At 36.6% G+C, this 68,628-nt stretch overlaps 6 protein-coding genes across 13 annotated transcripts; 2 read left to right on the top strand and 4 right to left on the bottom strand.

Annotated features, from left to right (window-relative positions):
* Nucleotides 1-8,883: 8,883 nt before the first annotated feature.
* On the top strand, nt 8,884-12,512 carry LOC107631111 (Cupredoxin superfamily protein). The gene is made up of 5 exons (XM_016334441.3): nt 8,884-9,369; nt 9,465-9,557; nt 9,644-9,850; nt 10,448-10,627; nt 11,413-12,512. Exons 1-5 carry the CDS (start codon nt 9,079-9,081, stop codon nt 12,367-12,369), a joined length of 1,728 nt encoding a protein of 575 aa, XP_016189927.1. The 5' UTR covers nt 8,884-9,078; the 3' UTR covers nt 12,370-12,512.
* Nucleotides 12,513-29,585: 17,073 nt separating this feature from the next.
* On the bottom strand, nt 29,586-30,914 carry LOC107633674 (uncharacterized). Its single transcript, XM_016337279.3, has one exon. The coding sequence runs from the start codon at nt 30,903-30,905 to the stop codon at nt 29,586-29,588; it is 1,320 nt and encodes a 439-aa protein (XP_016192765.1). The 5' UTR covers nt 30,906-30,914.
* A 907-nt stretch (nt 30,915-31,821) lies between these two features.
* Nucleotides 31,822-34,797, top strand: PNSL4 (FK506-binding protein 16-2). Of its 4 annotated transcripts, none has more exons than XM_016334444.3 (7): nt 31,822-31,978; nt 32,273-32,688; nt 32,797-32,889; nt 33,032-33,092; nt 33,180-33,248; nt 33,381-33,514; nt 33,784-34,023. In XM_016334444.3, the coding sequence occupies exons 2-6, from the start codon at nt 32,365-32,367 to the stop codon at nt 33,458-33,460; spliced, it is 627 nt and encodes a 208-aa protein (XP_016189930.1). In that variant the 5' UTR covers nt 31,822-31,978; nt 32,273-32,364; the 3' UTR covers nt 33,461-33,514; nt 33,784-34,023. The 4 variants fall into 4 exon arrangements, with proteins under 4 accessions (XP_016189930.1, XP_088365298.1, XP_020975043.1 ...); XM_088509172.1 differs by lacking the exon at nt 31,822-31,978 and adding an exon at nt 32,133-32,174; XM_021119384.2 differs by lacking the exons at nt 31,822-31,978; nt 33,784-34,023 and adding an exon at nt 34,606-34,797 and having other exon boundaries at nt 32,268-32,688.
* LOC107631113 (Heavy metal transport/detoxification superfamily protein) lies at nt 34,501-35,717 on the bottom strand. 2 transcript variants are annotated; one of them, XM_016334445.3, is made up of 3 exons: nt 35,574-35,717; nt 35,223-35,391; nt 34,501-35,152 (listed from the first exon to the last, which is right to left on the bottom strand). In XM_016334445.3, the coding sequence occupies exons 1-3, from the start codon at nt 35,646-35,648 to the stop codon at nt 34,854-34,856; spliced, it is 543 nt and encodes a 180-aa protein (XP_016189931.1). In that variant the 5' UTR covers nt 35,649-35,717; the 3' UTR covers nt 34,501-34,853. The 2 variants fall into 2 exon arrangements, with proteins under 2 accessions (XP_016189931.1, XP_020975045.1); XM_021119386.2 differs by having other exon boundaries at nt 35,534-35,612.
* An 11,268-nt stretch (nt 35,718-46,985) lies between these two features.
* LOC107631114 (protein CELLULOSE SYNTHASE INTERACTIVE 1) lies at nt 46,986-56,415 on the bottom strand. 3 transcript variants are annotated; one of them, XM_016334448.3, is made up of 8 exons: nt 56,277-56,415; nt 55,566-55,721; nt 54,948-55,021; nt 51,684-54,741; nt 48,593-51,137; nt 47,883-48,337; nt 47,538-47,654; nt 46,986-47,429 (listed from the first exon to the last, which is right to left on the bottom strand). In XM_016334448.3, exons 2-8 carry the CDS (start codon nt 55,566-55,568, stop codon nt 47,247-47,249), a joined length of 6,435 nt encoding a protein of 2,144 aa, XP_016189934.1. In that variant the 5' UTR covers nt 55,569-55,721; nt 56,277-56,415; the 3' UTR covers nt 46,986-47,246. The 3 variants fall into 3 exon arrangements, with proteins under 3 accessions (XP_016189934.1, XP_016189933.1, XP_016189932.1); XM_016334447.3 differs by having other exon boundaries at nt 55,566-55,734; nt 55,981-56,286; XM_016334446.3 differs by having other exon boundaries at nt 55,981-56,286.
* A 3,270-nt stretch (nt 56,416-59,685) lies between these two features.
* On the bottom strand, nt 59,686-66,392 carry LOC107633675 (MICOS complex subunit). Of its 2 annotated transcripts, none has more exons than XM_088508840.1 (12): nt 66,032-66,392; nt 65,841-65,904; nt 64,428-65,117; nt 64,103-64,207; nt 63,850-64,002; nt 63,627-63,704; nt 61,894-61,986; nt 61,589-61,708; nt 61,134-61,211; nt 60,801-60,980; nt 60,340-60,441; nt 59,686-60,199 (listed from the first exon to the last, which is right to left on the bottom strand). In XM_088508840.1, the coding sequence occupies exons 1-12, from the start codon at nt 66,040-66,042 to the stop codon at nt 59,966-59,968; spliced, it is 1,908 nt and encodes a 635-aa protein (XP_088364966.1). In that variant the 5' UTR covers nt 66,043-66,392; the 3' UTR covers nt 59,686-59,965. The 2 variants fall into 2 exon arrangements, with proteins under 2 accessions (XP_088364966.1, XP_088364965.1); XM_088508839.1 differs by having other exon boundaries at nt 64,428-65,120; nt 66,032-66,310.
* Between the last annotated feature and the right edge of the window lie 2,236 nt (nt 66,393-68,628).

Raw genomic sequence — 68,628 nt, 5'->3', positions numbered from 1 at the left:
GGTCAGGATTGGAGGTTGGCTCAAGAACCTTTTGAACTCCTGGAATGCTTCTTCGCATTCTGAAGTCCATTCGAACTGACATCCCTTTCTTAGTAGAGAGAACAGCGGAAGGGATCTTAGTGCTGATCTTGCCAAGAACCTGGAGAAGGCTGCAAGTCGACCATTCAATTGTTGAACCTCTCTTAAGCAAGTCGGCCTTTTCATTTCCAGGATAGCTTTGCACTTGTCGGGATTTACTTCAATCCCCATTTGCGTCAGCATAAACCCTAGGAATTTTTTAGCCTCAACCACAAAGGTACACTTTGCGGGATTTAGCCTCATCTCGTGTAACCTTATGGTGTTGAAGACTTGCGAGGGGTCTGTCAAGAGGTCGGTTTCTTCCTTGGTTTTTACTAGCATATCGTCTACGTAGACTTCCATTAAGTTCCTGAGGTGAGGGGCGAACACCTTATTCATCAGCCTTTGATATGTGGCCCCGGCATTCTTTAGTCCAAAGGGCATGACCACGTAGCAGTAGTTTTCTCTAGACGTGATGAATGATGTTTTTTCTTGATCCGGCTTGTACATCGGGATTTGGTTGTATCCCGAGTAGGCATCCATAAACAACAAGTATTGATACCCCGAGCTAGAGTCCACTAGAGTATCAATGCTTGGGAGTGGATATGGGTCTTTGGGACATGCCTTATTTAGGTCAGTATAGTCGACGCACATCCTCCACTTGCCGTTTTGCTTCTTGACTAGCACTACGTTTGCTAGCCATGTTGGATATTTAACTTCTCTGATAAAGCCGGCTTCTCGGAGTGCTTGTACATGCTCTTCCACCGCTTGAGCTCGTTCTGGGCCGAGCTTACGCCTTCGCTGTTGTACAGGTCGTGACCCCGGATATACTGAGAGCCTGTGCGACATGAGCTCGGGGTCTATCCCTGGCATGTCAGAAGCTTTCCAGGCAAAAAGGTCAGAATTATCTTTTAAGAGTTTTGCAACCTTTGCTTTAGGTTTTCTTCTATGTCGGCTCCTATGTTAGTATTTTTTCTTCCTCTTCGCCGATCTGTACTTCTTCAGTTTTTCTTTCTGGCTGCGGTCGCAGCTCTTTTTTGGCTCTCGCACCGCCGAGCTCTATGGTGTGGACTTCCTTGCCTTTTCCCCTCAGGTTCAGGCTTTCATTGTAGCATTTTCTTGCCAATTTCTGATCTCCCTGTACTGTTGCTATCCCCACAAATATCGGGAATTTCATGCAAAGATGAGGGGTAGACACCACCGCTCCGAGTCGATTTAGGGTAGCTCTGCCAATTAAGGCATTATATGTTGACCCCACATCGATGACTATAAAGTCTATGCTTAGAGTTTTGGATTTTTCCCCCTTTCCGAAGGTCGTGTGGAGGGGTAGAAATCCTAGTGGTTTTATTGGCGTGTCGCCTAGTCCATACAAGGTATCGGGGTAGGCTCTTAATTCCTTTTCATCCAACCCTAGTTTGTCGAATGCGGGCTTGAAAAGGATGTCTGCTAAACTCCCTTGATCTACTAAAGTTCTGTGGAGATGGGCATTTGCCAGGATCATGGTGATCACCATTGGATCATCATGTCCGGGGATTACTCCCTGTCCATCCTCCTTTGTGAATGTGATAGTCGGGAGGTCAGGAGCTTCACTCCCGACCTGGTAAACTCGCTTGAGGTGTCTCTTGCGAGAGGACTTGGTGAGTCCCCCTCCCGCAAATCCGCCTGAGATCATATGTATATGTCTTTCAGGAGTTTGTGGTGGTGGGTCTCTTCTATCCTCGTCATCTCGCTTTCTTTTCCCATGATTTTTCGACCTTTCCATGAGATATTTATCAAGTCGGCTCTCTCTGGCCAACTTTTCTATTACATTTTTGAGGTCGTAACAATCATTTGTTGAGTGACCATACATCTTATGGTAGTCACAGTAGTCGCTGCGACTTCCTCCCTTTTTGTTTTTGATGGGCCTGGGAGGCGGCAGTCTTTCAGTATTGCAGATTTTTCTGTATACATCCACTACGGAAACTTTTAGAGAAGTATAAGAGTGATATCTCCTCGGCCTGTCGGGACCGACCTCCTCTTTTTTCTTGGGCTCCCTTTCCCTCTCTTTTATCGAGGGAGGATGCCCAGGTCGCCAACTCAGCTCTCGTAACCTGGCATTCTCCTCCATATTGATGTACTTTTCGGTTCTCTCTTGTACATCGCTCAAGGAGGTGGGGTGCCTTTTTTATATGGACTGCGAAAAGGGACCTTCTCTAAGCCCATTCATTAGCCCCATGATGACTGCTTCTGTAGGCAGGTCTTGGATCTCCAAGCACGCTTTGTTGAACCTTTCCATATAGTCTCGCAAAGGTTCTCCGACCTCCTGTTTTACTCCCAGGAGGCTTGGTGCATGCTTTACTTTATCCTTCTGAATGGAGAACCTCATTAAAAACTTTCACGAGAGGTCCTCAAAACTGGTGACCAATCTTGGAGAAAGGCTGTCGAACCACTTCATCGCTGCTTTTGACAAAGTGGTTGGGAAGGCTTTGCAACGAGTAGCGTCGGAAGCATCGGCTAGGTACATCCGACTTTTAAAGTTGCTTAAGTGATGTTTCGGGTCTGTGGTTCCATCATAAAGGTTCATATCAGGACTTTTGAAGTTCCTTGGAACTTTTGCCCTCATTATGTCCTCGCTGAACGGATCCTCTCCTCCCAGGGGTGACTCTTCTCGATCGCCTCGGGAGTTCCAACCTCTAAGGGAGGATTCTAGCTTTAAGAGTTTTTCCTCTAACTCTTTTCGTCGCGCCATTTCCTCCCTTAGATTCCTCTCTTCCTCCCTTTGTTGTTCCAGCTCCTGTTCCAGCTGTTCCAAACGACCTTGGTGGCCATGGACTAGTCCCATTAGTTCGGTCGCATGGGGTGGCCCTTCCTTTCCCGATTCGCGTCCCTCCGAGGAGTTCATCTTTGGATTTTTTAACCCTGAGGTGCCTTCCCTGTGTTGGTCATTGGCTCCCTAGTGATGGGTCAGATCTGCGTCATTGTTTCCGGTATCTAGATTTTCTTGTTCGAAATCTGACGCCGTATGACCATCCTCAGGTGATTTATCCGCCATTACTGGTTGATCTCTCGGGTCTCCGACAACAGCGCCAATGTTACGATGGGTAACCGAAGATTAATGGGCTGGACTCGTTAGGCTGGCCCGATCGTCTGTGGATGGAATCCTTCGCAGGGAACCGCACTTCTGGGCCTCCGTCCGACTTGTGAGTATGAGTGAACGGTGGGTGGTACCTGCAAAGACACTCCGATGCCTAAGTCAGCAAGGGTGTAAGCAGGTTTAAAGAGTATTGAGACTTGGAGATACCTGAGGGGTGTCAGTGTATTTATAGTGGTGAACCAATAACCACCATTGAAGTATTTCCACCTTTTAAGGTGGGCAACCGTTCCTTTATTTTAGGGAAGTTGAGATATAGCTCCTGAAAGTGGGTTGAGAGATTTTAGGGGCAGTTATTTTAGTGTTATCTGCCAGCTAATTCCCGTTCCCAGCTTCTTTAGAGCAGGTCGTGGTGGGAACCGACTTCAAGGGGAAAGTTGGTGTGAAATGAGGGCCAATTCCTTGGTTTGGGCCTTTCTTTTTGGACCTGGGCCTTAGCGTTGGGGTAGGGTATGAACAATTTTTATCTTTTCTTTTATATTTAAAATAGAAAATAATAATTAAGTCTTCGAATAATTTTATATCAGTTAAATTATCCATTATGAATATTTATGCTCCACACTTCTATAGGATTTTATAAATAAAATTAGTTACTAATGAAATAATACCTAAAGATTTATATCACTAATAAAATTAATTTTAGAATATACAAATAACAAAGAAATTATTGAATAATTCAAAAATATAAAAAAATAATAAAAAAATCATATTATTTTTATAAGTAATAAATAATTTTTATATCTAATAAAAGATTTGTCTATTTAAAAAATATTCACTTAATCTAAAATTACCAACAGTTAAAAATAAAAGGGTAAAAAACACAAATAAACCATGGGAGGAAAGTTGTTACATGAATAAGCCAAATTGAAGATTGATTCACGAATGAGCCAAATCAAACTTATATGTAATTCGAACCTAATTGGTTCGAACTACGTTTGCATATAAATCGAACCTATTTGGTTCGAACTTCAAACATAAAATTCGAACCTAATTGGTTCGAATTACTCATGAATAAGTGCCACCACAAATTCGAACCTAATTGGTTCGAATTACGAACAATTGGGCTATATAAGGAGTTCGAATCAAGCAAATTCGAACCACTTCTCATTTTCCATACCCCATCAAATCCCAGAGAAAACGACCCAGATTCGATCCGAGAAATAGTAGAACCGAAGACTCAGCTGATGGAGGACGATCCTGCAAGGCTGTACCGGTTGGACGGGGTTGCTCATATAGCCGGGGTCATCAACGACGAGGTTAGTACATAGAAAACTTTATGCACACGGTTTATTTGAGTTAGTGGTTTTGCATGTGGTTTTAGTGGCATTTTATGTTAGTGGTTTATCGTGGTGGTATTGCAAATGGTTTATATTAGAGGTTTTGCATGCGGTTTAGTTGGTGGTTTTTGGTAAGTGGTTTTTTTTAAGTGGTTTTATATGCGCTTCTGTTTATGGTTTATGTAAGTGGTTTATGTTAGGTGGTATTGTTAGTGGTTTATTGTAGTGGTATTGCAAATGGTTTATTTTAGTGGTTTTGCATGCGGTTTAGTTGGTGGTTTAGGGTAAGTGATTTTTTGTACGTGGTTTTATATGCAGTTGTGTTGATGGTTTATGTAAGTGGTTTATGTTAGTGATTTTATATGCGGTTGTGTTGATGGTTTATGTAAGTGGTTTATGTAAGTGGTTTATTGTGTTAGTTTTTTTTTTTTGTTCCTAGTATTGTATGTGGTTCTAATAATGCGGTCCATTTAATGCGCAGCCACAGCGATGCATCAGGAGCATGCGGCGGCAACAAGGCATGCCACTCGATGAGTGTTATGTTTCCTACTTGCAGATGGTCGGGTTATACCATCTGGCTAGGCTGAACGATAGATGGTTCCGGTTAGATGAGCCCCTTGTCAGCGCATTCGTCGAGCGGTGGCGTCCTGAGACGCACACCTTCCATATGCCCTTCGGAAAGTACACGATCACGCTTCAGGACGTGGCGTACCAGTTGGGGTTGGCAGTGGACGGGCGTTGTGTCAGCGGTTGCCTTACAGAGTTCCATTTGTATATCGAGGGTGGACGTCCAGCTTGGGTGTGGTTCGAGGAGTTGCTTGGAGTGGTTCCTCCTCCGAGCTAGGTTCAGATGTTTGCAGTAAACTGCAGCTGGTTCCAGGAGACTTTTGGAGAGTGTCCCGAGGGAGCCGATGAGGAGACCGTGCGGCACTTTGCTCGTGCCTATATCATGATGTTGTTGGGCACTCAGCTGTTTGCCGACAAGTCCGGCAATCGCATTCACATCAGATGGCTTCCCTACGTAGCTAGGCTTGAGGAGATGGGTTCCTACAGTTGGGGGTCTGCAGCATTGCCATGGTTGTACCGGTGCATGTGCCGAGTGGCAAACAGACATGTGGTGAAGTTAGCGGGCCCACTTCAGCTACTTGAGAGGAGAGCTCGTGTCGGGACACGACGGAGCCAGCGTGAGTGGAGGTGGCTAGAGCAGGCTATCGGGGAGGCTGATGAGGCAGGTAGGGTTGGTGGTCGAGGACGAGGGCGTAGAGGCAGACAGAGGGCACCCGTTGCGGGCCACGACGATGGTGATCTTCGTGACGTGGACGGTGGGGGAAGGGGTGCAGTCGGGGTTGTTACTCCCCATCATGGCGGCCTTGGTGGAGAGGGGTACGCCACCGGAGATCCCACTGCCCATGGTGAGGTGGGACTTGGGGAGGGGCCGCTAGGAGATTACTTCGTTGGAGTTCCCCCTGACGACCACACACTTCAGCAGAGTACGCCATGGGTGAGTCCGGGCAGCACGTTTTCAGTCTTCCTTGCCGGTGTTGGGTTTGAGGGGGATTTTGGTGGATCCCCCTTCTTAGATGAGATCAGTGCCATCATGCATGATGATGAGGCTACCTGTGGGCGGAGTCAGACGACGGGGACACAGGCACCATTACATGTCGATCTGAATGAGCTGCCCTCTGTGCCTCCTCCTGAGTATTTCGCTTTGGGTGGTACCCCAACTTCGGCACATACAGTTGTCGGGCCGTCCTCATTCCGACCGGCACATGTCCAGCCTGGGATGCCTGCACAGCCAGCCCCGCAGGACGAGGACGAGGACGACGAGATCGAGGATGAGGAGCCGCTTATCCGGAGAGGTCAGAGGACACGGGTTCCACGTCGTTGCTTCACGGGGTCGCACCTGTTTAGATGATTTATGTTGCCGAGTTGTATGTTACCTATCTTCGTCTATGTATTTTGTTATTAGTGTTACTTCGTATCCACCTTTAGATGTATGTGTGTGTTGCTCTGAAAACATCTGTACTTTGCGTTTTGATGTTATTTAATTTCCGCATCATGTCTTAATTAATTTAATTCGTAGACTAATTTATTCCCATGTGTGTTCAACAGAAATTTCATTTAAAACTCCTTAAACGAAACATATTCATCAATTACGATCCCATGCACGTAACATATTCAGCTCTGTTCCTTAGTAATTCGAACCAATTAGGTTCGAATTATATGTTTGAAGTTCGAACCAAATAGGTTCGATTTATATGCAAATGTAGTTCGAACTAATTAGGTTCGAATTACATATAAGTTTTCTTTGACTCATTCGTGAATCAATTTCCAGTTTAGCGGATTTGCGTAATTTCTCAACTCCCTTGGCTTATTTACGTTTTTTACCCAAAATAAAAATATCTTATTTTTCTATTAATACTTTAAAAAATACATAAAATCGATCTTATCTCTAAAACTTTTTTTTAAATATATATTTGATATTGATAATTTTTGCATTATTTTAAAATATTTTAAAATTTTATTTTTTTTAATTATTTTTATCAGTAATATAAATTTTCTTATATCATTTTAGTAGTTTATCTTTTTAAATAATTTATAAATAAAAAAATAATGCTACATGACTAATAAAATTTATTTTTTTGGCCAACATTTTAGTGAATTTAGTTATTATTCTAAATTCCAAGTACTAAATTCTAAACCTAAATCTCAAATCTAATAATATAAAGATAAGGTGTTGTCTAAAAGTGTTGACTAATATAGATAAAAAGTATTAGTCTCCTGACATTTTTTCATGTGAAATAATTTTCATCTTTTGAACTAATTTTTAAAATTAAATGAGGTTCATTTGATATCAATGCAAAATTTTATTTCTTATCATACTTGAATTCTTTTTATTTAAAATCAAAATAGTTCTCTAATTTTTGTAACTTGATGGCTATGTTATTAAGGGGTGTATGTGAATCGGATAAGATATAGTAAAAATATTGATCCAATCCATATTATAATCACTGTATCAAATTAAATTTAATAAATACATTTTTTAGGTTTATAAATCGGATTGAATATCAGATATATATTTAAAATAAATAAATATTTTAAAAATTTATTTTTATTTAAAATCAATAAAACACTTCTTTTTTACTCTTTTAGATATGTTTATTCTTAACATAATATTAAATAAAACATAAAAATAATAATTTAATTTTTATTTGTTTATTTATTTTTTGTAAGTACCTACTTAAAATTCATAATCTGATTTTATTAGTGTGTCTAGTTCAATTCAATCGGATCTAATAATCTTACAAATCAAAATATATCTATAATTTTTAGATCAAATTTAAATAATTATCGCAGAATTATATATGAGATCCGCTCCATAAACATCCCTTTATGCATGCTGTGCTGCTGTAGGGTCAGGGGAGTTGATTTGATCATCATATCTCGATGGTTATACCAGTATGGAAGTGGGAATTTATAATTTTTATTTTTAATAAGAAAGATCTATTCTTTTTGGTAGGTATATAAAAGACTGATTAAAAGAAAAAAAAGGTGCAAAAACGAAATATTGTGTCGAGGTTGCAATTTGAGACCATCGAGATAAAAGGCAGGGTTGGTTTGAAATGCTGTTGCTTTGCCTCTTTTGGCATGAAAATGGCTACTAATTAGTCAACAACGTTGCGCTACTCATATGAAGTAGACCGGTAGTTTCCTTTTCTACTTTCCAATGGAGCGTTCTGTACATAGATGAATAAATAAAAGCAGTAATAATGAGAGAAAAAATCTAGGGTTAGCAATTTTATTAAATTCTGGCTAGCATGTAATCAATAAAAGAAAAATGAATAATTCCACATCATTGAATGAAATCTCACACCATTAAAAATATCATTGATAATTATTTGATGGTTATAAATTACAAAAGTTATTGGTCTCTTAACACTCTTTATAATTAAATACAAATTTGGGTTTAACTAGTCCATAGCTTACTAAAAAATAGTCAAATAGACTAGTTCAAAATTATGGTGATAGCTGTGGTGTTTAAAAAATTTACTTAATTTATTAAAAAATTAATATTTAATATTAAAAATATAAAAACAAATAATTATTAAATATTTAAATTTTGTTATAAAAAATAAATTAAACAAAAAATAAATACTAAATTATAATCGCTATAGAATTCACCCAAAATTATATACTACCGTTTCACACATTCACAGGACATTTTCCCACGCATTGTGCAAGGTGCCGCTTTGGTCAACACGTAGTTTGAGAGACACAAAAAACAAATAGAAAAATCAAAAGTAAAATAAAATTCCAATTTGCGAATATGCTACCACCTGCTTAGTTTGACTTGGTGAATAAGACACATATATCTTCTTATGTATTAGTACTCTATATATACAATAATATAATGGCCAAATAATGTAATATAATATAAGTAGTAACATTAGCATTTATAGGCGGTATCAAATCATCGCTATATTCATCCCATACAACGCCAAAATTATTAGCAGTAGCAGTTCTAATTAGACTATACGTATATATATTTGGTCTCTAAATTGAGCTAAGAATCAATCTTCTATTCATCTATCTTAGAAAAATTAAGGGGTGAGGATGGTTGAGTTAAGGTTGATAAAGGGTATGCCAACTTTATTGGTTATATGGTGTATATTGCTTGGTGTTCTGGGGAATTTGCAGAAAGGTGAGGGTCGAATTAGACATTACAGATGGGATGTGAAGTACGAGTATAAGTCCCCTGATTGCTTCAAGAAGCTGGTGATCACCGTTAATGGGAGATCTCCAGGACCCACCATCCAGGCAGAGGAGGGTGACACTGTGGTTGTTGAAGTTAACAACTCTCTCGTCACTGAAAACCTTGCCATCCATTGGCATGGGATTAGACAGGTACATCAACCACTACACAAATATTTAAAGCAAAGTTCATCACTCAATTGTTATATTTGTTATAGTAATTTTGTTGCATATGCATGTGATGATAGATTGGAAGTCCTTGGTTTGACGGAACAGAAGGTGTAACTCAATGTCCGGTACTTCCCGGAGACACATTCAAGTATCAATTCGTTGTGGACCAGGTATAAATTAAATTAAATTATATTGTTCATGCATGATTCATTATTTTTAATTAGCTAGTAAGTATTTGGTTAAATGAATGGGACAGGCTGGAACATATCTATACCATGCTCACTATGGAATGCAAAGGGAAGCAGGGCTATATGGACTAATTAGGGTGTCACCACGTCAGCCAGAACCATTTTCATATGACTATGATCGAAGTATCATTTTAGATGATTGGTTCCACAAGAGCACATATGAACAAGCAGCTGGATTATCTGCAATTCCTTTCCAATGGGTCGGGGAACCTCAGGTATATCAATCATTTCAGAGTTTTCTTTAAATATTTAGGAGTAAATATCTATTTCAAATCCTGTTTATTTGCTCAAAGCACAAAAGCATCTTTTCACAACTTGAAAATCTCTAGTCGGATTTGAAGTAATTAGTTTAAGTGGTCTTTATAAATAATAATGAGCAATGTTACATTGTTAGTAAATATTATCATTTTTGTCTTATAAGAATTGATACTTATATTTACAAATGTTGCACACAAAAAATATATAATTTATATTTATATTTATCAAATTTAATACAGTTTGTACCCATATTTTTTAAAATTTGTACACATGAATTAATAAAATTTATTTATTAAAAATAATTTAATGTATAAATTAGTTAAATAATAATAAAAAATACTAAAAATTATTCGTCCTCAAAACTTTTTCAAATATCACAATTGTTGAGACTAATTTTTTAAATAATTAAAGACTAATTAAATATTTTTAAATTATAAAAAAATATTTTGTCCATTCATAAAATAGTCAAGAATAAAAAAAAGACATTTCTTTGTATTTTACTTTGTTATCTCATCTCAATATCTTAAGTATATATTTGGGTTGCATTGGCACAGTCACTGTTGATAAATGGAAAAGGAAGGTTCAACTGCTCTTTATCATCTCCAATAACTGGAATTTGTAACGCAACAAATCCAGAATGCGCCCCCTTTTCACAAACGGTGGTCCCTGGAAAAACATACAGACTCAGAATTGGCAGCTTGACCACTCTTTCAGCCCTCTCTTTCCAAATTCAGGTAATCTAATTCAAACCTCATTTGTCAACGTCTTATTCATTTATTGCGTTGCTTCTATTCGGTTCAACACATCTACCACATGCATGAAAATTAATTAAATATATTGTGCTTGATATTTTGGCAAAAATATTTTTGTATGGGGAGAATTTGAGTGATATCCACCAAAATGAGGATGTTTTGTATTGTCGAAAATAAAAATATTATACGTACACTAAAATTAATTATTATATATTTATATATAAATATATATTATTTAAATTATTTTTAAATGTATTTTATATTTTAAGTTTGTACTAATATTTAATTTTAATAATTAATTTTAAAATATATACATATTTTAATTAGTCTAAATTATATGAGCTTAAGATGAATTGTATTTTTTTTTTTAATTTTTGAAAAATGAATTAGTTGGTGCAAATGGTAGTTTTTTATGTTTTTTTTATAAGAGCGATTCATTGGATAGAATTGTATTTTTCTTTTTTTTTTTTGAAAATGAATTAATCAAAAATGAATTATAATATTTTAAAAAATCAAAAAAGAAATTTATAGAGGGCGAATTGTAAGACTTTTAAAGAAGAAATTTTAAAAATAGAATAGGTGGGACAATTTGTGAAAAATGAATAACTTAGGTTGACTTCTACATATCACCATGTCTGAGTAATTCACATATTTGGGCAATTTTTTTTCTGTAAAACATATTACACAGAATCATATTTCCTCTGCTCTGATATAGAATTCCATGAAATGTATAATAAGAATAATAAATAAAGTTGAAATGCATGCAGGGCCATAAGATGAGAGTGGTGGAAGCAGATGGACACTATGTTGAGCCATTTGAGGTAGAGAATTTGTTCATATACTCTGGTGAGACCTACTCGGTGCTGGTTAAAGCAGATCAAGACCCTAAAAGAAACTATTGGATCACCTCTAACGTTGTAAGCAGAAACAGAACCACACCACCTGGTTTAGCCATTTTCAACTACTATCCTAACCACCCTATGCGCTCTCCCCCAACCCCACCACCAACACCTCCTGCTTGGGACGACGTTAAGCCCAGGCTGGCCCAGAGCCTCGCCATCAAAGCCCGCCAAGGCTTCATTCAAAAGCCTCCAACAACCTCTGACAGAGTCATAGTACTCCTCAACACCCAGAACACCATAAATGGTTATCGCAAATGGTCCGTTAACAATGTTTCTTTCAGCCTCCCTCAGACCCCTTACCTTGTTGCACTCAAAGATAATCTAAAAGACGCATTTGATCAAACACCTCCTCCTGAAGGCTATGATTCTGTTAACTATGACATTTTCAGTGTCCAAAACAACACCAATGCTACTTCCAGCAATGGTATTTACAGGCTGGAGTTCAACTCAACGGTGGATGTTATACTTCAGAATGCAAATACCATGAACAAGAACAATAGCGAGACACACCCGTGGCATCTTCATGGACATGATTTTTGGGTTCTTGGGTATGGAAATGGAAAGTTTGACAAGGACAAGGACCCTAAGAAGTACAACTTGGAGAACCCCATATTAAAGAACACTGTTCCGGTGCATCCCTATGGTTGGACTGCACTGAGATTCAAAGCCAATAATCCTGGAGTGTGGCTATTCCATTGCCACATAGACTCACACTTCTACATGGGCATGGGAGTCGTCTTTGAAGAAGGAATCCATAGACTTGCTGAGAAGCTTCCTTCTTCTATTATGGGTTGCGGTGAAACCAAAACTTTTAGACCTTAATTAGTAATAATAACTAATTCAACCACTTACAATCAATATTGTTTCATCTCATTTCACACTTACCTGTATTCTTTTATACGTTTCAATTGTATTGTTATTATATGATTTTATCAAGTGGGATTAAAGTCTCTTCTGCGTGCCAATCTATTTTTTCCCCTAGATACTCTCAATAGAAAATAGGAAATAAAACGAAAACGAAAAGATCAGATCAACACGTTTAACTGAACAAAGAATCAACGAACATATTATTACATGTGGATCAATATAAGCTATGAATTGTTTATCTGAAATAATGCAATTAAAAATCTTGTTCTAATCACAGCACAAGTACTGAATATGATTGTAAGTTTGACATAAAACTTCTAGAAGATGTTTACTGGTTAGGATAATAAGGTGGAAAACTTCCAATTAACCATGGAATTTATCGGAGTCATGGGTTGCCTGGTCAGGGGCATCTATCACTGTCTCAACAATAAGTAATTTGACATCTAGTTAGTATCACTGGCTATAATCAGATAACAATTTCAACATTTGACAATACAATACATACACCAAATTCCCCAACTACATTGACAAATTACAGTAACAAACTTCCACAATCAATGCATCAACTTGTTCAATCCTTGTCAGCGTATCCTTCTCCTTCTTCAGCTTGGCAACCTCAGCCTTCAAAGCTTCCACCTTGGCAAGCAGAGAAGCGGCCCCTGACTCAGTGTCAGACGCCCATTTTCGCTCCCGAGACAGCTAGGAGAGAAGCAAGGTCTCCAATTCGGAGAGACTGAGGATCTTTGAACCAGTATCCTCAGCGCATCCTTCACAGCCTTCAACCGAGAAGCCTCCCCCGCCCCCAATTGCTCCTTCAGCTTACCAGACTCCACTTGAAATTGACGGAGCTTACCATCCAAAAGAGCCACTTGAGACAACATCGGCTCCGCCTTCCGAATGATAGCAACCGAGCGAAGGAAAACGTGGTACATGGACTTCGCCTAACCGGCAACGTCGCAATCATGGAAGAAGTCCTCGGTGCCTGACAATAGAGTTGTGCATGGACCGGATGAAATCGAGTTTGATGTGACTCAGACCCGGCCCAAAATATATACCGGGCCTATTTATTAGACCCGAATCTGACCCTAGACCCGATGAAACCTATATATTTTCGGGCCACGATTATATCGGGTAAAAACCAGGTCGTTAACATTACATTACCTTGATACCTTCTTATAAGCTAACATGTGAAAATATCTAAATTTTCAAGACTCCAACCATTATTTGACATGGTAAAATTCACTTAGAAAAATATAACAAGAACCAACTCTTCTCTAAAATTAAAGCATAACCATAATCAATACTAATATTGTCTAATAACACCAAATATTTAAATCAATACAAATAACATAATATTATGCATTAGTCTAAAATCTTATGCATTTAAACGTAAATCATTAACTTATAGTCTTATAATAACTAATAAAACAAAATATTAAGGTTTATAATACTTAAATTCCACATGAGAATAAACCATCATCTATCACTAATAACACAAAATATTAATTGTGTATGATGACCGGGCCACCGGGCCGAGTTCGGGTGACCCGAAACATGGCTCGGACCCAACCCGAAATAATGAGCGAGTCTATTTTTGAAACCCTTACCCGACTCTAGACCCGGTGAAATCACATCAAATTAGGGACTGGGTCGGGCCATGCACACCCCTACCTGGCAAGAGGTGCTAATCAATAAAAGCTAGGGCGTCAAAAGTCCGATTCATCACGGAAGGCACAGACCGCTCCTCTTCCATGTTCTCCCCGCTACTTTCCTCAATCGACCTCTTCCGCTTCTTACCTACCTTGGAAATAGGAACCTCCACGACTTCCACATCAACCTCGGCATCAGGTGTCCCGATCGCAATCACCTCCTGAGAGACTGTCCGCGAGTCCGGCTGAGGCACGGACTGAGGTGTTGACGGCGAGGCTCCACCACCCGCTCTCCCGACATCCTGGGTTAGGACAACCTTCAACCTCACAAGAGTAGTCTGATTACCAGCCATCTCAACTGAAAGAAGTAGGAAATTGCATCAAGTTTCGAACTAGGAAAAACATAGAAATAAAAACAGGAGAAAGTAATAAGACCCACCGACATAAGATCGACACGCCACCGGATCACCTATAACATCCTAGGATTTAGTGGCCCGTCCCTAAAAATTACCAACAAGACGTCGGCAAGATCCCTATTTTCGGGGGAACAACCCTTCATAGGTGATCCTCGTCAGATACGACAGACTTGCGCCAAAATTTCAATAAGTAGCGAAGCGACGTTCCCCCTCAAGGGTCAACCAGAAGGGATGATGGCCCCAAACTGGTCTAATTTTAAAATATTCCTCCTTAAAGCCGTGAAAAGAATCCTCGAACAATTTGAAGATCCGCCAATTCAAATGGACCCGAAATGACATGTAGCCCTTCTTGTGCTTCTCCTCCTTGGTTGAAAGAGTACACAGAAAAAATATAGAAAGACCTACACACGAACAGGGAGCTCCAGATACTCATAGCCTAGCTTGAAAGCCCGGTTGGCCACCCAACTATTTGGATGCAGTAGAGACGGTGCCATCAAACATCGATTCAACAGAGCTTGAACAAACGTAGAAAAGAGAAGCCACACCTCCAACTACGTGAACATAGACTCGTAAACTCACATTCAGTCAATGACTCGGGGAGAGTCAGGATTTATGTAGCAAACCCTCTCATCCATCCCGGGAAGCGAAAGCTCATACCGAACTCCTAAATTATAATTAAAACCCCAAATTAGGTTTGTTAGCGTGTCGGAAATCTATCTACATCAGCTTTTTTATGACATTTCATTAACGAAAATTGTTTGAAAGATAACTCTGAGTTTCGGAATGCAAGTTCAAGAATAAATATGGATAACTAATAACTTGAGGGACTATTATAGAGTTCGAGTGTAATTTTAAGGACCACTTTAAAATTTAGTTTATGAATGAACATATTATTACATGTGGATCAATATAAGCTGTGAATTATTTATCTGAAATAATGCAATTAAAAATCTGAAATAATGCAATTAAAAAGCTTGTTCTAATCACAGCACAAGTACTGAATATGATTGTAAATTTGACATAAAACTTCTAGAAGATGTTTACTGGTTAGGATAATAAGGAAGTGGAAAACTTCCAATTAACCATGTGGAATTTACCGGAGTCATGGGTTGCCTGGTCAGGGGCATTTATCACTGTCTCAACAATAAGTAATTTGACATCTAGTTAGTATCACTGCTATAATCAGATAACAATTTCAACATTTGACAATACAATACATACACCAAATTCCACAACTACATTGACAACTTACAGAAACAAACTTCCACAATCAATGCATCAACTTGTTCAATCCTTGTTAGCATATGACACTCTCTCTCTCTCTCTGGTGTGAATAAGTTGACAGAGGAGCTAATTATTCCATGCGACCTTACCTCCTTCCGTCGTCTCATTCAGTAGATGAGAATGATTTAGAAGAAAAAAAAATGCATGATAGTTAGATATATTCAGTTTTAATTATCCTTCTGATTACTAAATATTGAGATATTTATTAAATGGTGTTTGTTACGGTACGATGATAAATTCATACGTACCAATATGTTTAAAATATGGACAAATAATAATAATCCATGTGAAATTTATTTTTCACACCAACATTTAATTTTTGTTTTTTTAAATATATATTATATCACCATTTTTACTAATACACCCTTTTAATTAAATAAAAAATAAAAAAAATATTTTTTATTTAATTTTATAAAAAATCTTAAACATCTTTCTTTTATTTGATTAGACAAAAATATCCTTTTAAATTAACGAAATTTTAGAATTCAATTAATCCTAATTTTATAGTTTCAAATAATTTAAACAACAAAACAAAAACATATTAAAAAAACAAAAAATCAAAATTTCTTCATCTTCTCCAATTTCTCTAATCATTCGTGCTCTCTCTAAGCAAAATGTTAGCTAATGTTAATTTAAATGTATAATAAAAATAAGAAAAAAATATTAATCACCAAATAATTTCTAATTTTATTAACAATACATGAATATTAAATTTTTTATTTTATTATCGTCAAACTTTTATTTTTTAACAAGCATTTTAAATTAAAAATAAAAATATATTATACGTGATACCTTTTTGCAAAATATAAGTGATTATTTTTATATAACTAATATCTCAAATCAGTATCTACAAAATTTTTAGTAAGATATTTTAGTTTTTAATAAATTTTAATTTTAAATTAATTTCTAAAATTTTTATTTTGTTTAACAAATTAATCCCTATATCATATTGCTTGTCTTTATAAAATGAGTGATATGAACATTTAAAAATTTTCAGAGATTATTATATCTTTTATTAAATAACAAGAGAGATTGATTGATCTATTTTTTTTTATCAAAATTTGACGTGAGAATTAATTTATTTAACAAAATAAAAAGTTAAGAATTGATTTAATAATTAAAATTTATTAAAAATTAAATTATCTGACTAAATATTTGTAGGAATCTGTTCTTGCAAGGATACTCTTTCCGAGTTATACGTCAGTTCCTTGTTGATCTTGGTATGCTTGATAGCTTTAGTCGGATCGAAAATATCCTCGTGAACTCAAACCCAAGTGTGGTACTTGTAAAAAAGACTCCGACACCTAAATCAGTAAAGGAATGATTTAAATAAAAAGCGTGTGTATGAGTGCGGATACTGTTCCATAGTATGTTGTGAGATGAATTATTTGTTCTTTTATCATTGACACCCTGCTCGTTTTATAGCTTGGTGTAGAGTTTAACAGTTTGCTTCGTCCGAGATTCTGGTGACTGATTTCCTTCCGAGATTGTGGGGAGCGTTCTGTTGAGATAGAGCTGTTGTGTCGAGGTATGACTCGGTTTTATCCGAGATCTTAGGGGTACAGTACACAGCCCCCAAGTTTGACTTGATGTAATTTTAGCAAGTTGAGCTTTTTCTTAGAGTTATACCTCGGCATTTTGAGGTAGGATACTGAAGCCCCCAAGCTCAACGTGCATTTCAAGCTTGGGTTAAAAAATAAATGGATTCGAAATATTAAAAATTAAAAACAAAAAATGCTTTTTTGGAAAAAGTTTTTGCTTTGTGAATTGGGCTACAATAAATTTGTGCTTAGTTGTGATGGAACCGGACCGTTTTGCATTGGGCGCGTAATTTTTGTTTTTTCAACTTTCCACTAGAATAGTGGGTTGTAATTAAATTTCTGCCGTTTTGGAAAACACGAAACAACTTCAGTTTGCAAAAAATTTGATAAGTGTGAGAAGGCATAACTTCCAGAGGTTAGTCTTCTTCTTCTAACTGTCTTCTCGTCTTGTCACTTGTCCTCACTTTCTCACTGTTCCTCTCATTTCACCCTCTCTGTTTATTTTCTGAAAAATGGCTAAAGAAAAAGAGAAAGAAAAAGTGAAAGTTGTCGAAATAAATAAGGAGAACCCTTACCATTGGGTCCATGTTGATGTAAAAACTCGTGCGTCGTCATACTGTGATCAACTGATCATGAGTCGGTTTGCATTTTAGAGGCCCTAAAGTTTGTTAGGGGGGTTCTGGCGTTCGTATTAAATTTCTTTCCTATACCAGTGAGGAGAAGGTTTGTGAAAGGAGAGGGGACTGGGCCTATTTTTACATGTATGTTCCTTGTTTGTCTGAGTTGCATGAGAGGTTTCCTTTTTCAGATTTTGAATGTAAGGTTTTGACTCAGCTAAACTGTGCCCCGTCGCAGTTGCATCCAAATTCTTGGGCATTTCTACGCGCGTTTGAATGTTTGATGAGTTTTCTAAATTTTCCTCCTTCTCTTAATGTTTTCTTTTCTTTGTTTCAATCAAAGGGGATACGTAAAGGGCTTTGGGTGTTTCTGAGTAGCTTTCCTGGCCACTCTCTCTTCTTATTGTATAAATCTTCCTTTAAAAATTTTAAATCAATATTGTAAAGGTTCGCACTTTGGAGTCTGAATATCCTTTTTATTTAGATAATGAGCTGATAGAAAAATTTCCTTTGTACTGGTGTTCGGAACCGTTGCAAATCCTCGAAGCTAGCGAGAGAAGTGAGAAAGAGGACTGTTTGTTAGATTTTTTAATTGAAATTTTTGCTGCTGGAGAATGTTTGTTTATTCCTGATTTATTGAGATGTGAAGAGGAAAATGACAAGGAAGGGCTGGAATTGTATATAGGTAATTTTGTATTTATATGTTTTGATTTTGTCTGATTGCCTATTCATTCATCTTTTACTTTTCGTTGTGGTAGGTAACAGGGTTCCGAACTTGAATGCTGCTAAGTTTCAGGCGTACTTGAAAAAGAAAGGTGAGATAGGTGGTAGTACTTCCGGGGCTGTTAAAGAGACAAATGGGGATGCTGCTTTTTCTGCTACTCAGCCTCCTCCTTCTCTAAAAAGGAGAAAGACTGAGTCGGAAAAGTCCTTGGAAGTGATCTCCGAAGGTAACCAAAGTGCTGCTGTGAAGTCTGTTTTTGAAAGGCAGTGAAGACTGCATGGTTTTATTCCTGGGGCATGATGCACCATTATTTCGTGGTATATTTTATTCTCAATTGAGTGGATTTTATCAACTTTTTCACATTTATTCAATGAAATAGCATGGTTTCATGACTTTCTCCTAATTTGTGCTTAAGTGTAAAAACATGCTTTTTAGGCCTTTAATTTGCTAATTTTAATTCACCTTTGATTCCACTAGATGCCTTGATATGTTTGTTAGTGAATTCAGGTTGAAAAGACTAGGAATGGATCGAAGGAGTGAAGAGAAAAGTATGCAAAGTGAAGAAATCATGGAAAATCAAGGATTTGGGATGCATTCATCGACGCGCACACGTGGAACAACGTGCACGCGTGGATATGAAGTCGCATGGCGATACGTACGTGTGACATGACGCGTACGCGTGGAAAGCAAAAATACCAAGCGACGCGTACGCGTGGTCGATGCTCGCACGTGACATCATTAAAGTGAAAACGCTGGGGACAATTTCTGAGCTTCCCAGGCCTAAATCTAACTCATTCCAGAGTCTATTACATGCAGAAATCAAGAGGAGTCAAGGGGGAGCACATAGTTTAGTTTTCATGATGCTTTAGTTAGTTTCTAGAGAGAGAAGCTCTCTCTTCTCTCTAGAATTAGGTTAGATGTAGATTAGGATTTTTTAGATCTAGGTTTAATTCATGCTTTGATTTACTTTTCCTTTTCAATTTTTTGTTCCTCTACCTTTGCTTTCTTAGTTTAGCATTTTAATCCTTGTATTTGTTTACTTTGTTGTTAATGCATTCTTGTTTCTTCTTTTTTTCTTTTAATGCAATTTATGTTTCCATGTCTTTTATTGCTTTCTTGAGTTGTTGTTGTTAATTTCCTTGCAATTGGTAGTGTAGATTTACTTTTGTTGTAATTTTATCTTGCTTTCCTTTTATGCCTCCCAAGTGTTTGATAAAATGCTTGGAAGGATGTTAGAGTAGATTTTGGTATTCTTGGCTTGGGATGGTAACTTAGGTGAAATTGAGTTACTAATGTCCAAGTCTTGATAATTGGTGTCCATTGACTCTAGCTCTCACTAAGTTAATTAGTGAGCGGTTAGGACTTATGGATTAGGATTGGTGTAACTCATTTGACTTTCCTTCACTTGTTAGAGGATGACTTAATGAGATTGATCCTTACAATTATCATGTTGTGGTTAGTAACAAGGATAAAGATCCTTAACCATCAACCCTTGCTAAGACCTTTTTATTATTTGAGTTCATTTACTTTCTTGCAATTTATCTTTCATGTCCCTTATCCAAAACCCCAAAATATACTATCCATAACCAATAACAAGAACACTTCCCTGCAATTCCTTTGAGAGACGACCCGAGGTTTGAATACTTCGGTTATTTTTATTGGGGTTGTACTTGTGACAAACAAATTTTTGATTGAGGAATTGTTTGTTGGTTTAGAACTATACTTGCAACGAGATTTTATTTGTGAAATTCTTTACCGACACGCAATTTTCGTTCATCAGGGCAACCTCGCATTCTCTGTGGAGCGATCAATTTCTGATATCTGAGCTTGCGGATCGTGTATCCCAATATCCTGGAGATATGGGCCTCACACGTCGGACCGGAGTCGAGGGGATGGACAAGTTTATTCAGGTTGGATTTTCTCTACTCCCTTTTTTCGTCCCTGTATGGTTTTTTGATCGGTTTTGTTGTTGTCTCTGTAGATTGTTGCTTCTCGACTGTTACGTGTTGGTCGAGCTACTGAGTTGTTGGGTTCGGAGCAACAGGTAGTGGTGGAAAAGGCGTCGTCTCTTGAGCGTTTGCTGAAAGAAAGGAAGAGGTTGTCGTTGACGTGACCGCGAAGATGAAGGAGAAAGAGGTTGAAGTTGGCCGCCTCCAAGAACAAATTAGATTACTGCAAGCTGAAGTTAAGGAGAATGATAAGACCAAGGGTGAAATGACTGCTCGTCTTAACGAGCTTGAGGAGGAGAAGATGTATATGTTCATGGCTGGGTTTGATCGTGCCGTCAGCCAAGTCACATTGTTTTCGCCGAATTTTGATGTAAGGAAACTCAATGTGGCAAAGATTGTTGTTAATGGTGAACTTGCTGATGATGAGGCTGGCGAGGAGCAGGCTGAGAGCATTCCTCCTCCTTCTTAGAAAATATTTGTACTTTTAATTGTGTTTGTATCTGGTTTTCGGTTTGATAAGAATGTTTTGGATTGTGTTGCCTGACTATTTTGGTGTCGGTTTTAACTGCTTATGATATTTTATGAAAACTCTTATGTGTATGAATGTTAATTCTAGCTTTTGTTTGCTAGTTAGATAATAGATGTTGATTTTGGTAATAGCTTTGAATAGGTTTGTATCTTTGGTTGATGATATTCTGAATTGGTGTTTCCGACTTATGTGGTTGGTTCGATTTCTTAGATGGTCGCGATTTCTGTCCTGATTTGCCAATTTGACTAATATGCATTTAGTATTGTTTGAAGTATATATAGTTGAGCATAATGTGAAATTCATTGATATACGAATCAGTCGTTTAAGGAAGGTATGAAGTGGTCGGCCAAGTTAAAACCTGTCCGAGTAAAACCCTCCTTAGGGATAAAACCTCGTGATCAGGAAAAAGAGTACCTGGCCATTTCATATTTACATAAGAATTCAACTGTAATAAATTTTTAAAGATGAAATGTTCCAAGTGTTAGGAAGGGGTGTTCCTTCTAGTGTTTCGAGGGAGTATGCTCCTTTTCTGATGACTTTGGAGACGCGGAAAGGACCCTCCCAGTTGGCAGCTAGTTTCCCGTGTCATGGTGGTTTTCGGACTTCTTCCATTTGTCATAGGACCAAGTCTCCCTCTTGTAATGTTCATGGTTTCACCTTTTTTTTTTGTACTGCTTTCGTATTGTCGCTTGCATGGCTTGCTGTCTTAGTTCGGTGAGGCTTCGTTCTTCGCTTATCAAATCGAGCTCTGTTGATCTGGCTTCCAAGTTGCCCAGCTCATCAAAGTATTCGGTCCGAGTGGACCCTTGGCTGATCTCTATGAGTATCATGCAGTCTGCACCATATACTAGTCGGAACGGGCTTTCATTTGTTGTTGTGTGGGGTGTTGTGTTATAACTCCACAATACTTCTGGTATGAGCTCGGCCCATCATCCCTTAGCATCTGTTAATTTCTTTTTTAAGGCCTACAAGATAACTTTGTTAGCTGCCTCCGCGAGCCCATTGGTTTGTGGGTGTTCGACAGAGGAAAAACGGTGCTTAATATGTAGGTCGGTTAGATACGACACGATCTTTTTATCCGTAAACTGTCTGCCGTTATCAGATACGATTTTCCTAGGTAAACCAAATCTACATATAATTGATTTCCAAATGAAATTTTATACCTTTTCGGGTGTAATTTTCACAAGAGGTTGTACTTCTATCCATTTTGTGAAATAGTCGACAGCTACTAGAAGGAATTTTACCTGTCCTGTTGAGATTGGGAATGGTCTGAGTATGTCCATGCCCCACTTGTGGAACGGCCAGCTGACATCTGAGGTATGTAATAGCTCGGCTGGGTCGTGGATGAGCGGTGCGCATCTTTGACATGCATCGCAGTTTTGTACCTTATCTCTGCAATCTTTTCTCAATGTTGGCCAGAAATATCCTGCTCGGAGTATTCTTGTAGCTAGGCTCCTACTTCCCGTGTGGTGTCCGCAGATTCCATCATGTAGCTCGTCCATGGTGATTTCTGCTTCTGTTCGACCGAGGCATTTCAGAAGAGGTCGGAAAATACCTCGTCTGTATAGGTCGGCCCCTAATAAGGTGTACTGGTTTGCTTTGTATCTGAAAGTCCTTAGGTTTTCACCTTCTGGTATTTCTCCGCTTTTTAAGTAGCAAATGAATGTGCTTCGCCAATCTTCTTCCTGTGACACGCTCAAAACAAATTTTGCATCTGAACTGGATTCCATTAGTGTAAGGTGATGCAGTTTGTCTGTTTGATCGGCTATCCTATATGTAGCTAATTTGGATAAAATGTCGGCCCTGCAGTTTTGTTCTTTAGGTATATGCAGTATTTCAATACTTTGAAAAAATTTCATTAGGGTTTTGACCGAGTTCAGATATTTTTCTAAAAGTGAATCTCGTACCTGAAAGTGACCGTTTACCTGTTCTACCACGAGGAGTGAGTCACAGTGTACTTTTAAGCTAGAGATCCCTACTTCCTTGGCTAACCTTAGGCCTGCTAGCAGAGCTTCATATTTGGCCTGGTTGTTGGTTGTTTCAAAAAGAAACTTGATTGACTATTCGGCTTGGACTCTATTGTCGTCTTTCAGGAGAATTCCTGCTCCACATCCATTTTCGTTTGATGCTCCGTCCACATATAATTCCCATGTTTTGATGTGCTCTTCTTTATCTGTGAATTTCGAAATGAAGTCGGCTAATTCTTGTGCTTTAGGCGATCCTTGTGATTGATATGACATGTCGAATTCAGAGAGCTCGATCGCCCATTTCCTCAACCATCCTGCTAAGTCCGGCTTCGATAGTATTTGTTGTAGAGGATGACCTATCCGAATTATAATTGGGTGTGTTTGAAAATAGTGCCTCAAACGCCGAGCAATGATTACTAGACCGAATGTCAGCTTTTCTATCATCGGGTATCTTGTCTCGGTATTTTATAAGACTTTGCTTACAAAATACACCGGGTGTTGTTCTTTTCATGTTTTTGCTACAAGCACAGAACTGATAGTGTTAGTGAAAATTGAAAGAAATAGAAAGAGTGGTTTAACTTGCTCCGGTTTCTTGAGTATAGGTGGTGACCCCAAGATATGTTTGAATTCGGAAAATGCTTTTTTGCAATCTTCTGTCCAAACGAATTTATCCGACTTCTTCATGGTTTTGAAGAAATTATAGGATCTGGTTGCTGCGGATGGCAGGAATCTGGACAGGGCTGCTAGGCAACCTGTAAGTCGTTGCACTTCTTTGAGCGTCTTTGGTGATTGCATGTTTAGGATTGCTTGACATTTGTCAGGGTTTGCTTCTATACCTCGGTTTGTCAACAAAAACTCGAGGAATTTGCCTTTCTGTACGCCAAATGCGCACTTTTCTGGGTTTAGTCTCATATTATAAGCTTGGAGTTGCTGAAAAATCTCCTGAAGGTCAGCTTGGTGCTGTTTCTCTGAGCTGGATTTGACGACCATATCATTGATGTATATTTCGATATTCCATCCGATTTGATTTTTAAATATTTTGTCCATCAATCTTTGATAAGTCGCTCCTACATTTTTTAGTCCAAAAGGCATTACCTTATAGCAAAAATTACCTTGGTCGGTTACAAACGCTGTCTTATCTTCATCATCTTAGTGCATTTGTATCTGGTTGTATCCAGAGTAAGCATCCATGAAACTTAGTACTTGGTATCCAGAGGTGTCGTCTACTAGTCTGTCAATGTTCGGCAACGGGTAGAAGTCCTTTGGGTAAGCCTTGTTTAGATCTATGAAGTCTAGACACATCCGCCATTTTCCCAAGCTTTTTCTAACCATAACCACGTTTGCTAGCCATGAGGAAAAGCGAATTTCTCGGATGAAACCTGCATCAAGTAATTTCTGTGTTTATACTGCTGTTGCAATTCTTCTTTTCGTGCCCAGGTTACGTTTCTTTTGTCTTATAGGTTAGGCATTAGGGTTGACCACTAATTTGTGGCATATGAAGTTCGGGTCGATCCCTAGCATGTCAGCAGGGGTCCAGGCGAATAGGTCGGCATTGGCCTTCAATATGCCTTCCAGGTGTTGTTTTGTTTCTGCAGAAAAAGCTGAACCGATGTTAGTATATTGATTTATTTCACCCAATTGTACCTTTTCTAGGTCGTCCATTGGGAAGGGGCGACTGTTGTTGTCCCTGGGGTCCATTTCAGCCAGGGTAGGAATGCTTTCCGAGTTGTATATGGAATGGATTCTTGGAATGGCCTCCTTTGTGATTTTCTTCAAACTCGCGTTGTAGCATTGTCTGGCTTTCTTATGGTCAGCATGGACCATCGCCACTGTGTTATCCTACAAAGAAAACTTGACACATAGATGAATGGTAGAGACAATAGCTCCAAAAGAGTTAAGGGACTGGCGTCCTAAAATGATATTGTAAGGACTAACACAATCGACTACTAGAAACTGGATGTCTAGTGTTTTGGAATTTGGGGATTCTCCCAGTGTTGTTCTTAACCATACATAACCTGATATAGGGACTCTTTCATCTGAGAACCCTGCCAAATCTCCTACTGATGGTTGCAATTCCTTGTTGTTTAGCTGCATCTTTTTTAATGTGGAGTAGAATAGGACATCGGCACTGCTTCCTGGATCGAACAGGACCTTCTTTACGGTTAGTTCTCCTATGTGAACTGAGATCACCACTGGGTCGTCTAAATTTGGCGTCTGTGATTTAAAGTTGTCAGTATTGAAACTAATGTGGGCGACTGAGGTCGGGACTAGTGGATTTTGGTGAGACCCTTCCACTATCATCATAGTCCGATAATTTCTTTTCCTGGCTGTGTTAGTGATTCCTCCTCCGGCGAAACCACCTGATATGTAGTTTATGACTCCCTTGCAGGCAGGGGTCTCTACCAGGCCACGCCATGTTCTTTTTTCTTTGTGATCCGAGGCATACTTCGGCTTGTCCATGTCCTGGGTTGGCTCCTTCCGATTTCTGGAGCTAACGTATTTGTCCAGTAGTCCCTGTCTTGCTAACCTCTCCAGTAGGTCTTTAGCTACTACGCATTCATCAATGGTGTGACCGAACTTTTGGTGGAATGCACAATGTTTGCGTTTGTCTACGTATTTCTGATCTTGGTATGTTCCTGCCTTGATTAGTGGCTTTATGAGTCTGTTGTGCAGTATCTCTTTAATGATGTCTTCTCTTCTGGTATTAAACCTGGTATACGAATCAAATTTCGGAGTTAATTTAAAAGGTTTTTTGGAATCTTTGTTATGGGACATGTTCGGCTTGTCTTCTTCCTTTCGTGATGGTAGCCTCTCGTTCCTTCGTGTTTCACGTAATTCCTCTATTTCGATTTGTCCAGTGGCTTTGTCTCAGAACTCCTCTAATATTTTTGGTTTCGCCACAGCTATAGCTTCCTAGAATTTTCCATGTCAGAGGCCGCTCTTGATGGCATGCAGCTGTACTTCTGGATTAAGGTCAGGAATTTTCATGGCTGTTGTTGTGAAGCGTGTCATGTAATCCTTTAGGCTTTCATGCTGCCCTTGTTCAATTGTGCTGAGGTAGTCTGAGTCTCTCACATAGATTTTAGACGCTGCGAAATGATTGATGAACATCTTGGTGAACTCGTCAAAGTTGGTTATGGATCCTGCAGGCAGATTAAAAAACCATAATAAAGCAGCTCCATCTAAAAAAGTTGGAAAGGATCGGCATAGGATGGGATCGGAGTCGCTATTGAGGAACATCATGGACTCGAATTCCGTGACATGAACTTTAGGATCTCCGATCCCCTTATATGGTATTAGGGTCATAGGGAGTGTAAAATTCTTAGGCATTTTGAAATTCATTATCTCCTCGGAAAACAGGTTGGTTCGTCGTCTTTCGGTTTTGGGGGTGTTTCTCCTGTCTTTGCGTTGGACTCTGACTGATGCTCTTCGTGTTGATCAGCGTTTGTTTTTTTGCTGTCGACTTTCCGTTTCCCGTTATTTTGCATTGCTGCTAATAGTTCGGCCATCCACTGATTTTCTGCTAGGAGAGCGGCGTTAGCAGCCATGAGGTCGGCATTGGTTTAAGGAGGTTGCTGGGTCTCCGAGTGATCAGTCATGCTTCCCTTTCTGCAAAGAAAAAAGGGGTCCAAAGCAGATATGGATGGGTTATAAAAATTAAAATATCAGGATGGGGCGAAGTTAAACTTTCCGGCCCCACGGTGGGCGCCAAATATTCTTGCAAGGATACTCTTTCCGAGCTATACGTCAGTTCCTTGTTGATCTTGGTATACTTGATAGCTTTAGCTGGATCAGGAATATCCTCGTGAACTCGGACCCGAGCGTAGTACCTGCAAAAAGGACTCCGATGCCCAAGTCAATAAAGGAATGATTTAAATTAAAAGCGTGTGTATGAGTGCGTATACTGTTCCGTAGTATGTTGTGAGACGAATTATTTGTGTCTTTTATCATTGACACCATGCTAGTTTTATAACTTGGTGTTGAGTTTAACAATTTGTTTCGTCCAAGATTCTGGTGACTAATTTTCTTTTGAGATTGTGGGAGCGTTCTATTGAGATAGAGCTGTTGTACCGAGGTATGATTCGATTTTATCCGAAATCTTAGAAGTACGGTACAGAATCCATTTAGAATATTCCTGTCTTTCCATATAGAAAGTTGTACAAGGGATAAAGAGAAATAAGAATAAAGAATCCCATTTTGAAAGTTTCATTTAAAGTCCGGACACCAATTAAGTCTAAAATGAGCGAAATTTTATGACTTTTGCTAAGTGGTAAATGGAAAGTGGAAACTAACTAATTCAAGTAGTCATCGTCCAAAGTAAAAGCATATCTGTCGGCTGGAGTTTTTTTTTTTTTTTTTTTTTAAGAAAAACTGTCCTACGCAGTCAATGCTTTACAGATGGATAGAATTAAGGGTATACATGGATTGGATCCGATTCGCATATCCGCGGTGTTTATTCGAATTCGATTTGAAAATTGCGGATATAGATCTGATTCACAAGGCTTTCATCATATCCGATCCGATCCACACATTAGTAAGATCAGATTGCGGATTTTGTGTAGGTATCCATATATCCGATCCGCATATTCGCGTATCCGCAAAAATAAAGAAATAAATAAGTAAATATTTTTTTATGTTTTATTTCAACTAATAATTATCATATATGTTATATTATTTTAATTTATTATTTAAGAAAAATATGTTTAATATTATTTTAAGAGTAAACATATTTAAAAGAATAGAAAAAATAGTTTTTATTGATATTTTTTTAATAAAAATAAGCTTTTAAAAATATTTTTGTGTTTTGCGGATATATCCGATATCCAATCCGATCTAAGCTTAAAAATTACGGATATTTAATCCGATTTGATCCGATAATTTTAGTGCTGATCAGCTCGAAATTTTGACAATATCCAATCTGATTTAATCCGCATTCACCCTCGATAGAATCACTTAATCAGAATGAATAAGAATAGAAGAACCATTTTTTTTGGGGTCAGATAGAAGAACGATTCTGAACCACCCCCCATCCCCCACAAAAAACCACCAAAAAAGTTCAAAGGCACGCCAACAAATAAGTGTAGAAGAACGATAAATTCATGGATCCATGGCCCATCAAGTATGTTTTTTGACGGTGAAAAGACAAAAGAGCCTTGTCCATAAAATGGGAATAATACTAATAAAAAAAAAAAAAAGGGAATAATGCCGGTCACCCAGACCAAGTCGATTACTGTAGTACTTGACATTGAAAATACGCTCGGGAATGGACCAGGCTCCTACCAGAACAAGAACAATAATTACAGAACTCTTCTTTGAGTGAACGACGTTGATGAATGAGATTTTTTTGAAATTTGCTCCATTAACCAGATAGTTTTTAAAAAATCATGTAATACTATATATATATATATATATATATTAACAATATAATTAAAACAAGAAGTAGAAATAGTCCTTAGAATTGTGTTGGTGTGGTTAAATATCAAGTAGAACTCAGAGATGTGAAATGAGTTTATACGCACGGTGTAGTACACTAACCAACTAACCGAATCCTGTTCCTTAACTAACTTTCTTGCTACAACGTAACTCCCTCTCAGATACTGCTAACACTAACTGAATGATAAGTGCGGCACATTTTCAGTTTTTCACCACAACCTGAAGATTTATGTTGTTTGGGGCCTGGCCTCGCTCTGTTTATTAACTCGAGAAAGGCAAAAGGAAAATCAAAGGAACAATTCTAAAAGGGGTATCGTATTACTGATTTACCATTTGACAAATAGATGATTGTCTTAATTTCCCAACGAGAAACCGAAGCATAGCTATACATGCACCTATTAATTATTGCAATGCCAACAAGAATTTATTTTGTAATACCACATTTTCTCAGTCGCAAAAATTATAATCATTGAAGATATCATAAATTATGATAGTTGACATAATACAGATTTTGAAATAAACAGTAAGTAAAATTAATTTAAATCTGGCTTCAGGACAAAATGATACTACATTATCATGCATGATTCTAGGAGCAACTATATAACATCTCATTACAAGGGAAGAAGGGCACAGGCAGCACTGCAATATAATGAGAGCAAATGAATAAAAGGGAGAAAACGTTTCTTGTTGGCAACACAAGATTTCCTGAATATGCATGTAGTATAGTCAAGAAAACAAAGATAATAACAATGAGCAGGTAAGGCAAGAAATCTCCAGAATCTGAAATTAAATCTGAATCAACAGCGTTTTATTCAAGGAACGTAACGTCATAACGAACATACCGAGGGCTCAAACTGATGAGCATTGGTTCCAATTCATTCCGAACCTGAACAAACTAAAATGAACTAAGCGACACTAGATGTATAGCTGTGAGCAAAGAAAAATGTCACAGACCAAATATACGAGTTTATTTCCTTTCACCAGAGAAACAAACAGGAAACCTACCTATCTTCAGCAATCTTCAGCACGCAGCTCACGATCATCATGACAATCACAGTAGTCTCACAGGCCGTGGTGGTCTTCTATCTCCACCATTGGCTTAACCTGAACCTGAGGCATTGGTGACACGCCACAGGCTCCGTGTCCATCAAGAATGGAACAGGTTCCTTCCGTAGTCTGAGTCTGACCACCAGAAGCAGCTGCATTATTCGCTCCTTCCGAAGCAGCTTCACCTCCTGATCCTAAGATACTGTCATAGGCCGCCGCTACCGGATTGATATGCGGAAAAGGCAAGTACACGCCGTGGATGACGATCTTGACGTTGCGTATGACGTCAGCAACCTTGACCCTGACGTAGTTGATTCTCATCGGCGCCATGGTAACTCCTCCACCGGAGGTTGTTATCAGCAACGGCTGGCCACGTTCCAAGGTTGGAAGAGCAGTTCCTACTGGAAGCTTCTCCAGATCTGCGATCGACAAGTAGTGGTTCGGCACGATGTGAAACCTCACGTTGCTGATGTACGAGTGCGAACCAGAGAAGATGGAGAGGTCATCCACGGCGAACACGGTCATGTTATTGAGAGTTACCAGCTCCGCGTACTTCACCTTCATAGCTAGCGCTAGGATGCTGAAGCCGTTGTTGCGGAGCCTGAGCATGGCGTCCCTGAGCATGAGGCGCATCACAGCTGGCTGAACGGTGGCACCGGGAGTTTGGAGATGCTGACCGGAGCGGTGATCCGGATGGAAGGGAAAGGAGAGCGACGTCATCCTCTCCACGTCGCAAGAAAACGGAGACAGAGGAGAGACGAAGCCTTGGAGACCGTGAACGACGATCATTCCGTTGTTGAAAAGATCCGGCTGCGTGATCTCTACGCCGCCGATGAAGACCTTGGAGGCTGTGGTGTTCGGTTGGATCGAATCGGAAGTGACGGTGATGCAGCGTCCAGGGCTCAAGGTTTCAATCTTGGTGCCGAAAGCGAGTCTGCGAAGGTAATCGATGGTGAACAGGCCTGGAACTATGTGCTCGCGGAGTAGGCTGGGAACGGAGCAAGAGAAGCATGTGCGGAGGGAGGAGTCGGAGGGAGCGAAGATAGTGGATGGACCGGTCCAGGCGGTGGAAGCGGTGGTGGCGGTGTCGGAGAGCGACGGCGCCGCCGTTGCTAGCTCGTGAAAACCGAGATGTGAGAGGATCGGAGGCAGCAGCGCCGTGTGAGAGAAGAACGAGTGTTCTTGGAGATCATTTGGAGTTGGCGGTGGCGTTGAGAGAGTTGAAGGCGTGAATGATGCTTCGAGTCCTTCAGTAGCAGTGACTTTGGCGCCGCAGAGCATAGCGGCGAAGGAGATTGCGAAGAACAGTGCGAATCGCTTGGAGGAGGTGTTCATGGCTGAGAGAGAAAGGTGATGAATGAATTTCTGAGGTGAGTGGTGGAGAGAGAGTAGTGATGAATCGAGTTTCAGAGTAAGTGAAAATGGAAAAAATGAAGCAAGCGAGAGGTGCAGAGGTATTTATACACGCGGGGAAATGTGATGGCGGGAAAAACGGTTATGAGATGATTGTTACTCGTTAGGGGAGTGTTGTAAGGCGTGCGTGTTTGTTACGCGATTGTTAGAACGTTCTCGAATCTCTGATATTTTAATTCTGTTGCATTCTTCCCTGCAAGATCACTAGCTCACTACTCCACAATTGTGAAATCAAGTGCATTACCCAAACCGAAAATGCCAAGTGCCTTCGATTTAAGTTTTCTACAATAAGATTGAAAACGGTGCTCCTTGTCAGATTAAATATACTCAAACATAAATATTATGGATTATTACAAGGCCACCTTATTACAACAATTACAATAATGTATACAGGATCCAAAATTAAATAAATTTGGTGAGATTCTATTTTTTTTTTAAATTATTTTAAGTGTAACCTTTATTATAAGTGCATGTAAATTTGGAGTTGGGAGTGTTATTACGTTGATAGAGATGTTCGTCATTTTACATTATACGGTCCTCCATTTTTCTTTTCTTTTTGAAAACGAAGTCTTGCATTCCCTTTCGTCTGCTAGCTGCTACTGTTGCCTTGGGTGTTACACTATTTTCGCATTCCCCCAACTTGCACCATATTAATTTTTCATAATAAAGCCACCAACTTAAAATTCTTTCATTTGTTAACTATAATTTGACATTTTTTGGGCAATTTTTTAATGGATTTCAGCGCATTTACATTGATGTAACATTGATTTATAAACAAGTAATATGACGGAATAAAACTGGATTAAGTATATTCAACAGTAGTAAACTGATTTGCATCAAGGGTAACTGATAGGTTTTTACTATTTTTTTTTTTTTAAATTATATTCATAATGTGGTGAATGGTCGTCAGGCTTTCGCTTTGATTTGAGAGCATATGCAGTGTGAAGCAAGCTCATTATAATTCTACTATGTAAATGTTCACCTGAGGAGCAGGAGTTAGTAATCCCTATTTATCAACAAAATTTATTATTTTTTATTTTAAATCATAAATTGTAATAATATTAAAAAATATCGATCTAAAATGTTAATTAATATTGATATATTCCTCGTAAATTAATTAGTATCTAACCTGGAAGATAACAGGAGAGTAGCAGTATTTGGTTTTCATTCCTGTTATCCTGTAGCTGTAGGGTGGGGAAAGATATTTTATATTATTTTCATAAATATTATTAGGTATTATTAGCCAATTATCCAAAAGCATTGGTGTGATATTTCATATTTGGTTTTAGGTGGACCCAGTCCCGGGTTTGATATCCTGAGGGAGCCATAGAAAAACTTGGAGGTGGAGGCTTCATCTTCACTAGCAGATAACTGTAACAAAATGGCACACTCACTTTCTTCCGTTGCAACGGGTCCCAAACTGGGGTTTTCTTACACTTGTCCATCTTGTATTTGGAAACCGAAGCCTAACCCCAAGGTTACTTGTTCAGCACATAAGAGTAATCCATTGGCTGGTATAGGAATTGGGATTGTAGCATCTTCGGTGGTGGCCTTAACGCCCTTCAATGCTGACGCCACCAGAATCGAATACTACGCCACCACGGCTGAGCCCTTGTGCGAGTACAACTACGTTAAGTCCGGCCTCGGTTACTGTGACATTCTCGAGGGCTTCGGCGATGAGGCCCCCCTCGGCGAGCTCATCAATGTTAGTTACTGCTACCCTGCCATGCCCTCACTTAGTTCGTTAATTAGTTACGGTTGTTACTTGTTATTGTTGTTGTTGCTGCTGAGGGAATGATACCCTGCGCTGCAGGTTCACTATACCGCAAGGTTCGGGGATGAGAGAGTGTTTGATAGCAGCTACAAACGTGGCAGACCTCTCACCATGCGCATTGGTGTTGGCAAGGCAAGTCAACTTTTTTTTTATCTTTTAGCCAAAGTTAAATTATTGATTTCACTATAAACATGGTTTAATTAATTAATTGCTGAGAGCTGAGTTGAGTTGGGACTTGGGACTAACTATTCAAGTATGTATTTGTCAAGTGCAGGTGATTAAGGGGCTAGATCAGGGAATTTTAGGTGGGGAAGGAGTGCCTCCAATGAGGATAGGTATGCAATATTTTGAGTTTCTTATTTCTTATATCTCACTTGCATCTTATCAATTTTCAATGATTTAATGATTTACTTTTTGTCCAGGTGGCAAACGCAAACTCAAGATCCCTCCAATGTTAGCTTATGGCCCTGAACCTGCTGGATGCTTCTCAGGTTATTTGTATTTCATTTCATCCCCTGGCTTACTTGTTTCAGAAAACGTTTTTGTTTTATTATACTTCATCTACATGAGATTTTTTGTGTTATTGATTGAGATTTTGACTTGGTTTGTCATTTTTTTGATAGGTGACTGCAACATACCCGGCAATGCAACTCTTCTATATGACATTAATTTTGTTGGTATTTATTCTGGTAATAGAAAGTGAAGGAAGTGGAAATTGATCAGATACATATATGCATACGAACTACACATGGATCCAGTGAGTTTCCTTCATCCTTTTAGAATACTAATTAACCTTTTAGATTTCTCATAAGAGAGTCATTGATAATTAACTGTGAGCGTATTGCTAATTGTCTAATTTTATCTTATAATAGCGTAAAACCTTTGAAACTATACATAAAAAATGGTGTTACTTCTCTGGCCTGGCCTATATCTAAAAAATAGGAATAGTTCTAATTTTCTGATAGTCAAGAGCAATGAAATGCCCCTTTTTTTTGGCTAGAGAATGTTGATCAAATTGTTTGGCAGAATCTCCTTCGTGATTCCAGCTACCTCAAGTTACTGTTCCTGGTTGGTGCTGTTGGACCCAACTGATCTCGATGCCCTTTTTTTGAGAGCAGCGAGCAATCTTTCAAGATGATATAGACTACACAAGTGGTGTATCTCTGCACATGACATATAATTTGAGAGAGAAAATTCATCAATTCTTCACATCTTGTCAATACTACTTAATATGCTTTTATGCATGGATGGAGCAAACCTTGAGTAGTTTTTTTTGCACATCTAAAATAGCTAATTATAAAATGATGTTGATGGGAGGCTGGTAATATAATAATAACGATGATGATGATAATAAACAATTAAACATCAACCGAGTAATTAATGCTGTCGGATTCTCCTTACTGGCCAGAGTTACACTTTGTTAGGATCTAGTAAAGGCTGAGGGAAATACAGAAAAGGCAAAGCAAAAAAAAGGTAAAGATGATTCCAACCTCACGTTGATTGAGAGAAAAGGATATGCCTTCCTTCTTCATTATTGTTCCAGTTCATTATGGAACCAAGATGGTTAGGATTTAGAAATTTAATTTCAAAGTATGAATGTTTTCTTGAACACGAGCCCCAATGCAGTATATCTTTCGGTGACAAGAGGGGCCGAATGCTCCAGAACTAGGCAGCAAGCAATCGTGCCTAGTACCCTAAATTGCATTTGTTATTGAGATTTTGGAGATTCAATCAGGAATTTGACTCGAATTTGCTATTTTTGACTTCAACTAAACATGCTTATTTTACCATTTCAACCCTGCTGGCCCAATCTATTTACAAGGAATGATTATTTTACACGCAAACCAGGTCCATTGCAGTTAGAAAAGAAGGCCATTACAACACAATAACAATCTCTTGACTTCAGATCAAGGCCCACCAGAGCTATCTACTGCAAGAAAAGTAATAGAGTGCACTGTGAACAGTTCAGGACCATTGTAGCGAAAATGAGGAAAGCACTGATCATAATTCACAACAACGTCTCTTGTCATTAAAAGAAAAGTGTACATACACTCGTCGAGAACAAAAATAAAAAGGAAAGAAGAAGTTATTTTTGTCTACATGATGGAGCAGGCATTAGGGTTGTCATCACTGAAGATGTTGATGTAAGGATCTTCATATGTTGCAACAGTTGCAGTGGCAGCAGTGGTCTCAAGTCTTCTAACATGGCCAGGAGGGGCCTTTTTGTCATAAGCATGAGCAGCATATGGCTGAGCCACCAAGTTGTAAGGCACATAAGGCCAAATCTCAGCTCTCTTCCCTGTTGACTTAGCCTTCTTCAGCACCTTGCTTGATTCCACATACCCAGTTACTGTCACCTTCTGCTGTTTACGGTTTATCTCCACTGACTTTACCCCTGCAATTCACAGTTTCATTTTGAATTGAACATGCAGTGGAAAACAAACAAAGAAAGAATGTAAACTCACCACTCATTGAAGAGAGGGCTTTCTTGACCTTGAGCTCACATCCATCACAGTCCATTCTCACCTTAAGCTCCACTGTCTGCAACTGCTTCTTCTTCTTCTTGTGGTGGTGCTGGCTACTGCTCACTAGATCAGACAAGTACTCCAGAGTTCCAGAAACTCCCATTTCTCTCTGTTTATTTACAACTCAAATATGAGCATATATGATCACAGTTAATAACTAGAGAAAAGAGGGGAAGTAAAGGGGGTGTGGTGTGGCAGGATACAGGGTAGCATATATATACTATATTGAAAACAGAAAGGTTACAACTTACAAGGAACTTTCTTCAAGGAAAAAATGGATTCCTTCCTTACCTTGTAATAATGGTTGCTGCTCTCTGCTCTATGAAGAAGTTGTTTATTTTGTTTGAGATCTTTAAGACAGGACATACTTATAGACGAGTTTCATCAGATTCAAACAGAGGAAAGGTCGTGTGGCCCCCACCCAACACCAGTAAACTTAAGTGCCTTCTCATTTTGCTTTTCAGATCATATTAAACACCATAACATAAATAGTAGTATTACAATTTTGATAACAGACCTTTTTATTTGTCAAATGTTTTTTAAGGTGGTGATTCAGTCCACAAGACTTTTAACAGTTTCACTTCACAGTATAAACAGAGAAACGTCCAGCCTTAATCCTGTGACAATTTATCATAATTTTCTACTGTTTTAAGAAATGAAGAATTTTGATTTAAAATATTAAATTTTTGAGTAATTTGATAAATGACTGGTGGAATGAAGATAAATCGCTCATTTATAGAAAGAATAAAAGTTAGTGATTAAATTTTTAAAGTAGTCATTTATATTCATGTGTTTAGCGTGAAAAATCAGAACTAACTCAACATTTCGTTTATTGACTCAATGCCAAAAAAGATCCAAAGATTAATATGGTGTCTAAGGTTGGACTCAAAGACTAGTACAATAATTTAAATCTAATGGACTAAAATAGTAAAAATCGTAATTTTAAAGACTACGGTCGAGATTTAATCAAAAGTTAGTATAAAATAATTATTTTAAAAATACTTAATGAACTTATAGTTTCTTATATGCACGTATAGAAACTTGTTGTTGGGATATAAAAGGTTTTTTATTAATAGATAAATTATATTATCAAGTTGAAGCAGATAAGAAAGAAAAAGTTATTGTCTTTGGAGATTAGTAGTTATACCACCAGGTCCGAGTAGATAAGTTTATGTTTATTATATTGTTTATGTCCACTTGGGTTTGATCTAATTTATATATATATATGTAGAAAAAAGACACTAACAAAAGTACTCATAATAAGTAAATGACTACGCACATGTAAGTATAAATATATTGCATGCATGTCCATATCAACCTAATTAGTTTACATAGAAAAAAAGGTTGAGATTCGTTAATTTTAAACTAGTTAACCAAAAATCATGATCAACAAAGTAATCTGAGAACTTCATACATGCCTTTTTCTTCTTTCTTTCTTTTTTTAACAGGTAATCTTTTATCATAAATTATTGTAAAGAGCATAAAAAATACTTACAAATAGAGCTCATATAAAAATATATAATTATGTCAAGGGTAATTGAAACGCTTCATTGCGCAAAAAGTGTAAATCAGTAAGTCCTTTTTCCATGGAAAAATTGTCAAACTATGAAGCCTTTTTAATACAATTATGGACCCGCGTGTCCCTTTTTATTTCGTTTCTTTTCATATTTTTTCCTTCCCTACCTTGATTTTAAACAACGAACCTTCTAATTTTAATTTCACTCCAAACACACCTTATAACATGTTGATAACTAAGAAGATAATTCAAGTGCCAAAACACCTTTTCATGAAGTGAAATTCAACGGTTAGAGAAAATGATTTTTATATCCCTATATGTTTCCCGCGCAAACCCCTTTAATAAAGAATGTTTTGTACCAATAATTGGTGCAAATAAAATTTAAAAACAAAATTGTACCAATATTACAACTTCGCAAAATTTTGTTTATGTAACGAATTTGGTTCATCAGTGACAGAAGGCTGAAGCTACGAACGCGTTTGGTTGGAACATTCACAAGCACAGCTGTGTAAGGAGTTGGTGCATGTGTAATGTTGAATTGGGACAAAAATGAGTATTTAGTTTTTGTTAATGCGTATTTTAATACAAGAATCAAAGGAAGACCACGGTTTTCGAAGCTTCTTTCAGTTCTTTGATCCACCATCTCAAAGCCATTTTTTTTTTAATTGGAGATCCAAGAGAAAGAGGACAACCTATATACGTTGTTTGATTACTAGCTAGCATTATCCAAAAGGAACAATTTCTTAGCTTACATATAATTTTTGGCGTTAATAATTCTACTAAATAATTACATTAAATCAGTGATTGTTGTTTTAAATGGGAACCGTATGCTTACCAAAACAAAAACAAAGAGGAATTCGAGTCAGACTTAGTTTTCCAGATATTTTTCAGAACCACTGCAAATTTGTAAACATTTCCTTTGTTTTTATTTATTTTTTGTTGTTGAAAACAGGGGCTAATTTTTTTTAATATTGGTAAAAAATATGTGTTACACACTTACACCAAATTATTTTACTTCATGTGAATTTTACTTTGCTATAGAAAATTTGTTTTACTTTTCAGAAGATATTGATGTTTTGTCTAAAAAATGGTTTAATTAATTAAAAAAAATGTCATTGACATTTTTACTAATTTTTTTTAATTTTAAAATTATTAAAGTATAAAATGCAGTGTCGTTTTATTTTTATATATATTTTTTAATTATTAAAATAGAAAATGGCGTTTTTTAGTTTTTGAAAATAGAAAACAGCGTCGCCAATTAAAGTTACGATGTTTCCACAGTTTAACACAACACATTTTTTTGGTGACTTTTTAATACAACACATATAATGACTTTTTAATTTGAGTAAGATTTTTATATGAAAATTCATGTAAATTGTCTTTTTTGTTATCAGCTATCGGTTTAGTGCACGTTTGGGCGTTATTATTTTGTTAAAAAAAGCTTTTTTTTAATAAAAAAATCTTTTTTTTTTATTTTTTAACGTGTTTGGCAAATTTCTAGTAGTAAAAGTAAAAACACTAGTAAAATAAAAAAAAGATCTTTTTGAGAAGCTTTTACATATTTTTTTAAAAGATCTTTTTTTCTTAAAAAAAATTGTTTTTCGTGTAATAAATGAACAAAAAAGTACTTTTATATTATTATACTCAAACATAATTGATACATAAAAAGATTTTTTTACATGAGATATTCAAATATAAAATTACTTTTACTTCTCTATAAGATCTTTTAAAAAAAGATAACTCAAAAAAAATATTTTCTTAAAAGTTCACCCAAACAAACCCTTAATCATGTCTCAAATAATGTAGTTGCGCGCGTCTAAAAGAAGAGTACTGGTGGTAGCAACAAAAGCAAGGAGAATAATAAAGAAAAGAAAAGAAAAGAAAATTGTTAATTTAACTAATTTCCTAGGTACGTTCCTTATACTACCTACTAGCTAGCTACTTTATTTTATGTTCGCCATACAAGTATATTATTTTGAGAAAGGAGGAATTCTTTTGCTACTTATGATTTTTTTTTTCTTTGTCTAAATGGTTTAAAAGTAAAAATAAAAAAAGTAAAATTAATTATTCTTTTATTTTTAAATTTTATATTTAAAATTTAAACACCATAAAAAGAATTTTTGAAAAATAATATCTAAAGTATTTTTTAGGGATAAGTATTGTTTTGATCCCTCACGTTGAGGGTCGGAATCGAAACCGTCCCCAACGTAATTTCCGATTTAAAATCATACTTAACGTTTTTTTCATATTAAAATCGTCCTTTTAATATATTTTTTTGACAAAAATACCCTTACTACTACCAACACAATTACCTCCTCCACCAGCACCACCACCACAACCACCACCAGCACCAGCACCACCACCACAACCACCACCAGCACCACCACTAACACCAACACCAACACCAACACCAACACTAACAACCACAACCACAACCACAACCACAGCCACCACCACCACCACCAAGACCACCACCAAGAAAGCAGGAAACAACACCAAACAGAAATAGAAACAACACCAAACAGAAACAGAAAGCAAGAAAGCAGAAACAAGGCGTGAGGCGGAGGCGGCGATGCGTGAGGCGGCAGAAGCGACGCCTACTCCGACGGCAGTGGCTCGCCGTCCCCTCCCCCCTTTCCCCTTCCCCCTCCTCCTCCCCCTCTTCCCTTCCCCCCACCCCGCGTCCTTTCCCCCTTCCCCCTTCGCCACCGCCGTCCCCCTCCCCCCTTTCCCCTTCCCCCACTCCGAACCTGCGTCCCCTTCATTTTCTTCCTCTTCTTCTCCGGCTTCTTCCACTTCCCCTCCTCCCTCTCTTCGCCGCCGGCGCCGTCCCCCCATCCCCCCCCCTTCCCCCTTTCCCTCCCATCCCCTTTCGTATACCCTTTTCTTCCCCCCTCCCCAACCAACGCATTTTCTTTTTTTTTTTATAATTTTTTTTATTATAGGAGTAGTTTAGGAATAAATTAAAAAAATTTATTAGAAATGACGATTTTAAATTCAAATACGACTTTAAGGATGATTTTAAATCAAAATATATACCAGGGACGAATTCGATCCTACCCTCAATGTAAGGGACCAAAACAATATTTATCCCTATTTTTTATATAAATTTGTATATATTTTTTAATATCAAAAATATTTTTTATTCTTTATTAATTACATTTAATATTAAAATAAAACAGGAAATATCCAAAAATAATATACACAAATATAGTACATATAAACTACTCTATTATTTTTTCCCAATATTCAGGTCGCTGGACACATAGCATCATTGAATGCCTGTCTCTTAAACTTCGGAGTGGATACCATACATTGATGACAAATAATAATTGCTATAATAAACTTGAATTTGGATCCTCAAAATTTTAAATTTGTATTTTAGAGGATAAAGTGTGATCTTCTATTCTTGAATAATTTCTCTCTCATATTTATTCTTGGTCCCACTTATAAAATAAATGGTGAGAAATCACACTTTACTCTCTAAAATAAAATTCACTTAGGAAAGTGGATTTAATGGTTCTTGTAAATTTGAAAATCAATATAATAGATCAAAATCAATCACTAAAATTAATTATTAATATAAAATATATATTAAAATATAAAATATATATTATTAAAAATAAATTAAATTATATATTTATCAATATAAAAATATATAATAACTAATTTTAATATATAAATATTCAACCATCTCAAAAATTTAACTTCCATTCAATTATCCAAACTTATTTTTTTAATGGATTTCCGTTACGTATTATGCATTATTATGGGTTATTAGAGTGTATCATTATGGGTTATTAGAGTGTATCGTATTAATATGGAATTAATTTTCTTTTAAACAATAATATACAAATCGAAGAGTAGTATTTGTAAGAAAGAAAAAATTTAGCCTATGATTTATGCCTAAACTTAATTGATGAATAAATCAGACTCTAAAATATTGTGTGTGCAAAATTTTTTTTTGTCAAATGTATAGCAAATCGAAAGGTAAATTTTATAGTTAAAAAAAAAAAATTTTAAAAATCCAAATCAGTGGATCAAAATTGAGGATTAAAAAAAACTAGCTTTCAATTTGTGTTATACTAAATCAGACTCTTCGATTTATTACCGTCCGTCTTCTTGAATAACACTCAAAATTCTAATAATGGGTAGATAACACATTAATTTTTTCAATATCAAAATTAAAAAATGAATTATCCGCGTCCAAGCATATATATATCGTATGGTGGCCACTATGGCCTATTATATCTACCTGACTCGGCCAATTCTACAAAAGTGTTATACACACTATAGAAATTGTTGCCTCTACCTAAAAGACGATCAATATATTTACATATATAGTGGGTGCATATATATGGACAAAGCCATCAGTAGTATAAACCTTTATGGAATTTGGAGTTAATTCTAATCTTTTTTGATGTGTTGGAGTTAATACTAACGCAATACAACAAAATTAATTAGTACAATAATGGCCATTGTTAAACGCTATTGGTTTTAAAAAAAAGCAGGTCGAAATGGACATATATAATTATTAGGACCATGCGTCACCCTTAGAGGTTAGAGAATTCTTCAAATAGCCACAATGAGGTCACAAATTGATCGAGATGGCCGACGTACGTGTATTAAGATTTAATTGAATGTTAAATAAAATGCTAAACATACAATTTGTGTTATGCAAGTTGCTACTTCTATAAGCTAGAAATTAACATGGCCTATTCTGGATAAGAGTGAATGACCAATGAGTTATCTACTCAATAAAAAGATAAATAATAAGTTATTTCTGCTTCTTGATGAAAAAATTTGAGCTGTTTGTTATAATCTATTTTTAATATATAAAAGTAGGTACATAAATTTATTTATATTGTTTTTAAGTTATTTCTCTTCTTCTACTAACGTCATGTCAGCACCAACGCTTACTTGGCAAAATTTTAGAATCCACCACTCAAATCTTGTCAAATTAATTTTTATTTTCACATAAAAAAAAACACAAAAAATAATTAAAAAACACAATAAAAACTAATAAATTAACTTTTTCCAAATCAATCCTTATTTCTAAAACAACAAAAACACAAATTAACATTTACCCCACAAAAGCTCTCAAAACCAAAGAGCTTATTACCTTTCTCAAACCCTCGTCCTCTTAGCACCTCTCTGTACTAAGATCCTATTTCTTCTATCCTCTTCCGGTCCCATCCTATTTCCTCCATTCTCTTTCGGTCCCATAAGCCATTGTTTTTTCCTCAAAATAAATTATACATTGCGATGTCCATCTTCGGTGGAACCGCATTGCATAAATTGCAGAAACCAAGGCAAACTCCATTCCTCCTCTTGCGGTTTCTTTGCCAGAGCTCGATTTTGGGTCTCAGACCAACGTCACTATTCGGCGCCGCCAACGTAGAAAATTTGTCTCAGGTATCTTCCTAAAGATTTTCAACTTTGTCGTTTACTCTTCTCATTGTTCAATATCATTTTCAATAGCCCTATTTATTTGTTATAAATAATAACATTTTAATTGTGAACTCATTGCAAGTAGCACAAATTTATGTATTCCTCTTTTGTAAACGGTTCTCTAGAGCTCGATTCTGGGTCTCAGACCAACGTCACCATTCGGCGCCGCCAACGTAGGAAATTTGTCTCAAGTATCTTCCTAAAGATTTTTAACTTTGCCGTTTACTCTTCTCATTGTTCAATATCATTTTCAATAGCCCTATTTATTTGCTATAAATAATAACATTTTAATTGTGAACTCATTGCAAGTAGCACAAGTTTATGTATTCCTTTTTGTAAATGGTTCTGTCCAACACTCACAACCAAAATTAATGTGCAGTTAAAATTATTGCTCCCTATATACTATCGATTGCAATATTTCATCATCAAATTATAAATTGTTATTTTACATGTGGAGTACTTCTTCCACAATTTACATTTACGTGTTAATCTTTTTCAAATTGTTATTTTCACATAAAAAAAACACAAAAAACAATTAAAAAACACAATAAAAACCAACAAATTAACTTTTTCCAAATCAATCCTTATTTCTAAAACAACAAAAATACAAATTAACATTTACCCCACAAAAAGCTCTCAAAACCAAAGAGCTTATTACCTTTCTCAAACCCTCACCCTCTTAGCACCTCTCCGTACCAAGATCCTATTTCCTCCATCCTCTTTCGATCCCATCCTATTTCCTCCATCATCTTCCGGTCCCATGAGCCATTGTTTTTTCCTCAAAATAAATTGTACATCGCGATATCCATCTCCGGTGGAGCCGCATTGCATAAATTGCAGAAACCAAGGCAAACTCCATTCCTCCTCTTGTGGTTTTCCTGCCAGAGCTCGATTCTGGGTCTCAGACCAACGTCACCGTTCGGCGCCGCCATCGTAGGAAATTTGTCTCAGGTATCTTCCTAAAGATTTTCAACTTTGCCGTTTACTCCTCTCATTATTCAATATCATTTTCAATAACCCTATTTATTTGTTATAAATAATAACATTTTAATTGTGAACTCATTGCAAGTAGCACAAGTTTATGTATTCCTCTTTTGTAAACGGTTCTCCAGAGCTCGATTCTGGGTCTCAGACTAACGTCACCATTCGGCGCCGCCAACGTAGGAAATTTGTCTCAGGTATCTTCCTAAAGATTTTCAACTTTGCCGTTTACTCTTCTCATTGTTCAATATCATTTTCAATAGCCCTATTTATTTGCTATAAATAATAACATTTTAATTGTGAACTCATTGCAAGTAGCACACATTTATGTATTCCTCTTTTGTAAACGGTTCTGTCCAACACTCACAACTAAAATTAATGTGCAGTTAAAATTATTGCTCCCTATATACTATCGATTGCAATATTTCATCATCAAATTATAAATTGTTATTTTACATGTGGAGTACTTCTTTCACAATTTACATTTACGTGTTCCTCTTTTTCAAATTGTTATTCCACATGTGCAGTATTACTTCCGCAATTTACTTAGAATGGATTATCATTCTTTGACCATGTCTTATTCTCTTTGTTGTAGAAGGATTTGCAGTGGTAATGACAGACCGAAAGAGTTAATACCCAAAATTGCTAGATGAAAATCAACCAATCACTATTTAGTAAAATGTTTTAAAAAAATTAAAACAAAAAACTTTTATCTATTATTATTCAATTGAAACATCAAGTACTAATTAAATGCAATAAACATACATTAAAAGTGTCATAATAATAATAATTATAAAAAATTTCAGTTACAAATATTCAAATTCTACAACTTATACATATTAAGACTCTTACTACTCTTCATTTCTTAATCTCTTATACTAATTGTAAAAAATTTCTTAAATTTAATATAACATTTTTATATGTTTTTTATTCTCATTCATTTATTTTTTTATTATTTACATACAAAAAAACCGCAAGAAAAGACAAAGTGTAGCCATTAATGCAAATCAAAAAATAAAAAAAAATATAATTTTATATAATTCTAATATAAATAATCTGTCTTTTTTAAAAATAAATAAATTCAAAATTTATTTATAATATATTCTCTAAAATATTTTTAATATAACATTTATTAAAATATATTATATAATATAAATAATTTAGCTCTTCGCGCATTGCGCGGGTCTCACTCTAGTTTTATATACATTATTAGTATAATCACTGATTTGATTTACATTCTAGTTTTGAAATATTAATCTAATCCTATTTGGGGATAGATAAGGGTAGGGATGGAAGATTGATCTATTGTTTTAACAAAAGCTAGCATAATAAGGGGACTTCAGTTTCTAATATATTTTATTAAATGTAATTTTACACCATTAAAAATATTATTAATGACCAATTAATGATTATAAAATACAAAAGTTGATGGACCTAGCATTTCTCTAAAGCAAATTTGATTTAAATAACTTCACCATCCTGCATGGCCCTTTTTATATAACATCAACACTATAGAAAGCTCTCACTTTTGGAAAAAGTAGGGTGCAAAGAGAAAGCAAAGCAAGGGTAAAAACAAACTAGAGGCGAAAAAAAAAGCACCATCAAAAGCATAGTAGGTGAGAAATGAAAGAGAAATATCCATCACAATACCAAAATATCTATACGCATGTAAGCTTGGTATTTTGTGATAACATCACTTATTCCAAACTTAAATTAATAAGTAGAAATATATTAACAATTATATATCTAATATATTCTTTTACAAAATAATTAAAACATCAACTGTATGTGCATATATAAGTTTATTTATTTTTGGTTTGCTTTGAATTTTAAATTTTTTAATTATAAAAAATTTAATACCATATAATAAAATTAAGTATTTTAAAAATTTAAACTAAATAAAATACATAAATAATTATATATTTAACCGTCTAAATTATTATCAAAAGCAATAATATTAATAATTAGAGGTAGATTGTTCAGATCCTGTGTGACATAGGCTTTATATAACATTTCATCAACCATCATATATATATATGAAGTAAGAACTTAAAATCTCGTACTACATCATTTGGTGCATCACCATATGATCATATTACATTATTGTGATTACGATTTGCATCATTTTGCAACGAACCATCAAAATAATTTGAACTTTGATGCAAAGTGTGAAATCACAAACAAAATGTTCCAAAAAATGATGAAAAGCTAGTTCATTCACCTTCTTTCATCACTTCTTAATTAATTAGCTAACTCCATACTCCCAGGTGAGGATATAAGAGGAAGAATAAGTACATACAACCACCTCATTATCAACATGGAAGTTCAAACTTCTAGAATTTTGTTTAATTTGTGCACACGAGTGGCACATGATTATGGATTTATGTCTATTAAACGTAGGAAAAAGCTGCATGAATATATTTTTCATTGTGAGTGCTTTGGTTCCTTTTGGATTGTAGATTGATTCTTTTTTGTTTATGAAAAGGAGACACTTTAATTTAGGAAATGGGGAGGGAAGGTGGCGTAAGAACACCTCTCTAGTCCTTTTTCATCATTCCCATTGCAAGCCACTTATACAACTTTTTAAGCTTCTTTCTTGTTCTGCTTCTTAATTCTTCATCACTTTTGTATGCTAAGACCTTTATTTTAACAAGCTATCTTAATGAAACTAATTTGATTGCTTCCCGAATTTCAACATTAAACATACAGATAATTTTAAATTACACATAATCTATTCAATTTCCATGTCATTTTTTTAATGCACCAATATAATGGACGACAGTGGAGAGGACGTGCATGATTGTTTTATGGAAAAATCATACTGATGCGCATAAACTCCAGTTTCTTTATTAAGTATATATAATAGCGAATACATTTTAATGTCACTTTAATAATTTATTTTGATTTAATATCTGTCACTCTCACATGTTTCAATGTCTCATTGTACTATATATCTTAAAAGTAATAATAGAATAAATTAAAATTGCTACTAATTAATGAACGAGTTTTTATGAACTGTTCATTTTGTAATGATAGAGAGAGAATAACCCAAAATTATTTTATTTAATTTAACATTTATAATTTTATACATATAATATTTATAATTATATAATTATTACTTCTAATATTACTCAATTATTCTAAAATAAATAATAAATACAAAATGAAATAAACAGGAATTAAGAAATACAAAATAAAATAATATTAAATTACTTTGAACTAATTGTCTTTCAAATATTTTTTATACCTTGCTAAAAATTAAATTAGTACATGGCAGCCTTAATTTATTATGTATGCTGTCTTCTCTTGGTGTTGAGAAAGAAAAATACCTTGACAATGCGCAACTCAATCAAGTTGGCTGCATGGTTATTTTTATTTTGTTGTAAACCAGTTGTGTCCACCAGTGAATAAGTTTGTTATTGAAAAGCCAATTAAATACATAAAAACTTGAGCTGGCACGCAATATTCAGCAAGATTAGGTGAGCGTATAATGCAATGAAATATTGGTTATGACAGAGACATAATAAACTCATAATTGGGCTATTACTGTTGCGATTAACATTTGTCCTTGACTATGCATAATGGCGTATGTCAATCATGTGTTTGCCTCTTATGATGCCTCCTTCAACTCCAAGAAATCAAATAACACGTTGGATTGCTAGTGTAAATTAGTATATTTATAGATAGATAGATGGCAAGATAGATTTATAATAAATATGAAATAAGACGTTGTACTTGTAAGGTAAGGCACCAAGAATCACAAAACAGACTCGGTATTTTTTCTTTTAAGCTTACAAATAACAACACACAAAGAATCAGACAAGAAAAGCCGAAGTAGGCCTTGATCTTGGTCCCACTGTTGTTTATCCTGAAAAACGAAGGATCAGCTTACAAAAGAATATTCTGACAAAAGTGAACTATAGCCCAAAAATAATAAAATACAAAGTGCTATATACACATGAAAAAATACAAAAATTTCTTCCCCAGCAAGTATGTAATGTTCCTAATCTTCCAATTTACTCAGCAGCTGCAGCAGCAGCTTCAGCAGCATTAACAATGGGCTTGTTAGACCACTGAAATTCTATTTCTAGATTCCTTGGGGGCCCACTTTTACTTTGAGGCAATAGAGCATACTCTCCAGCTACTGCTCCAAGCATTACCACACGATCAATTTGTATTGTTACTTTTCCAAATTTACTCTGTCACCAAATCCAGATCAAGATAGTATAGTTAAGACTTAGTTGAATATATTATCATTACTCATTACACTGCATTTAAATTAGTATAATGTTTTTGCACTCATTTACCTTTCCCACTTTGCTCTTGTTTTTGCATGAAATGTGAAGCTTCTGGCCTTTTGGAGGACTCTCAAAGGACCATGAAAAGCTCTCATCCCATTCTGGATTAGGGCCAGTTGACACCACCTGCTCAAGACATCATCATTGGATGTTAGTAATTTTATCATGACAAGCTTATACAGAAACCACATGAAGTTCCATCTGGAAGATCATTCACAAATTTCATATACATCATTTCAAATCAATCTGGAACTTTTAAGTAGCTCTAGATAGAATGCCATAGCTTGTTAAATTTGTGTACATTTGACATAGAGAGACAGCCCTGAAGATAGTAAATAACATAAAAATTATTACCTTTGTTTGCCTGGGTGGGGTGTTTCCCAATGTAAGTTTACAGTAGACACTTGGGTTTCCGACGGACTGCTTCATATTGTTACCACGCTTGATGATCACCACCAATGTCCCCGGCAAACACTGCAACAGAAATTCTGCCTTCTCCTGAAACCGAGGTGGGCCGGACTGGATCAAGTACTGCAGGAATGGAATAGCATCGGCAGCTGCAATTGACTGAGCTCTTGAGACTTCGGCAGGGCATGCCGACCAAGCTTGTCGTAGTAAAAAAAGTGCATCCAAAGCAGCCTCCTGACAAGCCTCTGAGCCTGTCTTTAAGGATGTAACCAGATGGGGGATGCTAAGTGTTGCTGGTTCAGTTGCTCTCAGTCGTGGGAAGTTGCTGAAGAGAGAATTTAAGGCTTTCAAGTACTCCTCATTCACGGTACCAGAGGCCCATAAATCTTTTTCAATAGCAGCTGCAAGAACATTAAACTCAACATGTTACCACATGAAATCAAGAGAGAAACAAAGGCAGAAGGGAAAGGTGTCCTTGTTTGGATGGTAAAAGCCTAAAAAATGTTCAAAGAATTATCAACTTCATGAGTAAAACCAGGATATTCTATTTGCAGATTTCAAAACTACATTCCTTGAAAAGAAAAGAAAAAAGGTGGTTGTAAGGTGCTCAATTGGCTAAATAGTGAACATTTCTTGAAAAGGAAAGTCATTATTACCAGTTATTGCTCTGACTGTTTCACTGGAAGCATACTCTTGAATTGTATTATTTGAGAAGAGAAGTTTAATGAACATTGCAGCCTGAATGGATGTATCTGGCTCACTTGAACTTATCAGATCCAATACAACCTGAACACCACCAGCCTCTGCAACAGCTCTCCTATTCGATCGACTATACATCACAAGATTTTGCAAAGCACAGATGGCCACAACTTTCATTTCTTCTGTCGGTTGTTCTTCGAGAACATTCACTAAAGCACGACATGCAGAAACTGCATCAGCTGTTCGAGCAAGACCTTCATTCTGAAACAGATCCCCAAGAGCTAAAGTTGCCAATAACCTTGCCTGTTGTGCTTGAGTTTGTGGATCCAAAAGGTACTGGGATAATGGTACAATGGCTGATTTAGTGACTTTTGTTTCTCGGATCTTTACATTGTTCAGCAATACTTCTAAGAGTCTAGCAGCAGTTTCCTCACACTGATGAGACCTTAGGAGCTCCAAGAGTGCCTCTATGGCACCACTTTCAGCCATAGCTACTGCACTAGTTCCATCATCACTTTCCAACACCAGCAGAGCATTTAATGCACCAATAACTGTGCTCTCTGAGCCAGACCGCAGCAACCTTACCAACACAGCAATAGGCACTTCCAAGTAGAATTCAGAACTAAATTGCAGAATACACGACAAAACTGAGGCAGAAGACTCCCATAAGGCATGCGGAATGGAAGGATCGGCCTGCAATATTACTTTGGAAATTTCAACAACGCCACCCTCTTTGGCAATTTCATTTGGCCATGTTAGAGCAATACTAACTAGAGCCTTTACAGCTCTCTGCTGCAATATGTGTATACCAGAACTAAGAACTCGTATAAGGGGACCAATTACTTGCTGTGTCACTGGATCCTTCTGAAGGTGTTCTTCTACAAGTAGATGCGAAAGAAGCTCAGCAGCCAGCTGTTGCACTGCTGGTATTGGAGAATCGAGCAAGGGGATAAGTGGTTCAATAACTTGGCGAGAACTCAATGTATGGTCTGCACGACACTGTGGATGTTCCAAGATATTAACCAATACCTGCAATGTGCTATGCAGACCTTCGGGCATAAATTCTTGTCTTGTCAGCAACATAAACAAGGGTTCAACCACTTTGGCAGCAGATTGTCCTTTAGCTATGGTAGCATTATTGGTCAATATACGCAACAATTCTGCAAACGCTGCACATAGATAATCAGGTGCTTCGTGTACGATGCTAAGTATGCTTTCAACCACTCCAGCTTTCACCATTTCCATTTTACAAGCAGGCCTGTCTTTTCCTAACTTGACTAGAGCTCTGGAAATGGCCTCATGTAGTAAATAGTTCCGACCATACAGTAGGCCGACAAGAGGAACAACTGCACCATGTGCAGCAACTAGTTCAGCCAGTTGCTCATCATCTACAAGCCTATCCAATGCCCGAACAACTGAAAGCTGAGCAGGACTAAACTCAGTTACAAGGAGAGAGACTAGTGGTTCGACACAGCGGGCAGAAGCCATTGTGGATCGAATCCTTGTGTTTCCAAAAAGTGCACAACATAATTCAGCAGCATCCCCCTTGAGTTCCACCGAACAATCCGATGAAAGGATCCTGCAAAGAACATCCACTGCATTCATCTCAACATCTGCAACAGCAAGTGCTTTTGATGGGTTTTCATTCAGTAACCGAACCAATGCAGCAATTGCAGCATGCTGCTCTCTCTCTGTACCAGTACTAAGAATCTCCACCAAAGGTTGAACAGCTTGTCGAGCCATCTCTGCATTTCTAATGTGATCAGCAGTGAATAAACTTTCCAAGGCTTTTGCAGCACTTAACCTGGCAGCTCTTCCTCCTAGCCGTAGGACAGCAACGAGTTGAGCAACAGCACCGAATGCTGACTCATGTTTTCGTATATCAGCAGTGCTAAACAGAATTCCTAGTAGATCTGTAGCAGCTTCTTCAGTTGCATCTTGTGGACTTAGTGAAAGATACTTCGTAAGTGCTTCTAAGGCTCCAGCCTCTACCATTATAAGCTTATTGGATGGGCAATCTCTACCAAGATGAATCAAAAGCCCGAGTGCTAAAAATGGGGCTCCTGGGCGATCTGGAATTGGTTTGAGCAGATCAACAAGGGCAGGCATTGCCTTCCGAGAAGTGGCACCAACTCTTATATCATCAACTCTAAACAACCTCTCAAGAGCAACTTGATCAGGATAACGCACCAACAAAAATTCTTCTGACAATTCCAGAAGATCATGAATATCAGTATCAGCACTGCCAAGCAAGGAGATAAGTCCACCAGCTGCACCAGAATTTGCTACAGACAGAAGCGTTCCCCTGCTACCGTTACAGACAAGGCTAGCTATTGCTTGTGCAGCAAAATATTTGTTTGCCAATTCTTCTGACTTCAATAAACTGGCAAGTGCTGGTACAGATTTTATGGTTGCATGTGTGCGTATGATATCTCTATCTTGAAATAATATTGCTAACAACAAAGCACAAATCCACATGCTGCTATCTTCTTTGTAGTCAATCTGCAGTTTCACCATAATGAAGCAGATAGAGGTTATTATACAGAAACAATCAATTAATAATTTAATTAAAAGTAAAAAATAATAATGACAGGGCTATAGGTCACACTTTCAGTTCAATTTAATTATTCGGCAAAATTTCAAGATCTTACTTTGTTTCGATTACGACAAAAGTTCATGCAAACAGTTACAGTGCTATATTATAACTAGGAACTTTCTTAATATACACTGAGATCACTGTCTCTTGAAATAGCATGTTTCAAAAATATAAATATGATTATCAGATGCATATTTGTAAACTATGTGCAATTCAAGTGACAGTGAGCATATGTAATGTCTATATTAAAGGGATGTACTGTGGAGATTTTGAAACTTAATGCAAGTTCTATAGGACTTGATATTTTGAGGATTGATGTTAATTTTGGAGCGCAGAAAAGAAGCTTCAAGGGAGGGGAGGTGCAGGGTTTAAAGCATAATTTGTAAATTACAATCTTATTATGATCAGAATCTGATTGGCTGAAACTAGTGTAGAATAAAGCACTTAAATACCTGGGAATATTGTGAGAAACAATTTGAGATCCTGTCAGTTAGAACATCAATTGCTCCAGCCTCCATTATGATACTTCTACTTTTTTCATCATGACAAGCAAGAATAGATAATAACCATATAGCTAAGTCAGCACCAGATATAATGGCCGTGCCAGTGTTTGATTCACCACCATTGGCCTCTTCTTGTGTACTCCTGCATATGCTGATTAGCTCCTTCTTGTCATCACCTTGATTACCCAGAGAAGGCTCTGCAGAAATAAGAATATCAACTAGAGATTGAATAAGATTAGCACACAAGTTTGATGAATTGAGATCCTCCATAAGTCTCTGATGATTTGCTTTTGCTGCAGAAATTAGAAGTGCAGCTCCCCCAATTTTGACCTTCACATTTGTGGAACTACTTATTCTCCTAGCTATTGAAGATATACATCCAGATGCAGTAACAACATTGTCACCTAAAACAATAGGTAGATCCTTGCATAATCGAGACAATATCTCAATAGCTTTATCCTGCAACATTGGTGCTGAATCAACAATAGATAAGACTATTGGACTTATGCTCTTTGGGAATTCAGCCAAAACTGCACAAGCCGATTTGTTCTGTGTGCTGGACTCTTCTGACCTGGACAGAATGGCAAGAGCTTCTAGAGCCTCTGATGTGGCAACAGATCCACTAATAGCAGAATCTAAGAAAGAAACTAATGCAAGAACAGTGCCAGCACGATTTACGCAATCGGTTACGTCAGAATCAACTTTCCGGGAATGTAAGAGGCGAGCAATTGCTGCAGCTGCATGGGCTTTTCCAGAGATTGTACCTTCACGTAATACTTTGGTGGCAGGCAAGATAACTTCTTCTGTAACAGCTTTTTCTGCAATTTCACTATCCAAAATAATGTTTGCCACAGCACATGTTGCCATCTCTGCAACTTCCAAAACTGAAGAGTTAGCGAGTGCAACTAAGCGGGATAATGCAGCTCTAGCAATAGCAGCTACATCCCTGTTTTCTTTGATGGATAGAAATATTGAAGCCAGGCAGTGTGAGGACTCCATCAGGATACTTTCAGATTCAACATTAATCAATTTCAGGGCTGAACTAAGAGCTTTAACAGCAATGCTACTTTCACGAATGTCTTTCCTTGATTCAAAAATTCCTGCCAGAGCTGATGCTGACTTTGCCTGAGTTTCTTCCTTGGTAGAGCTCAGTAATGCTATCATGGTATCAAATGCATCACTAGGAGCACTACCTTCACGTAGAATGTCACTAAGAGGCGCAACAGAAAGCATACTTCTCAAAGCATCCAGAATATAGATCTTAGATTCAGGCTGATCACTAGTCAATAATGCTGTAAGCTGACTGATAGTCGTAGTATCAGATTTATGAATTAAATGATTTAATGTCTTTGCTGCAATATCCTTCCCATTTGGGCTTCCATTCTTCAATAGCCACAACAAAGCAGGAACAGCATCAGCACTTTCGACACATGCTCGTATGTCTTCACTGTGGTTGCACAAGTTCTTAAGGATGGTTGCTGAGTCTTCCTTTGCTTTTGCAGATCCTGTCTCTAGAATTTGAACAAGTGGAGGTATACCGCCAGCAGCAGTAATGGCCCATTTACTTTCATCATTTTCATTAGTTAGAAGGCAAAGCAAGGCAACTGCACATTCTTGCTGCTGTTCTGATGAAAGCCCAAGAAGAGATATCAATAGTTGAATTCCTTCACGGCCTTGAATTGCACGCCATAGACTGGCTTCACCATTGCACAAGGTCAAGAGAGCTTTTGTGAGCTCATCTTGCACTTCATTGGAAGCCATTGTTATCAAACCAACAAGCAAATGTTTTGCACCAGAATTCGCAAGTTTAAGCGAGAGTATGGGATTTCCATACAAACTAGCAAGAGCTTCAATGGTCCGTTCCTGAACAAGGAATGGCAAGCGAGGTTTAAACTGTTTGAGTAATGTTTGTTCAACCACTGAAGGATCTGATGCTCTAGTAGATTCTGCCTTGTTATCATATATCATGAGAGCTGAAGCTAATGCTCCTAATGTGTCAGCAACCTGGCTAGGTGTGGTGCATGAGTCAAGGCTTTGACCAAGACTAGATATGACAAAAGACAAACCACCAGATATGTTTGCTAGAGCACACATTGCATTCTCCTGTAATGCTTGAGCGCACTCACCTTGCATGAACTCTTTGGAAGGAGCTATTGTTGCATTGATTAATGCAGGAATACCATTAGCATTTGCTATCTCTCTTCTTGCTTCTTTGCACTGGGAAGATAGAGACTTAAGAGCACCAGCTGCTTCAGCCCTGACAGAGTCATCATTACCAGGGCCTAATAGTTTGAGGAGTTGTTTTGTCACGTCTGCTGATAACACCTTTGAGCATGCAGATGCATCCTCCATCATAACAGAAGCAAGCAAAAAGCACACATTAGCTAAGGTGCCAGGCTGTCCTGTTGCCAGTAACTTGACTAATATGTCCACTCCTCCAGCTTGCATGGTTGCACCCCAGAATCCCTCGGTATTGCTGGCGAGATTTTTCAATGCTCCAGTCAATAAACTTTCGACTACATTTGCTGATTTCAAGCCCTTCTGCAGCTGCTGCCAGAGCACTGGTACAACACCTTCAGTTGAAAATATTTTCGAACCAACATGATCTTTCACACCATCTTGAGAGACAGCATAAATAGTCTTGGCAGCAGCAATTTGCCCTTCTGTGGAACTAGATTTTAGAAGACCAAGCAACGGAGGAATGCATCCTCCAAGCAAGACTTTCACCCTCAGCTCATTTTCTTTACAAAGGGAGCCCAGGACAGTTGCTGCCTGTATCTTTACATTCAATGAACCCGACCGAAGAAGGGAAACAAGTACTGGAACTGCTTGAGAGTGAGATCCAACAGCACTAAAAGCATTTTCTCGCATCTCTATAAGCTCCAATAACTGCCTTAAGGAATACTCTTTCTCGTGCGCAGAAGATGAGCTCTGGCGCAGTTGTTCAATGCACTGGGCAACGCTGGCTAATGTTCCATCTGGATCCTCCATGCTGCTGGTTCGATCCCTGCAAGTGCAACCAGTTAAGAATGTGCAACACCAAGGTTCTCAGACAAATTTGAAGTTCCTTAGTCCATAAAGAATCAATTCAGAAGATGTTAATTCAGATATATATACTAGAAAGTTGTCAGCATCCTAAAGGATAAAAAGTAAGTACACTTGGAATGTGAAAGCAAAACTAACGCAAGAGACATATTTGACATTGTAACCAACCTCAATCCCATCTTTAGAACAGAATGTGGAGTTGGGGGCTCTGAATCTTGAACCCTTCCGTCACCATTTCGTTCCTGCAATTTAAAGTGACAGCAGAGAATATCAAATTTATATCTGCATGTCTCTCAGTGCTTTGATTGATCAAATTGACTTGCTAGCTGTATTGACACGACTAAATAAACACTAATATCAGGAACAATATAGAATCCTAGGCTTTTGTTTCTTCTCCCTATTCATAATGCCAAGGCACAGTGTAAAATTCAGTAATAAGCTCGATTATATTAACAAGAAAATGTAAAATTTCGGAATATATAAACAAATGAAATAATTTCTTCTTGATCTTTAATCACTTAGGATGGGATCTTATTGAAGCACAACAGATGGAAATCTGATAGGAAGTAAAATCATACAGCATTATGACATGTTGGCAAAGAACCACACAACAATATAAAGGTTATTTGCACCGTTAAACAGAACTATCTATGATAAATACTTGACCAGTAGACCCTTCTAGCTATAATAACTACTATTATTGTGTAGGAGTATGATGAATTCATGATATGAATCTGATAGCTGAAGGCACAAACATGGAGAAAACATGAAAATTATTGGAAGTACCATATCATTTGAACCATGGGAACTGCCATTGCTGGCAGGAACCCTCCAAGTCACTGTGGTCGCCAGCTTGACTTCAATTCAGTATCACTGCCAATCAGATCAGCCCCAGATCTGCACTGGAGACACACTCAGAACCTCATTCAAATCCCCCAGCAGCTGAAAAGAGAACCTACCATCAAATTAAAGCTTCAACAAAGTCATGGGCAGAATATAGATCACAGATACAACCGTGAATTATAACACTACATAAGCAAAGCAATAATGCAATTATGCAACACTGAAGGAAGCTCATAAATCTGACAAATTTAGACCCAAATTGGACAAGTCATGCAGAAAATGATGGGAGATCAACAACCCCAGATGAAAAGTAAAATGCTTTATAGAATGTTAGTGGATGAGAGATCAAAGAGCTTACAAGGAAATGCACGAATGGTGGGAAGATGAGTGCATGAAAGTGAGTGAGAGAAGAAACTGAGGAATGGTATTGGGAATTGGGAAACTGAAAGAGATGAGGGGGGTATAATGGGGATGATGTTGATGCAACTATCAAATTCTAATGTATGGGGTTTCGTAGAATAGAAGGGAACATCAAAAGCAAAAAATAAATAAAGAGAAGATGCAACAACACACTTTGCTAGCAACAAGAATAACAAATATTATTACTCAAGCTTTTTAAAAAATAAAAATGGTGTTGTTTTGTTTGGGTCTTACGTTTTGCTTTGATTTTCTTTTTTCATGGAACCGTGAGTAAAAGAAAGAGAGTAGCGGTTGTTTTTGGTGCTGCCGTGATTGGACATCATCCGCATCCACCGACAAGTACCAACAGCAAGACTCTTACCACTTGACAGCTACATTCATTAACCGTAAAACTGCCAACTAAATATCCATTAACACAACACAACTTGCACATCAAAATAATAGTTACACAAAAAATGAATTAAAAGAGTATAATTGTAGCGTCATAATGTTTGTCAGGGAATTTCTTTCAAGTTTGAAAGTTAATAACGAGTCGCTTCCCTCTTATATAACGTTGATGGTTTATTTATTTAACAATGTTATACATGATTTTAAACAATTCCCATAAAATCTTAAACTAACGATTAATAACAACAACAACGGTTTACAAAAAAAGACAAATAATTAACTGGAACCAAACTCTAATAATGCATCACATGGGTTTCCTAAATAAACATGGAAATTGTTCAGTAAAATGAAGGGCCATTTCCCCAAAAATGTAAAATAAACATGTTAGTGTATTAATAGCCGTTCCGTTAAATTGACAATAACAGAGTGCGACTGTTGATCACAACAAAACAGTACTACATTAGTATTAGTATAGTAGTAGTTATATTTAAGGCTAGAAATGAGTGGAGCTGAGTCGATTATTTGAATTAGACTAAGCTTAAGTTCGACTCACGAAAATTAAGTTTGGCTTACGGTTCGACTCATTAATAATTGAGCATATTTTATAAGTTCAAGCTCGATTCCACAAAAGCTCACAAAATGACTCAATCTTACAAGTTGGCTCAAATAATAAAAATATAATCTATAATTCTATATCAATAAATTATAATTTATATATATTAAAAAATATTAAAAAAATCAAATTTATATATTATTAATCTATCGATTATAAATTTTTTATTTATATTTTACATTAAAATTATATATAAAAATAATAATAAAATTTTAAATAATTAAAAATAATAATATATATATAATTATATTACTATTATATATATATATATATTAAATTATTAATACGCATATTTTATATATATTTAATCTATATTATTATATATATATAATTGAGTCACCTCATAAATTAATAAATTAAATTTATTTAAATTTAAATTTGTTTTATTTAATTTATGAACTTAATTTTAAGTTTAAATAATCTAATTTTAAACTCAAATTTAATTCATTAACTTATAAATTTAGTTTATTAAATTATTAACGAATTAAATTTAGACTGATTTATAAATTCACTTGACTTACTTCAAACACTAATTATATTATAGTACCTACACAACTACAATTGATAGCATAAAAAATGTTCTCATTATTAGTTGCGAGAGTTAGACAAATGTGAGGTTGAAAAGGTATTATTAATTTATTAATTATTATTTGGACCAGCTAGAATAGCAACTGGCAAAAAATGAGGTTGGAATTGGATATCAATATAATATGCAATCAAATCAAGGGGCAAGTAACGAGTCATGTTATTTGTAGCTGTGCCCCTTTTATGATCGGGACTCTACACCGCATCAGTATAAGGTGGATTTAATCTTAATTTTATTTGTTGTTAAAATTTTTATATAAATTAAATTTTATTTTATTTATAGATTAAAAATATTTTAACGTTAATTTTATCTATTTTTAATTTCTGGGTATTTGATTTTATTTGTAGATTATTAAAAAGATATAATATTATTATATAATTTAATAATAATTTAAAATAAAATTAATTTTTATGTAAAAAAATATATATTAAATTATTATTTAATAATTTTTTAATGATTAAAAATTTTTTATATTTAGCGAGAGATTTTTAGTTTAAAATTTACTTGAAATATATTTTATATAAATATATAATATATAGATATATAGGTTTTGGGTTGGTCAGGTATAATTGAGACTCAACTCGCACCTTATCTGACCCATACAAAAATTATACCTGCACCCGTATTCTACCACTGCAAAACTCGTACCTTATCTGATCCGTACAAAAATTATACCTGCACCCGTATTCTATGCACCCGTATTCTACCACTGCAAATCGAATTGACAATCTTACCTGACTGGATTAGAATAAACTGGATACCTGCAGATAAAATGTGCATATTATCAAAAATTAAAATTTAATCCGCACCATATTTGACCTGTATGAGAATCATACTCACATCCTACTCTATTTGTTATGGATCAAATTGACAACTCTACCTAATTGAATTGGGTCTGATTGGATATCTACAAGTAAATTGCATGTTGCTATCCCTACATCAGCATCCATATCAGCTTCCTAATACAGCTTTAATTCATAATAAGTTAACCTCAATAGTAGGATTTACCGTTACACAAGGAACATCTTCTCCTTTCACTAATCCTATATTTCATTCACTTTCTTTCTTTAATTCACTACCTACGGTTTTCTACTCAAATAAACTATTCCATAGAGAAGTTGATATGCTACCAATCATGATTGAGATTGTAGACACGTTAGTCGTTACTCTTGTCGTTTGAGGGGCTAATAATACAATAATCGTGTTCACGTTCTATCATTTGCACAATAAAACTTTTTTGGGCCGTGCAGGTCATGTGACGATGAAATTAACTTGCTTACACTGATTCTTATAAATAAGATAATCACATGCTTTGTTTGAATAAAATGCAATCGTTTTTTAATACATGCGAGTTTTTGGCCATCTTTTGGACTTACACAATTAATCAGAGGGCATATATAAAAGTTCGAAAAAATAATAGTTTGAATAATTAAGCTGAATCTAGTATTGCACACTATCAGCCGAAAACAGTACTTTTCATTCCTCTATTATTATTATTTAGCCCAAATAAATAAGGCTATGAAATACAAAAATGAAAATCTCGTTAGCTGAAATAATAAATAAACAACTTAAATTAGTGGAGTGAACTAGTGTTGAGAATTTCAATCTCTTGTGCATAGAGTAACTACTTAGTTTATTGGATTAAGAGATACCATTGAAAAAAAATTAGAAATTTCTTAGTAACAGTAAACAAACTTAGCATTGAATACTGGTAATGTAAAATAAAGGAACGATTTTGGGACACAGGTTTAGACTGGCACGATCAAATCTGGTTATGTAATGATAACAAATATGTTTTCTTAAACTCTGCTTTCAAGGAAAAATACAAAACGCTGTATAAAAATTATACTTTCATTTCATTCGGATAGCTTGACAACAATGATATTGATACCTTGTGAGTTGTGACATAAGTGGAATTCAGCTATTATATACACCACTCGTTAACTCGTGCATTGGATTCAATATGTAACTGAAGGAATAGCTGACTAGCCAACTAGGTATTATCACTCTAGAAATCATTGAGAAGAATGCATGAAATTCAAATCAAGATACACATATTTGGCATCCAACCTTGTCCTGGTAGCCTGAGGTATATTATTAAAATTTCCATGTGACCAATGCAAGATTTCTGTCATTTTGGGGTAAGGAAACGGAAATTATACAGACTGAAATTGGGGCTACAAATTTCAGCAGCTATGGAACATAAACAAGAATGTTATCCCTTTGGGTCAACAATTCAGGAACCTCCCGGTGGCATCCTCGAACTATGTATAAACTCACTCTGCAGACTTGGGTACTAAATCAACATGGCATATGTAAATATTCAAAAATTGAGAACTATGTAAAGCTAATAGAATTAGCATAGGATTGAAGGAAAACAACAGCTTGCTCAGAAATAGCCCTGTTTCTTGCTTGCCTCACCCAACCTTCAACAACTTCTGCAGCTTGGGTGCCTCTTACACTCTCTTCTAGTAATTCGGCTGCTTCAACAAGTTTTCCTTCAGCCAAGTAATTCTCAACTTTATTAATCACAGATTCAATCCCTTCGCCAGATTGGTCAGCTTCCTTAACCTGAATATAAACCAGTGCCAAAAAGAAATAAAACTAGTGAATTATCAGAAGGCAAAACAAAAATTTTGTCCAAATAGTCAACTGACCCACAACCATTTTCACATGAAGCACAGCTTTAAATATGTCAGTTATCTACATACCTTCAACCAAGATGCCATATGTGCCAAAGAATGGGCCAATATACCACCACCTCCTGGTGGGAAGAAGCTGAAGTGTCGTAATGTCCCTTTTAAGGAATCAAACTGCAACAGAATAGGCACAATATCTAAGGCATCCAAAATTATGTGTTTTCTTTCAGAATTCACATGGTAACAGACAAATGCAGTTCATATAATTACACTGTTCAATAATTCAAGAACTTTCTTTGTACTCAATCCTAGTAGTGTTTTGTATAAATGCTGAATGTCAAATCCACATATGACATAAGCATATAGAGTATTAAACTTTCAGCAGATCATCTCAAGTAAAAGATATGCAAGGTCCAAAATAATAACTACTATAAAATATTAAAGAAGAAGAATAATCAACGAAAGAAAAAAATAACAAATTTCATATAATACAAGTGATCAAAGAAAAGCCAACAAGAGGAAACACAACTTGCCTTCTGCTTTAACTGCAGTGGTGTTTCTGTGCCATTGTTTCGAGTCTCTTCTGGAAGGGATGATAGCACTAAATTCAAAATTGAATCTTTATCCGTGTCTTCAAGAGAAGACTGCAACGATGCTATTTCTGTCTGAATTGGCAATCCTTTGGAAAGTGCATCTTCCAGTGCAAGAGCTCCCTGCAGGATTCATGCACAATCAAAGAAATGGCGAAAAGCTGATGAACAGAATGCAAAATAAATAAATAGAACATAAACAAATATTTAGCCATTAAATTCCTTTATACTAAATATAGTAGATAGAATCAGAATGAGAAAACTGGGAAAACTTACCAATGCAAAATGCTGAGCAGCATGACTTTGACGAGCTTCTTCAGATCGAGCATAAAATGCCATACATAAGGCATTGATCTAGAGAATTGGAGTGCAAGAAATTTCTAATCTAGTCAGATTTCATATATGTTTAGTGAAAGAACCTACCATGTAAATGACCAGGCAGCATTGATTTGCAAAGAATGGTGAAAAATAGATTATGAACTGTTTTAAATAGGCATAAAACGGCTTTAGCCGCAACTTGATGTCACTTTACATGTTACACTAATTTCTGGAATTTGATGACAGAACTTACTCCAGAAAATTTTAATCGAACTTATAAGAAGCTATATGGCTATTATTTTTCCATGAGCCTCCACACGAGTTCATATCCGCTTCATAAATTAATTGAAGTAAATTCTTAAAAAGTTTAACTTATTTAAATCTAGTTTCCTTAACTTAAAAAGAAGGCTCACATTAATATTTGCTTCAGCCATTCTTTCAATTTGGGCTGCCTTCTCTTTTGCTATGGCTGCATTTAACTCTGCCTTAGACAATTCCTGAGCTTTATTCAGCTTGATTTCTGTTTCAACTTCCTGCAATTTCCAAAGACAAACTTGAGTTTAGATTTTAAGTTTTTAACAAATATCATCTAGTTTATAAGAATAATAATAAGAGTAAAAAGATAGTAGAAAGAGAGAAAAGGAAAAGGGGAAGGGGGGGGGGGGGGGGGAGACAGTACTTATACAGTTATATTACCAACAAAAGTCTAAATGTGTACCTTCTGTTCAAGTTCTGTCTTCAGTTTTTCCTCCATCTTTTCTTGAAGTGACTTCATAGCAAGGACCGCTTTTGCTCTTTCTCTTTTTAGCTCCTGCAAATAAATAAATAAATAAATAATAGTCATTGTTATTAATTTAAAACGAGAAAAGAAAAGAACAGAGGAAAGATAATGACTTGGGGCCAATCTAGATATCACCACTCATGAACTTTTCTTAACTTTTTTGGAAGTCAAAAGTTGGAATTTTAACTTTTGTACCATTTGACTATATAGCTTATACATTAAAGAGTCATTTGTTGTGCTCTGAGATGTTACAGATATTCTAACTTATCTTACTGCTCAAAATGCACATTTTAAAGCACTAAAAAGAAACGAGTAAATGGTCAAATTTGTCCTGAAAGATCACTCGTTCTCCAAATTGATCCCCGAAATATTTTTTTAATCAAATTTATCTTTCAAAGATTTTAAGTTAGTCACATTAGTCCTTCTGCCACTTCCCTTGCTAATAGCGTCAAAATTTGCTAATGTGACACCACACTAACCACAACACACACTTGGCTAACGCAATAAGTTTATGCAATTAGATCAAATCAACTCCAAATTGAGGGGACCTTGAGGCATTGAAATCCCTCAATTTGGAATTGATTTGATCGAATTTCATAAACTTATTATGTTAACAGCCAATTAGAACAGTCAGATGTATATTGTGGTGTTATTTAACGTACCATATCAAAATAACAAAACAAACCTGACAAAATGAAGAGTCGAATTTGATTCCAATCATTACTATGAGAATATGGATCCACCTTTTAATGCCTTTTTGCAAGAAAAGTACTTTTAATATTTTACCTTTCATTATATTTTTATAAAAGAAAAAATATTTGTGCAGCTTGTTTGAATAAGCTTATAAACCAAATAGCTGAAAGCCTAGAAGTGACTTTCCTTCTGTGTTTTTTCTTAAAAAGTACTATTATTAGACCTGCCATACTATTGAGTCAAACCCAGGATAGCATGGTATTGCTTAAATTGTCATAGGGTAAAGTATTATTTTGGTCTCCAATGTTTTGGCCAAATCCTAATTTTGGTCCCTAACGTTTCAATCGTTTTATTTCAGTCCCAAAATGTTTCAGACGTCCTATTTCAATCCCAAAAATTTCCAAACGAGTTCAATGTTGTCCCATCATTAAATTTGATATGAACAATTAGTGTATTGAAGAGACAAGAAAGTAAATCAACCCACCAATGATAATCAACGTAAAAGCTTTTCCTTTGATTTTGAAGCATTGATGATTAGGATTTAGGGTTTATTTACAAGAAGGAAATCGAGAAGAGAAAATGTTATAAAAAGGTTTTGGTAATGCTTTTCTGATACGGAAGAAGATATGAGTAAACAATAACATTAATGTCCACATCACTCACTGTTAATTATTCGTGTCAAATTTAATGGTAGGACAACATTGAATCCGTTTAAAACTTTTTGGGATAGAAATAGGACATTTGAAACGTTAGGGACTAAATTAGGATTTGACCCAAACATTGGGGACCAAAATAGTACTTTACCCAATTGTCATATTCACAAACAAGACTAAGTAAATGTGTTGAATAAAAAGTGCATACATCGAAACAAACACTTAATCCATTATACATGACTGTTGACTAGCTCTTGTTTAGGAAACTTGGGGCAGGCTTACTCATTCCAACCCATGGACTAGAGAAGAGAAAAACGTGTTCACCTTGTCCAACAATGCAGCCTCTTCAGCAAGCATAAGTTCCCTGGCAGCTGCCTCTTTCAACTTCTTTTCATATTTTTCCTAACAAGAACAGCATGATATGCAGAAGTTAATATAAAAAAGTTCATCATCATACTAAACAATAAAAAGCAAAAGACACAAATACAGGGAAGATTTCAGAGATTAGACAGTAAGTCATAGAAATGATCCATGATATAGCCCAAACCTTCAACACTTTCTTCTCTTCATTAAAAACATGTGAATCTAAGTCAGCCTGCCTTTTTTCCGCAGCATGAATGGCTTGTATGAAATCAAGAATCAGTTTCCCATCCTCAGAAATATATCCACCTTGCAATCCCTTTGTCGCACCATTAAGTGCCTGGTATGTAAACACATTATCTTTAACCCATGCGCCATATCAAAAAATAAATATAGCACCCAGAAAAGGGGGGAAAATCTAAATGTGAGATTTAAATTACCTCTTTTTCTACAGAAAAATGGCCGTAAGTATGGTTTCTTCCATTCCTTAAATGATATTCCTCAAGGAGACCAGGTTGATGTTCCCTATCTTTATCCAATGCATTCTATAATAGAGTAATAAAGGAAAGATGTTTTAAAAGCAATGTTGATGTCAATATTCATTTAAGGAAACAAGGAAAATCCTTGGGTAATGTTAGCTGTTAACTGAATCATTTCATAGGCACACATTATACTCTCATAGTGAAACTGTGATTATTACTAAGAAGGCTGTAGTTTTTATAGTGATTAAACCTCAATATTAAGCTACGGAAAAGTCATAAGTACCTCTCTTCTCTCCTCCACTTCTTGTTGTTTTGGTTGAATGTTTGTCATCCCATTTTCATCCAGAGCTGTACTAGTCTGTGTGGATGTGGATGTGTGTTGTATTCCCTGTTCCAATCTAGGGGCAGTAACAGTATCTGTGCTTCTTATGCCAAAACTCCCTTCAGATTGCACTACAGATGCTTTACTTTGATCATCAGATGTTAGATTGCCTTGAGGATGTTCAGGCCACAGGTTTTCTTTGGTAGGAGCAGTAACATCTACGGCTATATCGGATTTGTCTTGCTCTTGAATTGGCTTATCACCTTTATCTTCTTTCGCATTTTCTAGCTGTGGAAAATGATTATCAACCTTCTGCTCTGCATGCTCTGACACAAGATTTTCATTGTTAGATGTCTCCCTATGAGGTGAAATGAACTGGTCCACTGAAGGTTGTACATTTTGTGAGTCTCCATTGGTATCGTTGATCTGAGCTTCCTCATGAGCACCAAGCTGCTCTATTTTAAGATATTTATCTAAATAACCAGTTTGGTAAGCTGCTAGAAAAGCAGCACCTAAAGCAACAGTTCCAATGAGAAACTTTGATGGAGAACCACTAGACTCTGGTGGTTTGCCTGTAGAGCCAGGAGCAGGGGCAGGATCTGGTTTAGATGCAGTTGATAATTTCTTTTGTGATGATAGATGTGAAGGTATCTGCTGAATTAAATGAAGAGATTTTTGAAGATAAATTAGGAAAATAATATAATAAACATGGTTTAAATGTTCTTTTTGCTTCAAGTACAGATATAGTTAAGGATCCTCTATTACCCCAGAAACCATCAAACGAAAACATCCTAAGAGTACCCTAAAAGCTACCTGACTGAGCCTTAGACCCCAGCCTATCGCAGTATCGCTTCCAAACCCCTCATCATACTTAATGAGCTTTCAACTATCCTAATTTCTACCTGTAACCAATTCCACATTTTACAAATTTGAGAAATCCTAATCGCTCCAATGTCTAGCATTAGACGGTTCATGTAATATTTTTCAAGTTACATTTGGTGGTGGCTGACTGTGTGTTAAGCATGGACAATAAAATAAATAGGAAATAAGGATGATATTAAAAATTATTTGGTCCTGTTGAATGTAGTTAAAGTAGAAGTAATGAGAATATGACATACTTATGAAAGTGAATTAGCATGTTTATTGACCAAATGTTTTTCTTAAGTTAATAATCAATCCATGATCCAATGCCTGTTCTAGGTAAATTATTATAAGTGTAAGACCCAATGGTTGAAAATTAAAATCCAAAATGACAAGACTACTAGCATATGGGACAGAACCAACCAATTCCAGTGCCCAAATTATAAAAACATATATATGAAACTGAATTCCAAGAATGGCATCGAAAATAAAGCTTGAACAGAACACAGGCACCTGATTTGCAACATATCTAGGGCTCCTTCTGAGCGTTTGGCGAGAAGATATTTCCAAAAGCGACCTGCAACTCGCACGAGACAATGCATTCAAGGTTGAAACCACGGCCAATGAAATCAAAAGAGCGGGTAAGAAAGAAATACAAAAACAAGAATAAAAATGGTGAGTTCGTTGGATTTGAAGAGGCGTACCTCCGCAACATGGCAGTGAGGCGTGGGTGGCTCTGAGAGGATTGAAAACGAGAATGCGCCCCAGGTATACGAGGAAATGACTGAACCAGATTAGAGGAGCTGGGTTAGATGAGTCTGGAAAGGGCGTTGAATTGGAGATCGATAAGAGTGTGTTTGTGGATTGATTGATTGATTGGCGATTGCCGTGTTCCTCTACTACTGCAGTCTGCTGTCGATTCTTACTGCAACCGGAATAGGAATACAACACAATTTTGCAGTTTTCCCCCAAACTTTTCAGGTGCTTATTATGTGATTTTAATAGAGCTAAGTCTCAGAGTGGTCCCTGAAGTTACACTCGCGTTTTCTAGTAGTCCCTAAAATTATTAATTATCCAAATTGGTACCTGAAGTTAAACGCCGGAACTCAGTGTTGTCCTTCCGGCACATTTCCTCCAGGTGGCGTCATCGGAAAGCTGATGTGGCTAATTTGGTGACACGCGGGCAAGGCTAACGGCTAGCTGAGGTGGAAGAACGAATTTTATTGACTCAATTTGGTCCCTAATTCGAAGTTTAAAATCCCTAATTCCCAAATCTGAAGATCAACCTCCAGTGCCCTTCTCTTCTCTTCTGGTCTCTTCCGTTGGTTTCTCTGCAGCATCTTGATACCCAGACGACAATGGCTAGCGCGAGCAATGCTGCTGGAAGTTCGAACAACCCACGATCGTTTGGAAGCATCATGAGAAGAATGAACAGGAATAGGGATTCGCGTTTGCCAGAATGGTGCAGATGCGGTTTGAGACCAGTGCTGCGATGGTCAATGACGGATTCTAATCCAGGGAGACCCTTCGTGGGTTGTCCAAACTACAATGTAAGTGGTTGTTGTTGTTGTTGTTTGCTGTAATTTTGGATATAAATTTGGTTGATTCTTTTACCTTGGTGCAGACTGTAGGCAAGAAGTGGTGTGGTTTGTTTATGTGGATTGATAAAATTCTTGAAGAAGATGTGATCACATGTGATGGTAGAGCAAGCCCTTCAATTGACAATGAAGAATGGAAGATGAAGTTTGCTTGGAAACTTGGAAGATTAGAGTCTGAAGTTAGGGTTCTAAAAGTGGGTGGAGTTTTGGTGTTTGTATTTATGCTGCTGGTTACAGTAGCTATTCTTATCTTAAAGTTAGATAGGCAGTTTGGCCAATTGTATCTGGGAAGAAACACATGAATTATGCATGTTGTTGCTGTAGTTGTACCTGTTAGTTTGTTTAAAAGAAATAAAAATTAAAGTGATTGAGACTAGTGTGCTTGCATATGTTGTCAATAAAATAGGAGTTTATAGTGTTTGGAAAGCATCTTAATTGCATATGAGAGTGCAAAATAAAACCAAAAATCTGTCACAGATCTCTTCAAGAAAGTCATAATTCATATTTCATATTGTAGTGATTACATCCAAAATAAGGCATTATAAAGCCAGAACAATAGTCACCAACTATATCAGAGTTTTCAAAACATAAGTGTCATAAGTTTTCAATCTCCAACACTGGAATTGTAAGCAAGAAAGCATACACAGTACATTACTTCAGCAAAACAGAGAAATAAAGACACCATACTGTCCCTAAATACAAAAAACTAAGTCACTAATTCTTGGTTCTGGGTGGCTTGAATCCCGGATTAGGCACAAATCGCATTGCTGGTAGATCCGTTGCTGTTTCAGTGCTTGCAGGCTGACTGCTTGTTGGGAGAGTGCTTGCAGATGGAGTGATTGCAGATGGAGTACTTGCAGATGGAGGAGATGGAATGCTTGCAGATGGGGTGCTGGATGGTTGGGTGGTAGCACTGGGTGTGGACAACTTTCTCTTAGGAGGCAGTTTGGATGGCCGAACAGCAGGTTGTTGCACCTATGTATGAAACACCAAAAATTTAAAGTGACTAAGAAAAATTAATGTATGACCACAATACATGTATATATATGGGTAAATAATATTATCCACCTGTTGCGAGTCATCAGTTTCTGACATAATAGGCTGACTAAGATCAACCTGAATCTCAACCTGATCCTGTGACACAGCTGGGGCATCACCACCATTTACAGCAGCAGTTGGAGCAGAATTGTTGACCTCACCTCCATTAGCATTAGAATTAGCAGCAGCAGCAGCCGCCGCCACAGCAGCTGATTCTTCATCAACGGCCCTCTTATGACAGTTCCTCTTTGTGTGACCAGATTCACCACAATAGCGACAATGTCCTTTTTTATGAACTCTTTTCATTGAGGTCTTCTGCTTCTTGCCTTTACTTGACTCCTCATCAGCATCCTTTCTTCTTTTCTTCTTGATTGGCCCTGGCTTCTTCTTGAACTTTGGTGCTTGAGGTCTATTATAAGGTGATTTTTCCCACAGTGCCTGGCCAGGAATTGGATTTATATGGAAGTCATAGGTGTTGTTGTATGCTTCCATGGTCAACCAGCTATGACAGAATTCATCTGGCCTTCTACCAGCCCTGGCCAAAGCGGCACATGCATGCACACATGGCATCCCTACATAGAACATCACAGCCATACATAAACATAATTCGAACTGCAAATCGAAGATAAAAAAATTAAAAAATATGCATAAAAAATTCATACCAC

This window comes from Arachis ipaensis, chromosome B3 (assembly GCF_059453495.1).
Source record: "Arachis ipaensis isolate K30076 ecotype BB chromosome B3, ASM5945349v1, whole genome shotgun sequence".
Taxonomy (NCBI): domain Eukaryota; kingdom Viridiplantae; phylum Streptophyta; class Magnoliopsida; order Fabales; family Fabaceae; genus Arachis; species Arachis ipaensis.
This window is presented reverse-complemented; position numbering and strand designations above follow the sequence as displayed.

Coding starts and splice junctions, on each gene's coding strand:
- LOC107631111 (XM_016334441.3), top strand. CDS start 9,079: ATGGTTGAGTTAAGGTTGATAAAGGGTATGCCAACTTTATTGGTTATA. Junction 9,370..9,464: donor ATTGGCATGGGATTAGACAG/GTACATCAACCA, acceptor ATGTGATGATAG/ATTGGAAGTCCTTGGTTTGA. Junction 9,558..9,643: donor ATCAATTCGTTGTGGACCAG/GTATAAATTAAA, acceptor TGAATGGGACAG/GCTGGAACATATCTATACCA.
- LOC107633674 (XM_016337279.3), bottom strand. CDS start 30,905: ATGAACACCTCCTCCAAGCGATTCGCACTGTTCTTCGCAATCTCCTTC.
- LOC107633675 (XM_088508839.1), bottom strand. Junction 65,121..65,840: donor CTAGATATGTTGCAAATCAG/GTGCCTGTGTTC, acceptor CATTTAATTCAG/CAGATACCTTCACATCTATC. Junction 61,709..61,893: donor AGACAGAACTTGAACAGAAG/GTACACATTTAG, acceptor TGGAAATTGCAG/GAAGTTGAAACAGAAATCAA.
- LOC107631113 (XM_016334445.3), bottom strand. CDS start 35,648: ATGTCCTGTCTTAAAGATCTCAAACAAAATAAACAACTTCTTCATAGA. Junction 35,392..35,573: donor GCAGCAACCATTATTACAAG/GTAAGGAAGGAA, acceptor GTAAATAAACAG/AGAGAAATGGGAGTTTCTGG. Junction 35,153..35,222: donor AGCCCTCTCTTCAATGAGTG/GTGAGTTTACAT, acceptor TGTGAATTGCAG/GGGTAAAGTCAGTGGAGATA.
- PNSL4 (XM_021119384.2), top strand. CDS start 32,365: ATGGCACACTCACTTTCTTCCGTTGCAACGGGTCCCAAACTGGGGTTT. Junction 33,093..33,179: donor AGTGCCTCCAATGAGGATAG/GTATGCAATATT, acceptor CTTTTTGTCCAG/GTGGCAAACGCAAACTCAAG. Junction 33,249..33,380: donor ACCTGCTGGATGCTTCTCAG/GTTATTTGTATT, acceptor TTTTTTTGATAG/GTGACTGCAACATACCCGGC.
- LOC107631114 (XM_016334448.3), bottom strand. Junction 51,138..51,683: donor GTTTCTCACAATATTCCCAG/GTATTTAAGTGC, acceptor GTGAAACTGCAG/ATTGACTACAAAGAAGATAG. Junction 48,338..48,592: donor AACAGTCAGAGCAATAACTG/GTAATAATGACT, acceptor ATGTTCTTGCAG/CTGCTATTGAAAAAGATTTA.